The sequence below is a fragment of the Lygodium microphyllum genome, chromosome 13, assembly GCF_053477565.2.
Source record: "Lygodium microphyllum isolate KBCC chromosome 13, Lygodium_microphyllum_v1.1.10, whole genome shotgun sequence".
Lineage (NCBI taxonomy): Eukaryota > Viridiplantae > Streptophyta > Polypodiopsida > Schizaeales > Lygodiaceae > Lygodium > Lygodium microphyllum.
The window spans coordinates 9,574,242-9,646,330 of record NC_141147.1 but is presented as its reverse complement, the minus strand read 5'-3'; the positions used below and the strand labels follow the sequence as shown (position 1 = coordinate 9,646,330).

Sequence of the window (72,089 nt, the reverse complement as noted above, 5' to 3'; positions counted from 1 at the left end):
TTGAAGTATCCCTACTAGAGAACCTTGCAAAGCCAAGTCCCTGGATGAGGTGAACTGGAATGGCTACGTGTGAAAAACCATCAAAGCTTCAGTAAAGGAACTAGCCATAGGGACAAGACCAACAGGCGGTGTCAGAGGGATTTTTGTCAAAAGGTCGAATCCACCAGGGATCAGAAGTAGAAGGAAGTAGAGATAGGAGATGGAAGAGAAGATAGAGAATACACAAGTGGTAAACACTACAAAGACAAAGCACAATGAATTGAATCAATATGTATTGAAAGAACCTGAAATCTTCGCACTACTCAGAAGCAATCTCCAGGCATTAGATCTCCTGGAGCTTCTTCATAGAACAAAACGTGCATCAAAATTACAACTCCTTCTCTACTGCTTGAAACCCAAATCTGATGGCTCTGTTGGCTCTAAAAGGGGGGTAAAATTGCAAGACACCTGATCACGGATCTCCCAGATCACTCCTTCTTCTTCTTTCAATTCAATCTGCAGTTTTCAGCCTGTTTATAGGATTCGCGACGCGCATGATTTCGTCCATCTGTCTCTCTTAAGAAAATCCCATAACTAGATGAAAAAGCAACTAGATTTTTGCATGCCATTCTAATCTAGAAGCCTTTTCTAACTTTTTCGGATTTTTACAATAAATAATATCAAAATTAGGCTAAAATTATCCAAAAAACTAGTATTTTCGAATAATCCATGCAACTCACACTAGTACTAATGGCTCAGATCACATTGACTCTCTAGATCAATAAAGAAGTCAAATGATGATGCATTCCATGCTTTTTCACACTGTGTCCTCATAACATCATGACATCCACCCCCTCTGAACTTGCACATCCTCCAGTATGTGCCAAAATTCTAGTTGTCACCGGATTCTGAGTCCTCCTCATCCTCTGCAACCATATCCTTTACTTCTTCATCTTCCATATCTTCCTAGCTAGCCCTTGTATCATGACCACTATTTTCTTCTAATTTTGGCAACTCATAAGTAGTAGATTCCTACCTTTTGAATAATTTGATTCTTTTCCCTACTATTGAAAGTTTGATGGCTGTCCCATCCAGCTCATTTAATGCATAAGTAGCATTATCAAACACCTGTCTTATCACATAGAGTCCAAACTATCTTTTGGAAACTTTATGCATGGCACTATGCTGGTTGTCTAAACTGCTATCATAAATCAATACCCAATCCCCATCTTGTATGGTTCTTGGTCTCAGTCTATGTCTTTTGTCAAAACGTTTCTTGTTTTGTATCCTTGATGCCCTTAACGTTGAAACTGTTGCCTCTATGTCTTCTGACTTTCTTTCCAACTATCTAATGCGTAAGACCAACAACTCCTCTCGATTCAACTCCTCCTCCTAAGGTAACACACTCCATGTGACTGTCACCTCTTCTATCGGCATGATAGGTTTTTGACCATATATCAATTCTGCAAGCATATATCCTGTAATAGCACTATGAGTTGTTCTGTCGGCCCACAAAGCATAAGGGAGTAATCGTGGCCACTCTTTTACCTTCTCTCCACATGCTTTTGCCAGTGCCTTCACAATAGGTGGATGACCTCTTTCACTTTTTCCATTTCCTTCAGGGTTATAAGCTAAAGTTAAAGCAAGATTTATCTCCTATCGTGCAAAGAAATCATGAGCTTCATCTGCATCCAACTCACCCCTATCTGCTGTAGTTTTTCCCACACAGCCATACCAACAAAAGATCTCTTCGAAGAGAAAAGTACACACAACATTTGTTGTCTTAGTACATAAAACTTTCCCTTCCACTTGATTAGTCAATTCTTCACAAGCAAGCACAAGATACCTCATTTGCCAAAGACCTGTAGGCATTGTGACCAAATCCACCACCCACTTAAAATGAAGAGACAATGGATATGTGGGTTGCAATCCATCCCGATGTCTCACAGATGAATACATTTGACATGTTGTACATGTTTCCACAAAGTGAGCAACATCCTTCTACATACCCTGCCACCAATATTTTTCTTTGATATTTGTAAAAGTACCCCAGACACCTCTATGACCAGCCCACAAGCTTTCATGAAATTCTTGCATTACTTTTACTTGTGATGACCGTCACCCAAAACTCGCAATGGCATATCCTGTTTCTTTTTAGCATGTTTCCATAAGTATCCATCCTTTAAGAAAAACCCATATGCTTTCCTCTTGATTTTCTTAAAGTGCTCATCTGACCGTCCATCTCTCTTTGTTAATGTACTGAGGTATTGACCAATTCTCAGCCACTCTCCTGCATATTTGTCTTCCAGAAACACTTCTACACAAGATACAAAACATCTAAAGTGTCTCCTCTTTGTTGTCCAACCTTTTGTTAATGCTGTAGCAACACCTTGCATTGCTAAATTCACTCTTGCAACATCATTTTCAGCCATAAGAAAGTCATCTTCTTCCTCCTCATCCATCATCCCATCTTCATTCTCATAACGTGCTCGAGATAACATGTTTGCCACTGGGTTATCTCTTCTTGCAATATGCTGAAATTCAGGGTTCAGAGATTTTATGTATGCAATCCACCGGAGCATAGCAATGTCAGAAGTAGCACAACTAGTAATCATACCCAATACTGGCAAACAATCGGTCTCAATGACTACATGAGCACCCATAAAATACTCCTTATCACATTTAAGGGCTGTCACAATTCCCCATAATTCTCTTTTAACCTGTGGATATCTTCTCTGTTGTTCAGTCAATACTTTAGCACCTAAGTGAATTGCATATATTTGCCCTTCCTCATCATCTTGCCCAATTGCCCATCCAATCCCAATCGGGCTTGTATCAACAGTAATAATGATAGGCTTTCCATGTGAATAGTCAACCTTTCTCAACGTAGGAGCAGATTTTAAGAGTTGCTTCCATTTCTTCATTACTTTCTGATGCTTCCTTTCCCAATGAAATTTTGGACCTTTCCTTAGAAGCTAATAAAGGGCATCGGCTACATGTGCAAAGTGAGGAATCCATATCAAATAGAACACACATGCATCCAAGAATCTACGCACCTCTGATACATTCATGCGTACATCTTGCATTCTATCAGTCCCATCTATTTTTGCTAGTGATGGCCTTCACCCATAAGGCCCACACATATGCCCAACAATCAAAACCTCTTCAACTCCAAAGACAGACTTTTGTCCAAAAAGAGTTAAATGCACCTCTTCTAGACGTGTCCTATCACAATCCACAATATAGTCTGCAACAAACTATCTGCATCCATGTGCATCCATCTATTCATTCTTTTCATCCATTGCACACCCTTTGATTGGAACGTCATCCAAGAAGGGCATAGTCAATTGTGGTATAAAACCCCTGAGTACCCTATTCATAGCATTTGTCATGTGTGCCACTGAGTTTGTTGCTCCCTGTGGGAGAGTACACATCCGTACTAACCCCAAGGGAGTCTTCATGGTTGTGATATCCCTGTTTTCAATTGCAAGCTGAAACTGATCATAACCCGAGTAAAGATCACCCAAAGAATAGATCTCTCTTCCTGCAAAAGCCTCTGCAAATTCATCAACCACGACTTGCACCCACATTTCTTATGGTTACTTTATTGACCGGTTGCATGTATTGAATAAATCTCAAAGCCCCATTTTTTTTTGGCACAGTAAACCAATGATTTGAGTATGGGGCTGAAGAAGGCTCCAAGATCTTCATGCGAATCTTTTCATTTAGCAAATCCATCAGCTTTGGCAAGTAAGCTTTAGGCACTGGAATAGGCCTCAAGTTCCATGGTACATGTGGCACCATAAATATGACCATAGGAGAGACAACATTTGGATCCACACAACCTATTTCACTTGGCTGAAATGCAAATGCCTTTCCATGTCTAGCCAACATCCGCATAAGACAATCTCTCTCAGCATGCAAAAGAAACCCTTTTGCACCAACTTTCAATTCTTATAATGTTTCAGATGTAAATTGATGACCTATATCATTAGGATCCCGTAAGCTTGGCTGCCTTGACACTTTTTCATACATACCCTCACTCTCTGGTAGAAGTGGCAAAGCAATTGGTTTCACATTTTTGTCAACTATCTTATACTTTGTCTCCACAAGTGTGTCAACCCATTGTAATCCTTCCTGTTGAGCAAACAATGCTATAACATCATATATGTCCAAAGAACATACTGACAACACTCTGTTTTCAACCTCATTTTTTGCATGTATAGTTGCTAAAATTTCAGCCATAGTGTCATTAATATTCAGTCCATAAAACATGCCTGAAATGCCTTCATTTTCAGTTAACAGTCCCAATATCCTCAGTTCCTTAGTAGCTCGTTTCATAGATATGTGTTCAGCCCTGCACATAGCTTCCATAGGCTTAAACCAACATGAACTGTTTGCTGTAAACTAAGAATTACCAATAGTAAATCCATGCTTCATTTCATCAAGAGGCGAGTACACCCTCTGAACAGCACTACTGTAGCCTCGCATTACAATAGTGCTTAATGAAAATCCAGGTCTTTGAATTCCCTTACATTTGGAACCAAAGGAGACTCTCACCAATTTCTAGGATGATTAACACAAATAGTAAGAAATTGGACTGCTTTTCTCCCATCCTTGCTTCTAACTCTTGCATAAGTAGAACCATCATCAAGCACCTTTGTTTCCATATGCACACCTATAATATAGGACTGTCCCAAAATCACTGCTTATGAGGAATTATCTTGCACAAAGAAGTGTTGCTCTTCCTGTATATCACTAATCATCACTTTTACATTAGGACATGCAGCATAGAGCTCCCCTGAAGAATTATTTGCAGCCCTAATTCGCCAACCATGATCAATGTCTACAAGCCATGCACCATTTTCATACAATCCACACTCAATGACATTGATCTCGGACCCATGGTCAAGTAAAGCAACACAAGGAGTTTCACACTCCCCTATTTTCACTACCGTTTCAATGGTAGCTCTAGCCCAATGATTTCTTATGTAGTGACTTCGAGGAATAAATCCTAGAGTCTCTTCTCCATATTGTTGCATTTGCCTTACTCTACCATGCATATTGCTACAAGACAATGCATTTTTAGCCACTTTCTTCTCTTTTCCACATGCTGTTCATTGATTAGTAGCATCCTGCATAGACAATCATGTACTTACTTCATGCTCATATTCAGCCCAAATACCCAACAAACTAGTTTCCTCTTCAAATTGTAGCAATGCACTAGTGGTGTCACCAAGAAACTGACACTTTCTTTTAATTATGTTAATGATCTTATCATGAAATTCTTGCTTGGCAATGCCAAGCACCTCTCCCAAGGTAAATTCCACTCGACTGTTTAAGATCTATTCTTCAAGAACCTTCTTAAGATCTGTAGTTGTCTCAATGTCAGGTTGCAACTTATATCCTAGCTGCTTGCCCTTCCTTTTGCCCTCTTGTTTGTTATCCTGTTTTTACTCCTGACTGACCTCTTCCATTACATGCTTGAGAGGTGGCTAATTTGCAACTTTAGGCTAATCCACACTTCTTCTTGTCATTCTTTTAGATGTCCTTGCAATATCTTCATTTCTTTTTTGTTTTTCTTCCACAAGTACATCCGTGTTTTGTACATTTGCTAAATATGCATACACTGAATATGCATCTACCAGTGATTCCCAACTAGTTATGCCACGAATGTCTTGCCCTACATGAGACATTTCACTATCACTGACCTTTCTCTTTTCAGATGCATGTAAAGCATGTGTCCATATTTCAGCCTTTGGACTAACCATCACTTGGCCATGCATTCTATCCAACTATAGACCAAAAGTAGAAGCATGTACCATAGCATAAGCATTTCGGACAGCCAAGTCTTCCAACAACTTCTGCATACCTCCCTTTCCAAAATTCAAAGCAAGAGGCAATCCCGTTTCTTGTGCATGGATCTTGCCATCTTTCCAAAAGATGAGCTGTCGTGCCAAGGCCTCCTAATAGGCAGCATAATCCTTTCTCTCATGCTACAAATTGTCACACCACATACATCTTTTTCCAGGCTTAGGGGATGTTGCCCATTCCCTTTTCTCTTGTCCTTTTTCCTCCAAATTTGCAACCTTCAATTGAAGATCCCGCATGCCTTTGACCAATTCATCTAAGACATCTTCCCTAACAAAGGGAACAATAGCAGGTACAGCCATAGGATTAGCCACAAAAGTAGGTGGCTTACTGGATACATCAATTGTCTTGCCCGTAACAATGGGCAAGCTAGAGACATGCAATCTTTCTCTTCTTCTATGCTTCTTCACAAGTGCAGTAACAACTTCCTTGACATGTCTTCACTCTATTTTCAATCCTATCTCTGTAGTCTAATCCTCCAGCAAATCATCAAGCTTCTCTTGAAGCTCAAGATCAGCTGCCTGTAGAAACAATTCAATTTTCTGACTTGCAAGAGCTTGCTATTTTGCAAGATCCAACTGCTCAAATCAACTTTCAAATTCTCTTAACAATTCTGTAGCCACAAGACCACCCTTATTGGGTTGTAAAACCCACTTTTAAAAAGTCTTGCGCGTAATCAAACTGGTGTCCTTAATGTAAAATTCTTCCCCGAGTGTCTTCTTGAAGGCTACCCAGTCAGCATCCTGCAAGTATAATTCAGTAATCCGTGCTTTCAGTTCATGAACAATAACATGTACAAAATACCGGCTCCATGTAAATTGAGCCACCCCAAAGAATTCCATCTTTTGAGCATATGTATGTACATATGCAAATACATTCCTACCATTGAATAACTTCACCTCACGCTCAACTGCTTGCAAAGCATTCATCACAACACTTTCTGTTTGAGCTGAAGCTTGCATCACCTATTGTTGTTGTTGCACCTACATAAGCATATTCATATTTTGCACCAATTGTTGCAAAACATCACTGGAGAATGTATTCGAAGATTCTCCCATCTTGTCTTTCCTTCTTCTAACGATCTTTCACGTCGAGTTCACCAATGTCAAAGGGGTTTTTATCGAAAGGTCAAATCCACCAGGGATCAAAAGCAGAAGAAAGTAGAGATAGGAGATGGAAGAGAAGATAGAGAATACACAAGTGGTAAACACTACAAAGACAAAGCACAATGAATCGAATCAATATGTATTGAAAGAACCTGGAATCTTTGCACTACTCAGAAGCAATCTCCAGGCATTAGATCTCCTGGAGCTTCTTCGTAGAACAAAACGTGCATCAAAATTACCGCTCGTTCTCTGCTACTCAGAACCCAAATCCGATGGCTCCGTTGGCTCCGAAAGGGGGGGTAAAACTACAGGACACCTGCTCACGGATTTCCCAAATCACTCCTTCTTCTTTCAGTTCAATCTACAGTTTTCAGCCATTTTACAACGATCGCGAAGCGCGTGATTTCGTCCATCTGTCCCTCTTAAGAAAATCTCATAATTGGCTGAAAAAGCAACTAGTTTTTTACATGCCATCCTAATCTAGAAGCTTTTTCTAAAATTTTCAGATTTTTACAATAAATAATATCAAAAATAGGCTAAAATTATCCAAAAATCTAGTATTTTTGGATAATCCATGCAACTCACACTAGTACTAATGGCTCAGATCACATTGACTCTCTAGATCAATAAAAAAGTCGAATGATGATGCATTCCATGCTTTTTCACACTGTGTCATCATAACATCACAATAGTAGGGAGTCTCTGGCTTCCATAACAAGGATGGCAAGAAGGAAATCATCATTAAAAGCATCCATCATAGGGTTTGTTGACTGCTATAACCCAAGAGGTTGTGGGAGAGGCAAAAGGTGAAGAGGAAGTGGGGGAGACACCTAAAAGGTCACCACCCCAGGAGCAGGAACAATCAAGTGAGAGGAAAGTGAGCAAGGGTAGAGAACCAGAGGTACCATCTAGTCAAGGAGGGCCTAGGAAGTCAAAGAAGATGACCCCTCAAAAGCAGTGGCACGAGACTAGGGAAAGAATGAAAAAGGAAGAAAAGTCTGAATTACAGAGTGCAGGCAAAGTTGAGGAGGTTGAAAAAGGAAAGAAGGAGGAAGGCAGAAGCAGAGGTGGAAGAGATACTAAAGAAGGAAGAGGAAGATTTATCTCGATCCATTTGTATGTTAGTGGAATAGCCCTCGAGCAAGGAGGAGTTAGCCACGATGAGTCCACCAAGGGAAGAAGGCCCAAGCACCAACACCAAAGTCCCAAAGATCGAACCACCACCAATGGCAAAAGGCAAAGGCGAGGGCTGTTGTATCCAATCCAGCTTGCTTTAATGCCCCAACCTATAACTCCCACAACCACCCAAGGCAGCACCAACATAGTGGATGCAAGCAAACTCTGGCTTGGGTGCAATACCTAGTGAATAAGGTGTAAGAAATAGCCTCGAATTAGAGTGGGGGAGCTCCGATGATTGGGATGACAAAGAGACTGAAAACTGAAGATGCTGAATCCATGCAAGACCCTAAGAGGCAGAGAATAGAGGTATCCACAACAACCATACTGAATGACATCACCGCCACCATCCATGGGCTACGATGAGTATGTTAAAGAGCATCTCGCACAATTGGACAGGGAAAAGGTGGAGAAGAAAATGGTGGTAGCTAAATTGGAAGTCAAGAGAGAAGCATTGGCAGCCTTTTAGTTGGAAAGGGCTCGCCATGTAGCAGAATACCAAAGAGAAATCTACGAGCTGAAGGAAGAACTCAAGGCTAGAAAGAAATAAGAAGATAATTGGCAAGGAAGTCTCAAAGAAGAATGACAAGAACTAATAGGGTTGCAAATGGAGTACAAGCTTATCCTCATGCAACATGAAGAGTTGAGAAAGCAATTGAAGAGGATAGAGAAGGCAACAAAGGAATCTGAGGCAACGGACATAGAAAAAATCCAAAGTGAGGAAGAGCACCGAAGAGACATGGAGAAAATGGAGAATAGGTTACTGGCGGAGCTGGAAGAGCAGTTCCAGCTCTTTCCACATCTAGGTTGCTTCTTCTTTCTCCTTCTCCATGTACTCAATTTCCATGTTGCCAAAGGATGCAACTATAGAAAGAAAAGTGAAGGTCATAAAAAAGGAGGAAGAGGATGCTAGAACAAGTATGAAGAAGACTAAGGGCATGACCCCTAGTAATTCTAGAAACTCCCATCCCGCAAAAAGAGGAATGCTTTCCTGTCAAATGGGACCTGAAACTCGTAGTGTGGGAACAATGGGAAAACAAGTGCAAGACCTTCAAATTTACCTTCTGATACCCACCCACATTGAGCCGAGTATTATCCCCTAAAGTGCTAGAGGAAGTGATAAGCATGGGAAGAAGGCTTGGGGATTGGTGGAGTGCAGAAAAAGAGAAGAATCCAACATTGCGGGGGATAGAGGCATAGGACTAATGGGAAGACAAAGTCATGGAGGTGGCCAAGACTGTCAAAGGGTATGAGTCACAACTAAAGTAGAGGCGGAGAATTTGGGATAGGAAAGTGGATGCATAGATGTCGTTTTGCAACACCCTACCCTACACAAGATAAACGATCCAACATACATGCCATATCCAAGAATAGTAGGGGTAGACTTTAACCCCGACATCCATGGTCGTTACAATTCCCCTAAAATATACAATGTAAATGCTACTAAGTCAAAGGAAGCCCTTATATTCTCTAAAAATAACCTAGGACCCTCCATCACCCATTTCCTTAGTGAATTCTCTTCCTGTCTCAATCCTACTTTTATCACAACCTGTAACTACCTTAGGCTACTTAGAGTTTTGCTTAAGCAACTGCCTATCTCTTATGAATGCCGCCTACACCCCTATTCTTTGATTTGAATGTCGGCATAGATAGCTACGCTATGGCTAGACTCATGATGAGAGCCACCCTCCTCCCATCCTTTTGGGTGGCCTTACTAGAGGACATGGACAACAGCCAATTCACTAGGTGTAGTCATCCATTTATGTCAACAACTCCTCTAAATGTATGCATGAATCTAAAGGACTATACACAAGGTAGAAACTTCCTTAGTAAATCGCTTAAGCCCCTAGACTCCTCCTCTCACGACCCTAAATCCGAGGACTAGTTCTTCGTGCACATTTAAAGAAAAAAAGGGAAAGAAAAAGAAAACAAGCAAAGAAAAAAAGAAAGGAAAGAAAAGAAAATTAAATAGAAAGTGAAAAAACACACCTCACTTAGTGAGTGCCACAATCACTACACCTAGGGGTCCTCAAGTTAGGCACATCTGGTGGCCTTGGTCAGTGCCGGCTCCCTTCCTAACCCCCTAGCCCTTTTGCCCCCACTTCATGCTTAGGGCACATCAAGGGGAGGATACACCTAGGGAGGTCACACTTGCCTATAGTTAGACTTGTCTCCTTAAGCTACACTCACCACACTTTTCCCATACGTGAACTAGGTTCTCAAGTGTGGGACAACACCCTAGGCTTGTTCGACCACCCAACTCCCTAAGCTACACTCACCGCACTTTCCCCATACATGAACAAGGTTCTCAAGTGTGGGACAACACCCTAGGCTTACCTTGTGGTTCAACCACCCAGCTCCATTTTCCACTGGCATGGACATGATGTATGACATGACGAGGTAGGCGCACCCCTAAGTAGTGCACTCTTTTTTTTTTCAGGTGAATCCAATAACATGTGCCTAACCACTGACTTCGAAGGCCCTCGTCATCCAATCAATATACCCTTGGTCTCCACAACCTCAACCATTTTGACATGATCCTCTCCCATGTCCAACCCCCATAAGGTCCTATCATCAACTCACATAACCACCCTTCAATCATCCCAACCCTCGTGAACAAAGCCCCACAAGTGCCATGGGGCTGGCACTCGACTAGGAGGGGGTAATGTTAACCCAATGCAAGATAGAGAAAAAGCGAGCAAAGGAAAATTCAAGAAAATTTAAAAAATTTGGAGAAAAGTTAAAAAAAAAAGGGTCGCCTGACAAAATGATAAGAGAAGAAAAGACCAAAAGTGCAAGAGCAACCCTAAAAGTTGAGGCAAAGGCAAAGGAGCATTTTAAAATATAAAGGTACCCCAAGTTTTCGCAAAAGAGTGCTAGGCTCCCTCCTGTGCAAGTTGTAAAGAGTGGATGGGTATAGATGAAGGCATAATGTAAATAGAAGGGAATAAGAAAAGAAGTCCTTGGCAAGATGGCTGATCATGCAAAAAAGAGGATGGGTGTCCAAAGGGATAAAAGCATGTATAAAAGCCAAAAAGTGAATGGAGAAGCTCATTCTTGGTGCGTGGCAAAAGTGGTTCTTCTTTTTCTTCTTCTTCTTCTTTTTCTTGCTTGCTTGCTTGTGCTTGTGCTTGAGAGAGGGAGTGTGAGAGTGTGAGGGTGTGGAACCGTGGCGGAGAAGCTCTCCATCTTCTCCTCTATCCTTTTTCTCTTCTCTTGTCTTGCACGCACAGCTATGGAGCATGGAGCTTGAAGGTGGAGGATTGAGCTTACTTGAGCTTGCATCACGGATCGTGGAGCTACTAGTGTGCTTGGGAGAGGAGGGTAGTACTCGATCGAGCATTGAGGTAAGCTCACTACACTTGTGGGCTTGAGAACATGTACGGCTATGTGAGAGGTAGCCATTAGCATTTGGCTTAAAACTCTTGAGCAATAAGCAATTCGTGGGTCTTGCTAGTCAAGCGAAAGCTCCCACATAGGGTAACTGCATAAAATACATATCAAGAGAGCATGCACATGTCACAATCGGGAAAGAAGCAAGAGCAAGACTCATACCTAGGGAAAAAGAGGATTGAACTACCATGGAACCTTCAAGCTGAAGCTTTGTCTCGGGTTGGAGCAAACTAAAGGGAAGAGCTTCTCGATCTCAACTCTGATACTAGTTGAAGGAAGTGAGCAACATCGAACCTTGAAAGACATTTGCAGTTCAACAAATACTCCATCCGAATGCTATGATCCCATCCAAACTCACTATTAGAGAATGGTGTAGTGGAACGCACCAATTGGACCATGCTTGAGATGGACCGAGAGCATTGGAGTCTACCTCACTCCCTTTGGGGTGAGGTGGTTGCTACAATGGTGCGTATCCGCAATAGATCTCTAACTTCAGCATTACAAGACATGACTCCATAGAAGACTTTCTTTGGGAAGAAGCCTTCCATGTCCCACTTTTGACCTTTTAATGAGATGCCTATGTCCATGTGGATGAGAAGAAACAAGATAGAAAACTTCACCCGGGGTCAAAGAGTCTAATCTTTGTGGGTTACATCATGAGCATGAAGGGCTACATGCTCTATGACCCATCGAAAGGAAAGATTGATGTGCGCAAGGATGTTATCTTTGATGATCCTTGAGCTTCTGATGATCCCATCAATGATGCTTCATGTGTAGGTGATTCTTCATCTTCAACTAATCCTCCCCCACCATCAATTCCACCCCTTCCTTCTCAATTACCTATTGGCATCCCTTCACCTTCAACTTCTCCCCCCTCCATCCTCTCCTTCTCCCCCTTCTACTCCTCTTCCACCCATGACAACTCCTTCTATTTCTTATTCATGGAGTGTTTCTACTCCTTCCCCATTCCCTTAAGTGTCTTTTGGGGGACTTGAGCCATATGAGGAGTCGTCCTCTTCTTCTGATGTGGGGGATGCACCTTTACTTAGTGAGGGGGGTTTGCTTTCCCATACGAGTGCATTATAGATACTAGAGTTCTCTTGGTCTCCCTCACATTTGGATGAGCCTATCACCCATTCTGCACTAGTATTGATGGCTCATGGAGGATGTAGGTGTTATTAACTTTCCTGCAACCCTTTCTAGCCCACGTATATTAGCTAGGATACAAACCTAGCCAGATGGTTCACTATGTGTGAACTATGCTATTATGTCTCAAATTCTCTAGGATCATGAGTCTACTATAGTTGATGAGGATCTTACACAAGATATATGTTGATGTGCTATGTAAGAGGATCTTGATTCTAATAAACAAAGTCATTATTTAGGAGCTAGTTCCACATCCTTGGAAGTGGAAGATGATTGGTGTGAAGTGGGTCTTTAAGGCCAAGTATCTAGCTAATGGATCCTTGGATAAGCACAAAGTTAAGCTTGTTGCCAAGGGATTTACAAAAAGGGTAGGGTTGGATTATTTAAAGACTTTCACACCCATGGCTTAAATGACTAGTATTTAAGCTATATTGGCTCTTGTAGCCCATCATCATTGGCCTATCTTTCAAATGGACATCAAGTCTAGCTTTCTAAATGACGTCCTTAAGGAGGAGATTGTGTTTCAAAATCTCTTGATTTTCTTGTGTAGGGGAAGGAGGATCATGTCTATAGAATTCAAAAGGACCTCTATGGCTTGGAGCAAGTTGGTACCAAAGGATTATTCAATTCTTCTTACTGAGTGACTTCCATTGATTAGATCATGACCCAACCTTTATTACAAGGTTGTGGGTGACAGGTGTGTTTTAGTCATCTTGTATATGGATGACTTGGTTATAACAAGGAGTAACTCAAAAAAGGTTGATTAGACTCGTGAGATCTTGGGAAGAAGTTTGACATGATGGACCTAGGAATCCTCTTCAATTCTTTCTTAGTCTAGAGCTATATCAAATGGTGCCAAGACCCTTGGACCGCTTATTGTTTCAAGCGTTCCAAGCCGAGCACTAATGGCTACCTCTCACATAGCCGATGCGCAATGCCTACCTTACGGGTGTAGTGAGCTTACCTTGATGCCGTTCAAGTTACCTCCTCTCCCGCGCACTCCGGTAGCTCCACGATCCAAGTGCAAGCTTCAAGCAAGCTCCATCCTCAAGCTCCACACTCCAAGCTCCATGTCCGCGAGCAAGACAATAGAAGAGAAGAGAAGAAGAGAGGAGAAGATGGAGAGCTTCTCCTCCTCGGTCCCTCACCCTCACACACTCACTCCCTCACACTCTCACACTCCCTCTCTCAAGCACAAGCTCAAGCAAGCAAGAACAAGAAGAAGAAGAAGAAGAAGAGGAGAGCTACTTTTGGCCACACACAAGAATGAGCTTCTCATTCACTTTTCAACTTTATATACAGAACCTTAAATCCCTTTTGGGCGGTCATCCCCTTTTCCCCTTTTTTACATGGCTGGCCGTAGCCTAGGCCCTTTTTCCCATTGTCCTTCTATCTTCCTAGATTTCTTTCCACTGCCCGTCTATATTTACAAATTGCACGGGCGCTCCTTAAACCATGATGCGCTTACGCTCTTTTACAAAAGTTTTAACTTGCGCTTTTCCTTGTGGGCCTTTCTCCCTTATTTAGGACTCTTCTCCTTGCGTGTCTTTGTCTTCCATTTCTCTTTGCCTTGGCCTTTGTCTTTGTCTTCTACTTTAGCTTTTCCGGATTTTCGACCTTCGTTCGTTTGAGGGTTAACATTACCCCCTCCTAGACGAGTGCTAGTCCCATGGCACTCACTGTCGTAGGTAGCAGGCTGTAGCATGCACCGAAGACATGGGTGACAAGGACGCCTGTGGTTTCCGTAAAGGAGTGTTGGTGGTGGTGTGGTAGAAGGTCCTAGGGGCCTATTGGTGGCCAAGGTGGCTGGTGGTAGGTTGTTGGAGTTGGCGGTAGGGCTGTTTTGTGTTAGGGATTTCATTGATGGTCGGCACAAGTGTTGGTTTGTTGGGGATTCTGCACATGATGATCCTTTGCGGGCTTGTCGGATGGTAAGGGATAAGCATTCAGAGTTGGGTGTTGATGAAGATCGAACGACACTTTCGTTGGAGTCTTCAACACCTGCAATTTGAAAACCTCTCGTGTGGTCTCTCCCTAAGGGGTAGTGCCAGTCTTCTTATCGTGCACAAGACATATTTGATTAGTTTGGGAGACAGGTCGAACTCTAAGCAAGCTGAGAGTATTGTCCCGCACTTGAGGACCCAAACTGTGTATATACTTTGGTGCAGATATTAGGTGAGTGCTCGTGCATACTTAGATATTTCGTAGTTAGAAGACCATGGGCTAGTTTCTCGTAACAATGTGTGGATGAAGCAAAGTTATCCATATTGAGAATAAGTACACGTGAAGGTATATGAGACATCTTTTGCATTGTGACTGCACGACGGAGCATAATTGAATACAAGGACACCACACTTTCGGAGCTAGAAGCTATTGGACTTGCTTGATGAGGAGGTGTACATTTCACGGCCAATCGTGCGGTGCTTACCACAATTGATTGCAATGGTATTATGGCAGAGTGCAAGAGAGAATTGTGCAAGTGGGTCAGGGGGACAGGTCTAACCATAGGCGAGACAAGCTCCCTAGGTATGTCCTGCCCTTGATGTGCCCTGAACAATTGTGGGGGATGCTAAAGGGCTAGGGGAGTTAGGGACGGAGCCAGTCGATCAAGGTCACTGGACGTACCTAATTTGAGGACCCCTAGGTGCTATGCTGTGATTGTGGATGCTTCTTTTTGTTCATTTCTTTTCTTTCTTCTTCTTTTTTTCTCTTTTTTTTTTTTTGACTTGCCTGAGTACAACCATTGCAATATGTTGAGGCTATCATCCTTTCAGTGGGTTGGAAAATGTCAAGCTTCGAAGGCTCAAGAAATGGGTATTACAGTGATGATTGTGCCCTAGCCTCATTGTTAGAGAAGCAATTGTTGAGATGGGGAGATACACTTGAGATATTTCAAACCTCCTTGCGACCCACGCAATGTTGGTATGATTGAGGTGACGGCTACCGTGAGCCAACTATAGAGCTTGACCCAGAAAGGGAGCGTGGCCCATGAATGTGCTTTGGACCGTGCGATGGGGGCAGTTGGCAAGGGTGCTTTCGGCAGCGTGGCTTTGCCGCGGCTCCTTGTGGGATTGATGATCTTGCAGCGATCGGGCATTGAGCACTTTCGCCCAAAGAACTATCGGATCCTTTATCCACTTGTCTCTTTATGAGAGTACATGCATGGTATATGCCGCAACTATAATAAACCAATGCAATGCAAGGAGACACCACTTATCTGAATTCTATGGTGTTGATTTGGACATTTATCACTTGCGCTTAATTAGCTTTTCTTTGCAAAAGACGTGAAATACATTAAACGCAGATATGAAAGTTTCGTACAATTCGGGGACATGTCAACACTTAACCATTTAAAGACAAAAAGTTATGGCCAGGTAGCACTTGATGAGCCCTTTATACAACATGGGGCTACTCTATTTGTACGAAGTGGGGCGAGTCTGGGTGGCTGGTTGATTGGGGATCTGTTGGCGTGGGGCTCCCGTGGGGTTGGGTAGGGAACATGTCGGGGCCGGGACATGAATGGTGTAGTCCCGGGCCGCTACCGTTTCCAGAATGTCTTTAAACAATTCATTGAATTCTTCCCTTTCCCGAGCTGCCCTTTCTGCCCTTGAGTATCTGGGGCCCGGGCATGAGCTGGGGGTTTGTGCCACTAGTGCTGCCACCTGTTGCGCATTTTGAGTCTTGGCTTTCTTGACTTGAGGATTCTTCAGCCTTCGGCCTGGACAGTGGCGCTTAGGGCCTCGCTTCTTGGCATACCTCTTGATGGTGGGCACATAGCGCTCCGGTGGAGGGGCGCGTGCCACATGCTCCTGTCGTCTGTGAAGAGCGTCTTTGCATGCCAGATGTCCATGGTTCTCCATGTGTTCCGTCTGGAAGCCTGCAAGGTCCAATCCAAGGGTTAGACCTTGATATAGGATACAACTGTTCACATGGAAGGGATTTTAGTGTGGTTTATCAAGCGCATATGACAAGAAGGGGAGGGGTGAGGCATGCAGTGTTTTGTCATAAAGGGATGGCCCCCATGATGATGTTCCTTTTGCCTCCATCCATTAGCCAATATTGGCTTATGCTAAGTTGTGTGGACTGGTTGTCATGGATTGGGATAGGGTACATCCTCGGAAGGATAGACCAAAAAGGGAAGAAGGTGTATAGAAAGGGGCTGCAACCTGTCTACACCATCAATGTTGTTGATCAAGGCTTCCTATGGCGGTAACGTGGGTTGCATGCCCTTCACTTGGAGGTGGGGATGGTCACACGGCTTTTAAATGGGTGATGAGAGGAGGACTTGAGGAGCTTAGCCTGTCAGACCCAACTCTTCTCCCTGCGCTTGACTATCATTACTTGTGTGTGTTGATATTGTTTATACAAGGTGACACAAGAATCAGTTTTTATTTATATACATAATGTCACTTCACGAGGATAAGAACCAATTGTAGAACTCGGGGTTGTACTAGAGCATGGCACATGCATCCAGCACTCGTGGCAGCTTACTTAGTACTAATAGATATTTTGCCACATCAAGCAGCAGGGACCCTTGTCCGAGTCTACTGGCAAGATGTAACTCCTCCTCTGTGAGAACCTTATCAAACAGAGGGTTTTCTTGGCTAGGTGGTTCAGCCAAGTCCCTACCCCGAATGGCAGTCAACACTCGTAGGGAAGTTGGTGCCACATAGGTTGGGTCTCTTTGAGATCGCCATTTGGCCAATCGCTCCTCAGAGACTGTCATGATCTGAGCCCCTAGTTCGGCCATTACAACACGGCGTTCGCACCAATGCTGTTCAAATTGACTTCGGCCCCCTGTTAGTCACTTTAGTTGCTCTATGTCTATGAGATTTGGTCGGCAGAGCACTTCATTGAATGTGACAGTTAAGTGTAGTTCGTCAGCCTCCGCGCCAGGGATGAGTTGCATGCGTTCATGTAAGAGCTTGTTATAGTGCTCGTCAAGATGTTCTTGCTCTTCCCAAGATAAGGGGAATGGCAAGTATTCTTCAAGCTGCTCCTTAGGGCATGCGCCCATGTCCGCAAGGACATAGATACGTGCGAACACTTTAAGCTTAGCATCCAACTCAGTTAAGCATTCTGCGACACTTCTATGTTCAGCGAGGGCTTGCTTGGTTGCCATCTCATGCAAGGTTCTAGGAGTTTGCCTTGGCTTTAGCATAGCTGGGGGCTCAGGCCTAGATGAGCAAGATTGGTCAACATTGGGATTGCTCATGCCCTTGGGGTTTCCATGTTTCTCTAGAGGCTTCATTGTTGCGTTATGGTTCTTCTTGGATGTGACTAACGTGAGTTCGTCACCTTGTTGTGATCGTGTTGTATCCACTCTTGATTGGTCGACGTGGGTTCTATTGTCAGTGGATTGAGCGTTGAAAGCAATTGTTGATGGCAATAGCTGCTTTGATTTTTCAGAGCACACGGATGTGTCTGAGGTTTCACCACTATCAAGAGAGACGTGAATGGGTTCATTGGTGGATGGACTTGATGCTTTATTCCCCCGCTCTCCCTCGCTTTTGGTCTCAATGCTCTTGGGGTCCACAACCACCTGTAGCTGCCGTTGTTTTTTATGTTTTCTCCTCTTTTTCTTGGTCAATGCAGGTGCATCCAACGTCTCAGGACCCTGGGCTACATCGATCGTTGATGTGCTTGGTCGGGCCTCAGTATTTTCCTTCTCTAGAGGGTCCTCCTGGGACCTAGTCGTGGCCTGCGGAGTAGCCTTGCTAGGTTGAGTGGTCAGATGCGCCGTCTCCTTGGCCACATCTTTGGGAGGTCTCTCCTCAAGCCTAGGCTCGAGGTGCTTTGGAAGTGCTGGAGTTGTCAAGGACACTGGTTGCGGCACCTCCTTCACAGGTGTACTACTAAGGACACGCTCCGCCAGGGGCGTAGTCATGGCCAAGGGCTGTGACTGCTGTGATCCCTGATTGGAAGTAGTAGCGGCTAGTCCAGTGGGTTGGCTACCCTTGGTGGATTGCAGTGTCAAGTCCCTAGGGTGATCGGAAGTGGTCGTGTCTTTTGTTGCCCTTTGAGCACTCATCTGTGTAGATCGAGCATGAGTTGATCTAGTCACAATAGGTTGCACAGGCATATCCTTGGGCCGAGAGCTACAGATGGCATCATGTCCCACCTCTTGGACATTTGGAAGCTTAGATGGAGATGGAGATTGAGATTGAGCAGCCGCCCTTGACGACTGCTGTTGTGCTTCCTGTGTCCGTTTGGCAACAGAGGGTGTAGGAGATCTAGGACTCTTAGGTAGACTTGGCACTGGCTGAATGATTTGCTCAAGGCTATTAGACGATTGTGCCATTTGCTTTGTTAAGCGATCAGCCTTGCCTTGAGCAATGTTGTGCCTATGATGCTTGTTCTCCCCTTGGGAAATCAAAGGCTCTTTGGGTACTAATGATTTTTGTGCATGCTCAATGGCTACATATGACATCTATCTATTTAGCATGCTAGGTTGAGGCTCTTTCCTTCGAACAATAATGTCTGGTTTCTTGCCTCGAGATCTAGATTTCCTCCTGTGCTTCATTGCTTTTGATGCACTCTGGCCTTCAGCTGATAGAGGTGGTTTAGCAGGGGATTTTGGTACCCAAATCCATCGGTTACCTGCGTAGTATCCTTGAGCACGTAGCAACGCTTTGGATATCCATCACGGCGTTGTGCTGACCCTCCGTCGATGCCTGCGTCTATAAGGCTTGGGCTTCTTTTGGGGTCTTCTACGATATTTGCAAGTCCAAAGCCCGTCCTTGGCAGTGTCCCTTGACCTTCTTTTTTCAGGCCTGGCCTCACTCACTGGTTCTTATTATTTGACCTGTGCTTGTATCAGTTTTTCCAACAAGTCCTTGCTCTCGTTAGTAGGCTTGACTATTACGTCAGCACCTTCCTTGCCTTTCCCTTGAGGTTTGATGGGGTCACCCTTGCTAAAGGTTGTGACTATCCTCATACCCGGTAGTGTCAGGTGTATCCTCTGTGCTACATAGTTGGCCTCACACTTGGTCGCCCTTTTGAAGGGTCTACCTAGGAGGGTTTATTTCGCGCAGCTAGCACTATTTGGAGGAACATGAAATAGGATAGGCAAGCTTTCCGTTTCAATTGTCGCAAGGATTTTGCACTTCCCTATGAGTGCTTGTGGATGTCCCCCATAAAGGCTAAGAGTTGCACTAGTCGGTGTGAGCTCTGGTTGGCCTAGTAGGGTCCATGATTCATAGGTCAAGATATTAAAATCTGCTCCTTCATCAATTAGAGCATCAATAGTATGCTCTCTTTTCGCGGTGAGTTTGACCCTAAGATAAGCAGGTAGTACTATGTCTTCATCTTCCAGGTCTTGGCTTGTAAATTTAAGCCTTCTAACAAATGCCCTTGAGTTCTCAACTGCACGACCAGATGTGGATTCTCCACTGATGTCTTGGGTCGTCTGTGCAGTGTTGCTCAAGGTACATCTCTCGTCAGGACTGTCATATCTAGTCATTCTCGCTATTATAGCTTGATGTTGTTGCTTTCCGCTTTGACTAGATGCATCCCGAATATAACACGTATGTGTTTCTGCAATGTGGCCTTTTTGACCTTGTTGGCTAGATGGGCCCATTGAGGTTCTAGGGTCTCTGTTTGTCTCTATTTGGGTACGGGCCTTTGGTTGCTCTTTTGCAAGTGAGAATCCATGCTCGTGTAGAGCCATTACTTCACTAGGGTCCAACTTGGAGGACTTGTCACTACACGTGTTTTCTCTCCAACCTGCTTGGGGAAGGTGCTGAGGGGGCAGAGTAGTCCCCCCCGGCCCGCAGGGCCGTTACGATAGATGCCATATGCAATTTGGAGGACCGTATATAGCCAAATTTTGAACTACGTGCTCTAAGTTTCAGCCCAGTGGTGGATCTGTGATGTGCCTTTAGCTCTACGTGGTCTTTGGGGTCAATTTCGGGGTTTACATGCGTCAGAATTTGTGTTCTGGATACCTGTCCGGATTTGACAGTTTTTTGTCCGATTCTCAGATGTCCGATTTTGGGTTGGTCCGATCGGACCAGTGGTCATTTCGGACTGGTCCGAGTGTCCGAGTGTCCGAGTCGAACGGGTTGGTCCGAATCTGAGTGGTTCGAGTGCCACGTGGCACGTCTGATCGGGCTGTCCCATTCTGGGAATCGGACAGGTCTGGTCCGACTCCCTCAATCGGACGGTCCGAATCTGACGGACGGTTCGATCCCGAGACTCGGGTGGTCCGATTCTGGGAATCGGACCACTGCAAGTTGGTCCAACTGCGTCGGCCGCGGGCGCGATTCCCGCCCGTTTGAGCCGCGATTCCGGTGCGTTTGACCCCTCCTTACTATCTGCTGTACGCAATCACCACAGACTTCCTAGATCTGATTAGAGCACTATTGGAAAACACCAGACTCACGTGGAGCAGCACGAATCGCTGGCGCCTAGAAATCGGGGTAGGGCTTCCTCGTCCTGTGAACCAGAAGCTCTCTCTCTCTCTCTCTCTCTCTCTCTCTCTCTCTCGGCCAACCAAGGAAATGAGGTCTATCCTGGCCTCCCATGCCTCTTAAGGTCCTTTCCCAGCGCTGCAGAACCTTACAGCTAGTTCCCTGTCCCTGTCTCACCCAGAAACTGAATTTGGTCCCCTGTTTCCCTGTTTTAGCCTGTTATACAACAACAGAAAACCCTACTGTTTGCTTGTTTTTTTCTTTGTTTTTTCCTATCCTAAATGCATCCAAATCACAAAATAAATACCTACACTACTCCATTCCACAACATAAATCTCAAGAAAGCAAAAAACCTACTTGCTAAGGAGATCGATACCCTCTTCAACCCCCTCGCTTCCTACCTATCTACCTCAAGCACCGGTTCGGGGAAAACCCTACTCCAATGCTCGATTCGAAGAGTGCAAGCGCTCAAGGCTTGAATCCGTTGGTCCCGGAAACGGAACCAAAATGTGGGAGCTTTCACTCAACCGCCAAGACCCTCGGACCGCTTATTGTTTCAAGCGTTCCAAGCCAAGCACTAATGGCTACCTCTCACATAGCCGACACGCAATGCCTACCTTACGGGTGTAGTGAGCTTACCTTGATACCGTTCAAGTTACCTCCTCTCCCGCGCACTCCGGTAGCTCCACGATCTAAGTGCAAGCTTCAAGCAAGCTCCATCCTCAAGCTCCACACTCCAAGCTCTATGTCCACGAGCAAGACAAGAGAAGAGAAGAGAAGAAGAGAGGAGAAGATGGAGAGCTTCTCCTCCTCGGTCCCTCACCCTCACACAATCACTCCCTCACACTCTTACACTCCCTCTCTCAAGCACAAGCTCAAGCAAGCAAGAACAAGAAGAAGAAGAAGAAGAAGAGGAGAGCTACTTTTGGCCACACACAAGAATGAGCTTCTCATTCACTTGTCAACTTTATATACAAAACCCTAAATCCCTTTTGGGCGGTCATCCCCTTTTCCCCTTTTTTACATGGCCGACCGTAGCCTAGGCCCTTTTTCCCATTGTCCTTCTATCTTCCTAGATTTCTTTCCACCGCCCGTCTATATTTACAAATTGCACGGGCGCTCCTTAAACCATGATGTGCTTGCGCTCTTTTACAAAAGTTTTAACTTGCACTTTTCCTTGTGCGCCTTTCTCCCTTATTTAGGACTCTTCTCCTTGCGTGTCTTTGTCTTCCATTTCTGTTTGCCTTGGCCTTTGTCTTTGTCTTTTGCTTTAGCTTTTCTGGATTTTCCACCTTCGTTCATTTGAGGGTTAACAGGTATATCTTTGAGCTTCTTTCAAAGTTTGATATGGTCAAGTGTTGGCCTATTTTGTGCCCTATGGACTCTGAGTCCAAGGTGGTTTCTGTTAGAGACCCCCTTCTTGACACTATCTAGTACAAGTGTATGTTGGATCAACCATCTTGCGTATTTGTACTTAGCCAAACATTTCTTTTGCGATGGCATTGTTATCTTCTTTCGTGAAGACTCCTACTTAGTCTCGCAAGCTATTTTACACATATTGTACTACTTATAGGGGACTCAATCCTACAAGATCATGTATGGAGAGGGGGCCACTCTTGTTGAATGGAGTGACTCACATTGGGCAAGTGAGGTAGATTCGAGACGATCCACTATAAGTTATGCTTTCTTGCTTAGATTGAGAGCTATCTCATGGAGCAGTAAGAAGCAACCTATCATGGCCTTATCTTCTATGAAGGTAGAGTACCAAGCGCTTTGTTCTATAGCTATGGAGGCAATTTGGCTTCATTAGATGTTAGTAGATATCGGCTTCCCATAGATGAGGTCCATACACCTACGCACGGATGGTTAAAAGCTTGTGTTTCATGCTCACATGAAGCACATAAAGGTTCAATACCATTATATCAAGGAGCAGATTGTGGACTCTAAGTTAGTGGTTTCCTATCGTTCCATGAATGATAATGCAAAAGATCACATGAAGCTTGTGTTTCATGCTCACATGAAGCACATAAAGGTTCAATACCATTATATCGAGGAGCAGATGGTGGATTCTAAGTTAGTGGTTTCCTATTGTTCCATGAATGATAATGCAAAATATCTCTTCTTACAAAGCCTTTGCCCAAGGCTTCTATGTTTCATCACATGAGGTTGTTGGGTCTTCAAACACTTGCAAGATCTGAGAGGGGGTGTTAGCTTGTCATTTTATTCTATTGGTCTACCATTAGATTTTATTAGAGAAGACGGAGGAACTCTGATCATCTTTGTCATTCAACTTTGTGTGATTTCTTCAAGGGATCAACTTGTCTAACTATGATCAGCTCCAAACTATAGTGTTTTTGCACAACAACTACCCTAGCATCATTTACTCTACGTAGACTGGTAGTCAAATTGCATTTAATGTAGCCCCCTAGTTGGCAACAATCAGCTAGCTATTATTGATTGACTAGTTTTGGCATATTTTGGCTAGAAGCCACACCCAAGTTGGCTGGTCTTTCATCTCTTTCTATCTTCTATAGAGGTGCTCTCATAGGTTGCATCATTTGCAAGGACTATTGGTTGCAAACTTCATCTCTGTTCACTATCACAATTTTTGATGCTATCATAATTTTTTGATGCTGTCACAATTTTTGATGCTATCATAATTTTTTAGCCTCATTTGGTGTGCTCATTAATGCTTTGGGTTGCATGCATGGACTAATCAATCCATCATTGTATTTAGTATTCTTTTTAGATTCAATGTAGATTTCTATTTCTCTATTGCTATATTGGCTTTTCTCCTTTTCTCTTTGTGTTCTTGTTCCTCTTTTGTTACACACTCTCACAAGTATCCGATGGCTAATTGTAGTCTCCTAGCTCTAAATGCTATTTTTAGCTTTTTAAATATGCAACAACTACTATATTCAATATAGTTGCTATTTTTAATAGTTGGCTTCATTTATCCTCTCAATAAGTTTGTTTCATTTTAAACCCTTGAAATCACCCCTTTAACTTTGTCTTTAATGGTTTTGATTGTTGCCTTTAAAAGGTAAAATGTGGTCCCCTTGACATTGTTGTGATCTCTTAATACCTATCTCAAAGTAGGATACAACTCAAATCTAGAGCATCAAGCATTACTTGTGAACTTTGAAAGCCTTGCTTGTGGGAGTCCACTAGATGTAGTATTAAAAAAATATTGCTTATAGTGAGTTCTTGTGTTTAACCTTTAAAAAAAAGTTCCTTCTTTATTTGATCATTGTTTTTTGTATGTGGTTTCTATTGCAAATCAGAGTTGGAAGCATGAGAGAGTGTGCACAAGAGGGAGAGAGAGAGCTCAAGTACAAGAACAATATCTTGTTTAGTCAGTTGTTCAAGGTACAACTAGTACACTCTCCTCTATATTGAGTGTGTACTTTAGGCTGTTTATATAGCCACTGGAGGAGTTAGGGTTAGGGTTTCCCCTGTCCTCCAGTCCATTTACACCTAGCTACCCTTATCCTCTCCAGTGTAAGGAGAGTTCCTAAGCTAATCTTTCAATACCCCTACTCAATGCCAGGTGGCATTGGATAAAACATAATAGGATGCCTCCCCTTAATTCTCGATGAGATGCCTTTATAAATCAGACTACAAGAAAAGGTTATAGGTAGAGAGTGTTACAAGACTCAAAAGAGTCGGTCACCTGTGGATTGGGAGGCAAAGTTGACCTCCAATTCCTTAGGTACTTCTGGAACACTGGGACACTTACTGGTGACATGCTCGGTCTTTTTGCATTTATTGCACTTGATTTTGTTAGGATATTTCTTCCAGCAGTTGCTCATAATATGCCCCTTTTTGTGACAGAAGGAGCACTTAGCAGATGTTGTATGGACTAACACTTGCTCACGGAAAGTAAATGCTGAAGATCCTTTAGTATGGTTTCTCTTCTCTTCATCCAGGCACGTCTAGATGGTACTTACTAAAGTTGGGTTCGGGATATTAGTTAGGGTAGTAAGGGTTGGAAAAGCCTTCTTTACATACTTTAGTAGGATGGCAATGGCATCTTCATCATGGATGGGTGCTTGAACAGAGGCAAGTTGTGCCATAAGCCCCTTCATATGTGAAATAAACTTGCTTAGATCTTCTCCCTATTTGTATTCCAAGCTAAAAAACTCAATCTTGAGAAATATCTTGGAGTTCTTCCCTGTATCAAGCTCATCCAACTTTTCTTTTGCAGTTGAGAGTTGGTCAATGTGATGAATTAAAGATTCATCTAAATGAAGCATGATGATGGCTTGAGCCCGATCATCATATTCTACATCAAGGGGATTGGATGGGTCAATTACTTTGGTCCCTTTTATGAAAGGCCAGTATCCTCTTTCCATCATTTTGTATTTGACCAAGACTTGCCAAGGATAGAAATATTTTCCATTAAATTTCCAAATTTGAGGACGAACATTAGCATATGTTGTGGCCATTAGGAAGGTCTTACCACTTGTTAGGACAAGAGCAATGTCTAGTCCCTTACAACCTTGCCACTGAATGCGGAAGCAAATCAAGGACTCCCTTACAAACAATTGATATCAAAGTTGTAAAAGGGAAGGTGCAAGTGCTGCGGAAGCTCTATTGAAATCAAGCTCCAAGAGGAGAGCCCAACACATATTGTGTAGGAGAGAAGGAGAGACTCAAGAAGGATGAAAAGGTGCCAACTTCCAAGTTGTGCGTGTTAGCCAGTTGTATACCTTGCAAGGAACCGTGGTCTTGTTCCCAAGATTTACAAGTTAATAACTAGTTTATGTGAAACAGAGGAGCTTGCTCCTTGTTAATAATATAACTCCACAAGGCCCCCGGACTGGCCCATCTTCCAGTCCCTAGTGTGTTGTCAGTCTCTCTATCTCTCTCTCTCTACATCTTTCTTTTCTCTCATCTGTTCTCTCTTTGTGCGAGCATAATATTCACCATATATCTTTTAAGTATATAAGAAAGTCGAGCATGTATCTCAGATCTTATAACACAAAGCTTAAAGCTACTCTTATAGCGATCATGTTTTAGTAGGCATTGTGTGAGAGGCATACTTACCAATAAAAGCATGAGCTTAGCCTCACAAATCGCAAGTCTATGTCTAGCCATCTTTTCTTTCTACTTAGCTAGGTCAAATACCCTTGTTCCACCCCTCAATTTGAGATAAATCAATGGCATGTTGCAAATGTTCGATCACTAAGATCTACCATAATGTAAGTAACCATTTCAAGATGAATCTTGTTAGGTGATGTTGAAGCCGTCATTATTTATTATATGCCTTTAAGGCTTCAGGATTTGGTATTTATAATATTTATTACAATATCATATTCTAGAATCTAACACCAAACCATATATTTTACATAGCTCTTCAAGGTTGGCCCCAAAAACCTTCAAACAATTTCATATAATGGCAAACTCAAAGCATCCCATACAATGAAGATACCATTGTGCAAATAGGAACATCCCACACATTCTAGCATTGAATTGAACGAGGAGTTCATCATGCTATGTGACATGATTAAAGAACCTTGTGACATCCTAACAAGTATGTATGAATCTGCACGCAAAGCAATTTCTAATTGGGTCAATAACAAAGCATGTGAGTAGTTTTGACCACATTTACACTACACTCCAAAGCTTATGTGTTGAAAATGGCACAAGCTAGGGTTAATGGTTAAATTACTATATTTCGTATATGCAAATCTAGTGAAGTTTCTAGGTCATCAGACACAATTGTAAGGCCTATCTTCACCCAAAAACATTATAATAACTTTAAATGTGCATTATCCTCTTTTTAATTAAATAAAACAAAAGCTTTCAATTCTCCATTATTGAGGGTAGACTAAGTTTTTCATAATGTGGATTCATATTAAAATAATATCTATTTACATCTTTCACCAAAAAGGTGGGGACAAATCTTAGCTAGAAATGTAGCTAGCCTTTCTAAGAGCGTTTTGTACCACTTTATACATAGAGCCAAATGTGGGAAGCCCCTTAAAAGGCAACCATAACCTCAGACCCTAAAAGTGCTTACATCTAGTTCTTTTCAAAAAGGAAAATTTGTACAATATGTACTGTTTTAGTGCCTTCATATTGCCCTAATGGCTATTGCTTTGATTAAATTCCAAATTTTCATTGAGGCTTCATTCAAAGAATTCTTGTCCCCAAAAAGCACCACTTTAGCTATAATAGCTCCATGAGATATTGCTTCCTCCACCCACCTTTGAAGGGCTATCCACAACCTTATGACCTCTTGGCAATCATAGAATATGTGCTTCATTGTTTGCTCTTTCCTCCTGCATAAGTGGCAAAGGGGAGAGATACCTCTCACCTTACTAAGCCTCTCCCTAGTAGGAAATTTGCTCATCGTTGCTTCCAAAGCACAAGGTTTAGTCTCCTTGAAGGCATTCTTCTATCCTAGATTTGCTCGATCCTTTGTTTCCATGTACGAAGATTGGTGCGAGGGTATTGCTTCTTCTAGTAATCCCAAGTCTCAACAATATCCCTATTATCACCTTTCCAAAAGTCTCGACCCTTCTTACATTGGCTAAGTTGGTTGCCTCCTTGGGATTTCAAGCAATTCAACATCGGAATGTTTTTGGTGATATATGAGGTGGGCCATTCTTCTTTTAGACTTGCAAGCGGTTCACCAATCCATTTGGTTTTATTTTCCTTAGGTCTCCATCTCACACGAATCTCCTCCAATGTGAGCCATCTCAAATCTTCCTCCTTCTAGAGGTGTGGCCATCTTTGAATGCCTAGATGATATATATATATATATATATATATGTGCTCAAGGGTATTATGCAGGCAACCAATGGATTTGGGTACCAAAACCCCCTGCTAGACCGCCTCTATCAGCTGAAGGCCAGAGTGCATCAAAAGCATGGCACAGGAGGAAATCTAAGAGAAACTCTAGGTCTCAAGGCAAGAAACCAGACCTGATTGTTCGAAGGAAAGAGCCCTAGCCTAGCATGCTAAATAGACAGATGTCATACGTAGCCATTGAGCAGGCACAAAAATCGTCAGTGCCCGAGGAGACTATACGTTTTCCCATTCCCAATGTAATTTTTAAGTTAGATCACGAATATATATATATATACACAAGCTCTTCACCTTGCCAAGCTAGAAAAAAATAAAATAAATAAATAAATATATTTTCTAGCTTGGCATGGTGAAGAGCTTGTGTATTATATATATATATATATATATATATATATATATTTTCTAGCTTGGCATGGTGAAGAGCTTGTGTATTATATATATATATATATATATATATATATATATATATATATATATTTTCTAGCTTGGCAAGGTGAAGAGCTTGTGTATTCCCATCCTCAAAGGCTTCACTAAAGGTCCATATTACCATATTGAGGCTAGGGTCACCTCTACCACGAATGTTTCCACACTATGTTGTTGAATCAAGTTGGCTCTTCCACACATTCACAAGGGAGACTATGTTGAAATCGCGAGTTGATACTCTTGAATTACCAAATCTTGCCAAATGCTTTGGGTTTCGACACAATGCGACGTGGTCTACTGCGATTGAAGGCTTTTGGTAGGGGAAAGCGGAAATGGTTACCGTTAGGGTACCTGGTGCCTCGCAGTTTGAGCGTTCACGAAGCAAGGGGGAGGTGGTTATTACGGCTATCGACCTTCCTCCACGCTCCAGGTACGCTTCTTTGCATGCGTTTTGTCACACAGACACAGACAGACAGAGAGAGAGAGAGAGAGAGAGAGAGAGAGAGAGAGAGAGAGATTGCCGCATCCAAATCTCGGGTGAAGAAGGCCAATGTAATCGAGCCTTATTTCTCAGCTGTACCGACTGATCAAAAAGCTCCACGATATATCTTTTGCTTTTCTTTTCTGTTTGTTTAAAATCACTCAAGCGACATTGTTTGTCCGATCAAAATTGTGAAAAAAGAAAAACTAGGGTCTGAAAACCCACACAGGCACTTATGCATCTCCATTGGAGCGTGCCCCTTTATTGGCCTCTTTACCCTAGTATATCTGGTAGCCTCTTGAGGAATAGACAACTTGAACTGACTCGTGACACACATCTTAGTTTTTTTTATAAAATTTACAAAAAGCTTATCCGCTTGTGGGAAGCCCTAAATGGAAGGATACAAGTCTAAACAGTTATAAACTTCCTCTTGTGGGAAGCCCCAGAATCCACCTTGTAGTATAAAGATAAGTGATTGCAACTTTGGCTATGTTAAGAGGTCAAGGGTTTCATTTAGAAAGAGAAAGTACAAAGTTTGAACACTTTTAAAGTGTGACAACTCAGCAATCATCAGGAGTACAAATCATCACTTTTTCAGATTGCTTCCCATCCTTAATGTGAAATCTATTTTTCAATCGTGCTTTGATATATGTAGAGTTTGCTTGGTAGCATGACCAATGAAACGAGTATATCTTTCATGAAGAGTACTTGGTGGTGATGGAGCATCAAGCTCCAATATTATGTAACCTCTACTAGTTGAGGTACCATTATTGCCATAGAATAACTTGTTGGTTGAGGTACCATTATTGCCATAGAATAACTAGCATCTTTTTTCAAATCCATTTTTGATCGACAATTGTCTATCATGGGTGACTCTCTTTGCATCAATCACTACCATTACTTTGTTTGAATGACCACCATTGGAAGAACATGACACTATATCATCTTTGAAGCATAAAGAGGTTGCTGCCAATACCACCAGAGTCACCAAGAATCTTGGATGACCAAATATGCGAGAAACTTGTCAAAATAGGGGGTGGCAATGGAAGTGTGAGAAATCGCTGTAATAATTTATACATATACAAAGAAGAAAGAACAATGCAAAGAATAAAAGAACTCAAGTAGAATATGGTTGAGAAATAGAATCCATATACTGAGGCACAAGGTAGTACAAAGCTCAGGATCTAGCCTCTGAGTCACTAGTAGTGGGCACGGTCTCCCTCTCTCCACTAGGAAGTAAACTTACGAGTGTGGTTACTACTCTAAATGTGGAGGAGGGAGCTTGCCTATAAATAGCCATAGAAAATACCAAAGTGGGTGATAGTTTAGTAGCACAAAGTAGGATGCCCAAATACAAATGGGATGAGTGAGGAGTTGGTGCCCAAAATCAGGGCAGCTAGCCTCAACCCTCTCTGGCACAAAATAAGAAAATGCCCACATAAATATAGAAACTTGCCCATGAGATATACAATTTGGTGTGTGCTAACATCCTCTCACAGATCATGGGTGATTGGTACAATAGAATATACAATGATAAGAACTCATCATAGTACATACAACAATGACACTCAAAGAGGACCATGCATACCCATGTAGTGGGTGATCAAGCCACCACCAAGGTGCCTCGGAAAGACATCGATGTCGATGTTGGTCATACCAATCCTTGAAAATAGAAAGTAGCTAGAGTAGCCTCTCATGCCTATCAACAATGCCTTTGTAGTAGTGTACGTGACCATGGACTTGCCACCTTCAGTCAAATTGTCAAAGTGTCCCCTCTTGTGACCTTTGGCTAGGAGCCAAGCCCGCTCTTTGTGATGAAACAAGTCTACATGAACTTGGAAGTCAATCGTGCTCTAGGATTTCAATTTGCAAGACTTCATTGATGTGTATGGCAAGTTGTACTTTGGATCCGTTGCACTACATATGAATGAGGATCGGATGCCCCACCTCCACCATCCTCTTGACACTCCCTCTGGCATTGGAGAATCATGAGGAATGATTGCACCACTAGGATTAGAGGGTAGAAAAGGAGACCTCCACAACCTTCGCCTTCATTATGTAGGAGATGGTCCACACAGTCGCCGCCTTGGCTGCGTGGTTGGAATGATTGCACCACTAGGACTCGAGGGTGGAAATGGTGGCCTTCACAGTGTTTGCCTCCATCGTGCAAGAGAGGTCTGCACAGTGGTTGCCTTGGCCACATGGTCAAAACTTGAAGATGATGATAGCTCATCAAAGGAGTCATTCCCCTTTTTCTTTATCTATTCTTGCTCCTGTCAGTGTGCCCTGAATGTCTTGCAATCTTTTCGGAGATGTCCCTTCTTTCCACAAGAATTGCACTGTGCATTCTTCTTCTTCCATATGGCACTCCTATTTGAAGCTACAAAAGCTTGAGCATTAAGAGCAGCAGCGGGAGTATTTGCCAAGACTTCAGCCCAGAAACACGATTTGAGAGTTCAAGTAATTCAAGTAAGCACAAAGAGACAGGATCAAAAAGTAAGCTGGTGTAGTGTGAAAACATAACAAGCGGTTATGTGTGAACCCTCTCTAACGTAAAAGAGTAAAAGCTAAGCCAAGAAAAGAAGAGTTGACAGCTGCAAAGATGGAAAATGTCAGTCCAGAGTCAAAACGAATGTCAATCATGGAAAATGCAGCCCGAAACAAACATGACAAGTGGTTATGCGTGAACCCTCTCTAACGTAAATGAGTAAAGGCTAAGGTTTATCCAGCCAAGAAAGAAGAGTTGACTGACAGCTGCAAATATGGAAAATGTCAGCCCAAAGTCAAAACGAATGTCAATCATAGAAAATGCAGCCTGAAACAAATCACGACATGCATACAAAGTTCAAACCAGGGCGTGGCAGTAGAAGTTATAACTGAAAAATGCTGAGTTGTGAGCAGTAAACGTCAATCGACCTGCTGAGGAAACTGTTGCCAAGATCAGCCGATTGCAGTCAGCCTGTAAACGCAGGGTCTAGAGCAGTTGTGCAGCACAGAGGAGTGTTGTCCAGCCCTGGAAAGTGGTCAAAAACTGAAAAGGCATGGTGCTGAGCGCAAAATGCAGAGGGAACACTGACAAATGCAGGCTGTAGGATGCAGCGAAGAGGTCGAATCACGAGAAAATGTTGTCGTCCAGCCTTGGGATGAGTCCACAGCAGTCCATGTTGCCCAGAGTGCTGAGCACAAAATGCAGAGGGAAGACTGATAAATGCAGGCTGTAGGATGCAGCAATTTGCAAACAGGTTGAATCACCAGAAAATGATGTTTCCCAGCCTAGGGTGGAGAGCATGGCAGTTTGTAGTGGTTAAATGTAGGCCGAATCTTTTAGCTTGCCTATGTTAGTTATGTGAGTCTGTCATCTCTTGGTTGTGAGCTCTTGTCAGAGTTTGACGGAGATATAGGAGCTTTGGTAGTTTAGGTACATTTTCTTCAGTTATTGGCTTCCTGTGTGCATTCCTAGGCCAGCTTTTGCTTTCCACAGTCTGCCTACACCTGCTGGACATTGTCATTGTCATTTGGGATTTGTTTGGGTCGTCCCTAAATTTTTGGCATTTTTTGGAGAGTGACCAGCACTTATGGCCTCTACAGGTGCAGGTTGGCTAGTTTTTTGGTCTTTTGGCTATTTATAGCCATAGTCCCCACTTGGCATACACACACTCTTTAGTCTTTAGTCTTCTGTTTGCAACTACACACTCCGACACTTTGACACTCTGTGCTTGGTGTTGCCATCGTCATCAACCTAATCTAGTTCCCTCATTGACGCTTTGGGCTATGTGCAGGGACTGATCAGTCCATCCCCATTGTATCAACATTCTTCTTTAGTTAGTGTAGTATTTTTCCTTCATCTTTTGCTTCCTCTCTCTCTCTCTCTCTCTCTCTCTCTTTCTGCTTCTCTTTGTGTTCGTGTTTCTCTTCTGTTGCGCACTCTCACATGGTATCATCGCCTAAGTGAGGACACAGTTTGGAGATTTTTTACAGAAGAGTGGGCATGCTACATTCACAGCCCGTACAGGTGGTCCACTACCCGTTTGACCTTCTTGGTAGCCAGGTGACTTCTCCAGAAGGCTAGGCGATAGCATCTAGGACTCAGCGATAGCATCCAAGCATTAGGCGATCCTTGTTTCTTGCGTTTTGCTGAAAACGCAAATTTCCTATAGGCTATTGTAGGCGACTGCTCTCTAGCTTAAGTGACAGCTTCCTTGTACAAGCGACCCCCTTTTCCTGGTAGGCAACAACTTTTCTTTGATAGATGGCACATCAACAATGTGTTTAACTGATTGCCTTCTGTCTCTTGCGTTGTCTCCATTAAAACATAGCTTCATTATCCAAAGAAAAACTCGATGGCTCGAACTATTTGTTGTGGTCATGTAAGGTGGAGTACATATTCGACACCTTTGATCTCTAGGCTCTTGTTTGTTGGAATATCAAAGTGGGAGCTTGAAAATGTGTGCACAAGAGGGAGAAGAGAGCTCAAGTGCAAGAAAAAGATCTTGGTTAGTATGTTGCTCAAGTACAACTAAGGTACACACTCTCTCATCTGCTTGAGAGTGACCTTTAGGTTGTTTATATAGCCTCATTGTGGGCCAGGGTTAGGGTTTCCCTTGCCCTTCATTCCATTCACACCTCACCTTCCCTCATGTACCTTTGCTTACACAAGGTACCCTCACTATACCTTAATGAATCAGTAGGATGCCTTTACAAAGTAGGCTACAAGGATGTTTATGGAAATACGATACAATAGATACTAAAAAGTTGGTCATAGGGTGTTTTGGAGACATAGTTGGTCTCTAATTCTTTAGGTACTTTAGGGGAGTTAAGACATTTACTGGTGATATGTCTTGTTTGCTTACATTTATTGCACTTCATCTTGTTGGGATGTTTTTTCCAGTAGTTACTTACAATGTCCCTTTTTATTGCAAAAGGAACATTTAATAGTAACAGTATGGACTAAGAGTTGATCATGGGTTACTAAGGTGGATGCTGAGCTAGTGCTGCCTTCCTTTTGATTTCTTTTCTCCTCATCCAGACAAGATTGAATTACACCTTCAAGTGTAGGATGTGTAGGATTTGGTACATTTGGGTTGCTAAGGTGGATGCTGAGCTAGAGCTGCCTTTCTTTTGATTTCTTTTCTCCTTACCCAGACAAGATTGAATTACACCTTCAAGTGTAGGATTTGGTACATTTGTTAGGGTAGTGATAAGAGTTGAAAAGACTTTCCTTTCAACTTTTAAAACTATTGCAATGGCATCTTCTTTAGCAACTACAGCTTGGACCAAAGCTGATTGGGTCATCAGTCTCTTCATGTGGGAAATAAAGTTTCCCAATTCTCCTTGCTTATATTCTAAGCTAAAGAACTCTATTTTGAGAAAGATTTTGGAGTTCTTTTCTCTTGCACCATACAAATTCTTCGAGCTCATCCCACTTCTCCTTTGTAGTTGCAAGTTGATCAATGTGGTGGATTAAGGATTCAGGATTCATCCAAGTGCAACATTATTATGGCTTTGGCTCTTTCATCATCTTCTACATCCATAGGGTTGGATGGATCAATGGCCTTGGTCCCTTTGATGAAGGGCCAATAACCTCTCTCCATCATTTTATATTTCACTAATACCTGCCATGCGTGAAAGTCTCTTCCATCAAACTTGCGGTTTTGAGGCTTTACATCAACATATGCCATGATAGGAAGGTTTTATTGATTGCACAACGCAATGATAGTGTCTAATCCATTACAAGGTGAGCAATAGATGCGGAAGCAAATGAAGTGATGTTTTAAACCAAGTAAATACTAAGCTGAAAGTAACTGATGTGTAATTAGACAAATAAGGTTAGATGAAGCGATGAAAATGGTTTGTGTTTATATCTAACATAGAGCCTTGCAATAGTCAAGTAAGATGCTGATAGTTAAGCACTTAATGAATATGCTTAGGGCCTAAAAACCTTCAGATTACTGGGAGTAACCAGCAAGCAATGATCAATAGTGTTTAGAAACACTAGTATCCAAGCTTAGTGAAACGCTTGTGTTGGAGTCTGAACGAATGTTGGCTTGAGAGTCGACTTCGGGGCAAGAAGCTCTAAGTTTTGAGCTTCTAGATTTGCAATGAACTTGAATCTTGCTCAGTTAGTGATTAGAATCATTGTTCATAATTGTAGAATGAAGAAAACTAAGCTTCAAGCTTCTTGACTATGGCTGCCAGATAGGGTGATAGTTAGGGGTTTGCCCACAGTGGCCAGTATAGGAGGAATTTTGGGAAACCCTTTTAGGGTGAGATAGCCCACTTGGGGGGCTAACAAAGCTTCATGAAGTCCACCAACATTGCGTCCTCTACAGCGCGTGAGAATCATATGAACTTGTTGCTGTCCAAATTGCACCTGAATTGGGAAGAATGGTAATGCTGAGCTTCTATGTGCGCAACGTTGACCTAAGCGGTGATGAGCAATCGCACCCCGAGTAGAGGAAGATGTCTCCAGAAGAAAGGATGCCAAGATATGGCCCTCTTTTGGCCACACCAGCTCCTAGTCCTAGGTATGCAGATCTAGATTGGCTATGGAGGTAAAGAGATATGGTTGAGAAATGAACTTCTCATGTGCACTTGGGTTGAGATATAGATATGGGAAGCTTAATGGATCAAAGGTGGCTTTGATACCATGTTGGAATATCAGACTGGGAGTATGAAAATGTGTGCACAAGAGGGAGAAGAGAGCTCAAGTACAAGAAAAAGAACTTGCTTATTAGTAAGTTGCTCAAGTACAACTAAGGTACACTTTCATCTGCTTGAGAGTGACCTTTGGGCTGTTTATATAGCCTCACTGTGGGCTAGGGTTAGGGTTTCCCCCGCTTCCCTCATGCATTCTTGCTTATATATAAAGTAGGCTACAAGGATGTTTATGGAAAGTGTTAATCTAAAGTACACATTACAGTTGATTAGCATTTTTAAACAGCCCCAAAACATGCTTAATTAATGACAAACGCAAATTTGGTGCGCGGTTCAAGAGAGTTTTAGTGGTCTCCCAAGACCCTAATTTTTTGGGGCACCCTTCAACATCTATAAATATATAGGCTGCCCACTATTCAACCTTATCCTTTTGTGTAGGTTTCTCACTCTATTGTGCAGATTTTAGCCATTAGCCATCTACCATCTATTGTCTAATCATCACTGACTGTAGCCTATCACTCTCTGATACGGCATTGCTCTACCCTTCGGCATTTTGTATACTCTTACATTCATTTACAGCATTCATTCACTTTAGAGTTTTTTCTCTCTTTGTTTGTCTCTGTGTTGAGTTTTGTGTTTTGTGTTTTGCGTTTAGGGTTTGAGTTTTGCTTGTCTCTGTTTGAGTCTTTGTGTTTTAGTCTTGGTCATACATGCTATGTTTTCTTAGTGCAAACGCTAGCATATCTTCATATGGTATTAGAGCCAGTGCTCTTCTAAGGAGTATTCTGTGGTGATTGTGGAGGCTAGTCTTTGTGCGAGACTCATACGCGACTCGATTCTTTGGCTCATAATGTCTCAAGCATCTTCTTCTTTGGATCCTATGATGCCCTATCAGGCTTTTTCATCATTGGAGGCAATGAGATGGCATTATGGTCTCGAGGAGGAGGTAGACATATCTTCACCTTTGCCATCTTTTGCTCCTTGTTTTGGTCATCTTATAGATGAAGAGTTTGAGGAGTACTTGCGTATCACGTATAGTTCGGTTTACACTCCTCCAACAAGTGCTACTACTCTATTTGGACCGATTGGTGAGACTAGCCATCTCTTCGATCTTGGAGGGACCATGACATTTGGTGCGTCTAGTGGTCCATCTCGTTTATCTCAGCCAAGCCTTATGTCAGGTTCGTATAATCCTATTGAGTCATATGATCTAAAACCCTCTCTTGTTTCTTCTTTTGTTGTGTAGGATCCAGATGATGCCGTCTTTGATGGATGTCACTCTCCGACATTGCATTGCTCATTCTATGTTGGAGCTTGACGCGGAGCTGAGAGTGAACGTGACGGACAACACACACACACAGAGTAGAGAGAGTAGTAGAAAAGAGAGTGAGCATGACACCTTTCTTGTTCGGTACAAAGACAAGTGTATCTCTTTAGGTTTTAGATAGATATATAAGAAAGTACAAATGTGCTAAGGGTGTGTGTACACCTGAGGACATATAAAGGCATGATGCTCCTTTATTCCCAACAACCTCCCACCTAAAGGCAATGTGCTTAAGAGGAGAAAAGAATCAGCTAAGTCTAGGTATGTACAAAGCTGAAATACATATACCTATCCAGCTCCCATCATCTGTCGGCAATGAGCAAACTGCTCTGTTGAAAGACCCTTCATGAGAAGATCTGCAGGATTATCATCTGTATGCACTTTGACAAGCTCAATGCTCTTGCTGTCAAGTACATCTCTAATGAAGTGATACTTCACTTGTATGTGCTTCGTCTTTGCATGAAAGACGGGATTCTGTGCTAGCATGATAGCTGTTAGTAGATTAGTCAATTCAGGTGTGAGTCTGTGCTGCAGAGGCCACAACATTTTTTGTAGTATTTTTTCTAGCATTTTTTGGTGCCCTTTTTAGGGCGGAGAGCATTTAAATGCTGGCCGACTGCATTTATTGCTCCCCCCATTTTATGCCTATATATTGTTGGGGCTTCTCCTCCTCTTCTGTACTTCAGCTATCATTTGTGGATTCTTCTGGGGAGAGAGAAGCCGGTGCCAGGGTGCCCACACAGCCAGTGACTCACTGTTGTATGCTGTTGTCTCGTGTTCGATATGGATTCCTTTTCCCGGGCATATTGAGTTCTCATCTGTATTTGTGTTTATTTCTCTTGTCTTGTGTTTCAGCAGTTTATTTCAGCATGTTGTTTATGCTTCCATTGTTGCACCACTTCTGACATGGTATCAGATTTCAGGACTTGTGTTTTTTGCTGTGTTTTATTGCTGATTTCAGGACTGATTTACCCCTCTACTGCCCTGGCGATTACTGTCAACCTGATTGCGACCAGATTTTGGCTTCCATACTTTGCGTTTTGATCATCATATGCATCGCTTGCCTGTCCAACACCTCCTGCTGCTTGTGTTTTCCTCATTAGGTTGCTGCAACAGTTTCCTACACTTGTTTAGGCAGTGTGAAGCCTGCGTTTTGCTGTTTACAGCACTATTTTGGGCTGGGCGATTCACAGAATAGGCCGCTTTTGCTGTTTCTAGTAGATTTGAACTGGTTTTTTTGACTTTGTGCAGCAGATTTTGGCTTATTTTGATCAGTTTTTGGGTTATACTGCATGTGAACTCTTGTTTTTTTGCAGTCTATGCTCGTGGTTTGGCTGTGTTCCCTCTCCCAATCCCTTCTTTTCTCTACTTCTTTTCTAAATCCTCTCCAGATGGCTCCTCCATGCACATCCACTGATGACAAGCTCCATGGCCCTGATTATTACACGTGGAGTGCGGTGATGAAGGCTTGGTTTATTCAGAAGCGGTTATTGTACGTGGTTAACAGAGCTGTGGCATGTTCTCAACAACCTTCTTATGTTCCATTTGATTTTGATGAAGACATCCATGAGGAGGCTGTGCTTACATGGGATTCGGATGATGCCCGTGCTTATTCGGCCTTACTTCGGTGCATTTCCAAACAAGTCCTACCGACGGTCACCTCCTGTACGACAACTTCAGATGTATGGTCGAAGTTACAGTTGATGTACGAGACTCCTTCCACCATGAGGGTCGTTACTCTCTATAGCCAACTCCAACAATTGAAGTTTGAATCCAAAGATTCGATTCAATCCTTCCTACTTCGTTTTACCCAACTCCAGGACCAGCTTTGCACTATGTAGTCTGCCCTATTAGAGGCACATCTTGTTGGTACGGTAATCTACAAGCTTTCTCGGGAATTTGATGGAGTAGCAAATGCTTTACGAGTGCAGACATCTACGACTCTTGTCAGTTTTCTTCACATGTTCTCCATGCTATTTGAGCATGAGGCTACTTTGCGACCACAGGGGCGGCTCCTGTCACAATATGGAGGTTCAGGTGAGGCTCTTGTAGCTTCAGAGAGGGGTTCAAAGATGAAGAAGTTGAAGGCCCAGTGTTATCAGTGTGGCAAAAAAGGTCATTTAAGGAAGGACTGCAAAGAGTTAGCGGCTTCCAGGAAGAAAAAGGAGCAGAAGACAGAGCGGGATGCGGACTCCTCCGATGAGTCATCATCTGCCTCAGATTCCAATTCCGATCCTCCAGCCAAGGTGAAGTCCAAGGCGCGGAAGGGATCCTCTTCTTCGGATCATGGGAAGGGCTTAGTGGCCCCTTCCTCAGCTGCTTTCTATTGGTGGTGATGCGGACATTCCTCACGACTCTCTAGTGCCAGAGAGGGAGTGTGAGAGGGTGGTGAGATGGGCAGCCGTGCCTCATCTATATGTCTATAAAAATGCATAGGATCCAGAGAGGGACATCCCCGACGCATTGACCGAAATTTGATAGGTATAAATCTTGGAGCTCAGATTGACATCCAGGTTCATGATGGGCTGGTTACTTGACAGAGAGCGGGAGGCTTTTGTCTGGAGCCCACATGTGAGGACACTTTGACGGTTTTGGCCGAAGGCGGGGATTCCATGGTCACATGTTCAGAGATATGTTTGGCAGATTGGTGTTGTATGTCTTGCGTGACATAGGTGACATAACACAGAGAGCTGCTGTGATTCTTCTCTATTTTCAGGTGGTGCTGTTATGCTCGACATCGAAGCCAGATACTCTACGAGGCATCTTGGTGGTGGGCTGGCCACTCACTGCTTGGATATCCATGGTTCTTCTGGTGGTTCTATGTTGTATAGTTTATGATACCCCATCATTGTACTATTGTATTGTATTAGATCACCCCTGATCTGAGAGAGGGTGTTAGTAGATTAGTCAGCTTAGGTGTGAGTTTGTGCTGTAGAGGCTACAACATTTTTTGTAGTATTTTTAATGGCATTTTCTGGTGTCCTTTTTAGAGTTGGGGAGCATTTAATGTTGGCGGACCAGCATTAAATGCTAGTTGACTGCATTTATTGCTCCCCCCATTTTATGCCTATATATTGTTGGAGCTCCTCCTCTTCTGTACTTCAGCTATCATTTCTTCTGGGGAGAGAGGAGCCGGTGCCAAGGTGCCCACATAGCGAGTGACTCACTGTTGTATGCTGCTGTCTCGTGTTCGATATGGATTTTGTTTCCCGGGCATACATTTGAGTTCTCATCTGTATTTGTGTTTATTTCTCGTCTTGTGTTTCAGCAATTTATTTTAGCATGTTGTTTATGCTTCCATTGTGCACCACTTTTGACAGATAGCACTCTGACTATCACAATGGAGAATAGGTAACTCTGTAATGCCAAGCTCTCCCACCAGACGTGAAAGCCATAAAGTCTCGCATGCCTCAGTGGCAGCCACATACTCTGCCTTTGTAGTAGACAATGCAACACAGTTTTGTAGCCTGGAGATCCAAGAGACTGCTCCTCCTGTGAAGGTAAACACATACCAAGAAGTGGACTTTCTGCAGTTCGCATGACGAGCATAGTCTGCATCCGTAAAGCCATTGATAGATGCCTTCTGCTTTTCAAAGCAGATGCACAAATCCTTTGTGCCTTTGAGGTATCTCATAATACCTTTCACTGCTTTCCAATGCTTTTTACTAGGGTTTGCCATGTATTTGCTAACCACTCCCATTGCAAAGTCAATGTCAGGATGTGTAGCAACCATAGCATACATCAAACTGCCAACAGCTGAAACATATGGTATCTTGGCTATTTCGGCCTTCTCATCATCAGATGTAGGGCTGTCCTCTCCATTGAGTTTCACATATGGAGACAATGGAACCCCAATTGTTTTCCCCCCCCCCATACTGAAACGTTGCAAAACCTTGGAGATATACTCCTGCTGAGATAGATAGAGTAATCCTTTTGACCTATCTCTGAGTATTCGCATGCCAAGAATGTGATTTGCATTACCAAGATCCTTCATGTCAAAGCTACCATGAAGACTTTGCTTCAGTGAATCCAAGGCATGAGTATCCTTGCTAGCAATGAGCATGTCATCAACCTACAGAATCAAGATAATCAAGCTGCCATTTGTTGCCTTCTTGGTGTATAAGCAGTGATCCACTTGACTTCTATGAAAACCTTGAGACTGCATAAATGTATCAAACTTATGATACCATTCTCTTGGTGCTTGTTTTAGCCCATACAAACTCCTTTTGAGTTTACATAACATCTTTTCTTTCTCTTTTGCCACAAACCCTTCAGGCGGTTGCATATGTATGTCTTCATGCAGATCACCATGTAAGAATGCAGTCTTTATATCCATTTGTATGAGCTCCATATCCTCAGCTGCAACCAAGTCCAAAATGGTTCTCAATGTAGTCATCTTGACTACAGGAGAGAAGATCTCATCAAAGACAACTCCATGTTCCTGTTTGTACCCCTTCGCAACCAATCTTGCTTTGTACTTTGGCGAGGAACCAAAAGTGACCTTCATCTGGAAGGGTTTTTTGCCCTTTATGCAACTGCACCAAGTTCCAAGTGCCATTTTTCTCAAGAGATTCCATCTCTGACAACATGGCTTTATATCATTTTTTGTTGTCGTGTCTGTCCATTGCTTCCGTGAAGAAGCAAGACGGTTTATCGCAATCTGTCAACATGACATAATCAGCCACATTGTTTGCACCAGGAACGAATCTATCAGGTTGTCTAGTAGCCCTAGACGATCTCCTAACCCAATGATCATTGTTTGTTGGCTGTTGAGCCTGCAAATTTCCGTTTTCAGCTTGTTGTCCTAGCATTTCAGCCTGCAAATCAGCATTAATAGCTTGTTGTCCTGGCTGTTCCTGCACATTCAGTGGCTCATCATTATGGGCAATGGCTGGTTGATCATTTCTAGCATTATTTTCTGCATTTGCAAGTCCATTTACAGCAGGTATTTACTGTTGTACATCGGGCACATTTTGTTGTCCAAAAGGTATTTCTTCTCGGAATACAACCCTACTAACTTCCTCTGTTCTTTCTGGCTGTTTGTGCATGCGGACTTCCGAGAAGATAACATCATTGCTATGTATTACTTTTCTTTTCTTGGGATTCCATAATCTATATCCCATTTCACCTTCATCACCATATCCTAGGAAAATACATTTATAGGACTTTGTCTCAAGTTTACTGCGTTCTTCCTTATGTGTGTGCACAAATGCTTCACAGCCAAACACTTTCAAGTGTGCATACAAAGGTGGCTTGTCCGACCACGCTTCTTGGGAACCCCTCCCCCCCCCCCCCCCCCCCCCCCCCACAAAGACCTGTTTGGTGATTGATTAATCAAGTGTACAGCTGTCATAACAGCCTCTGCCAAAAAACCATGAGGTAAAGCAGCATGTGACAGCATGGTACGGACCTTGTCTTGAATGGTCCGATTCATACGCTTTGCAACACCATTTTGGGGCAGATTATGAGGGGCAGTGAGCTCCCTCTTTATCCCTTTGCTGTCACAAAATGCCTGAAAGGCCTTGGACACATATTCCCCACCATTGTCAGAGCGAAGACACCTAAGTGTTTTATCAGTCTGATTCTCAACCAATGCCAAGAATTTTTGAAACTTGTTAAGCACTTCGTCCTTGCTACGAATAGGATAAACCCATACCTTCCGTGTAGCATCATTGACAAAGGTGACAAAGAATTTCTTTCCCCCTAAAGATAACTCTGGCATCTAACATACATCGGAATGTACTAACTCTAGAGGAGAAGATTTCAGTTAAAGAGCCTTCTTATGAGACGTCTGTGTATGTTCACCATAAACACAACGATTACAATGCTTAAAATCAGCATAAGGAAGACAAGGCAAGTAACCCAAACGAGAAAGCACTTTCATTCTAGTTTGACTCATGTGTCCCAACCGGCCACAAAGAAACACTTGGCTACTCAGTCATGGCAACAACATGGTAACGCACATTAGATACATGGAGAGGATACAAAGTATCACTTTTACAACCTCTGGCAATCACTCTAGATCCCTTATAGATCTTCCATTTCCCATCACCAAAGGTGGTATGAAATCCATCATCATCTAGTTGCCTGGTGCTAATCAAGCTCTTCTTGAGTTGAGGTACGTGCCGTATATGCTAAAATGTGAAGATAGAATGACCGCACACTGCCAATACCTGCAATGTCACATGCATAGTTGTCTCGAAGATGGACAACACCATGTTGATCCCTTGTATAGTCAGAAAACCACTCTCGATGAGGGGTGACATGAAAGGAAGCACCTGAATCTAGAATCCAAGTATGCATGTTATCATCCGTATCTGCAAGTAAAGCATGTGTACTAAAGTGTGAAGAGACAAAGAGTACGTCATTCCCACTGTCACTGTCATGAGTGATTACATTCACCTCTTCTTAGGCTGACTCTCTTTCTTCTCTTCCTTGCTATCATCTGTCTTCTTGCCCTTTCCTTTCTCTTTCTTCCATTTGTAGTAGTCACATTTAAAGTGACCCTTCTTGCCATAATGATGGCATTCAACATCCTTACCACGTGATTTATTGTGTCCCTTGCTATCAAATTTACCTTTTTGCTATGATCTATGCAAAGCATTGGAAGAGTTACTGGATGCATTGTTCTGCCGATTCATTTCTTCCATGAGTAGAGCACTCTCTACATTAGCATATATAAGGATTGCATTAGAATTGCTCATAGCAGTCTTGAATGTATCCCAACTCTCTGGCAGAGTGCAAAGCAAGAACGTAGCCTTAAATTCTTCATCAATCATGAACTTCAAGGCAGCCAGCTAGCTGAAAATGGAGTTAAACTCAGCCAAGTGAGTAGACATTACTGTACCCTCTTTCATACGGAAATCCATAAGCTTTTTCAGCCAATAAACTTTGCTTGCGGCACTCTTTTGTGCATACAGTTCTTCTAGTCGAGTCCAAATAGCATAGGCAGAATCCAAACCTTCAATGTTAAACAACAAGGCAGCAAAAATCGATAGCTCAATGGTTGAGCGTGCAAGCTCATTTAACTAATCCCAATTTTCTTGTTCCATGTCTGCGGACTTTGCCCCTTTGGTTTTAATCGGCTTTGCCTACTTCTTCTGCAACAGGATATTATAGCACTGTTTTTGTGAGACTGCAAAGTTATGTGCTCCTTCAAGCTTCTTAATGTGCATGAGATGACTGCTGTCACTGCTGCCAGCCATGATTTTCAGCCCAAATGTGACAAAAAAATTCAGCAAATGCAGGCCCAAACTGTCACACAAGTGACCAAGGTACAAACAAGTACCAACCAGCAATAGATGACCACGTAAAAGCAGAAATTTCAGACCTGCAAATAAATTTTCAGAAGCACTAAACCTTGTGCTACAGCACTTAACAACTGATTACAGCCGTTCCAAGTACAAATACATCACAGTACATGAGAAGTCCCAAATTTTAGCTGCAATTTTTGCTGTACATGCACCTACGGGCACAAAATTTGACATGCACTATCAAAAGCCCCAAATTTTTGTGCTCAAAGCATCAACCATACATCTGCACTGTCTCTGACATGCATAGAATAGGCCGATTTTGCCAAAATAGAGCAATTTCAGCAAAACCCCCAAATTTTTCCAAGTGCTAGGTGTCCAAATTGCATGGAATTAAACCCGCATGTACATAAAATGACCAAATGGCGCACAAATTTCGCCCAAATAGCAAAAGCCCCAAATTGCACGAGGTCCAATGTGCATCAATGTTAAGAAATTGGGTAAATTTTAGCCCAATTTTTGCATGTACATGCAAACCCCAAATGTCGGAGGCAAAATGTCACAAATTCCTGCAAATTTTGAGACAAATATCACTGTTGTGTCTTGCTCGCATCAAATCTGGACAAATCCCCAAATTTCTCGAGTGAAATTGAAAAAATTTCACTAAAATGTGAAAAGACCCAAAATTCGCGGGCAAATGTACATTGGTTTTGCAATTTCTAAGTCAAATTGTCCAGTTCTGCATTAAAGTCCCCAAATTCGAGAAAAGTTCCAATTTTTCCAGGCCAGATTTGCACAGATTTGGAAATTGTGCTTCCACGCGTGAATGTCATCAAAGGAAAAGGGTTTAAAAGAAAAGATTTGGGGAAAATTTTTTGTTTTAAAAAAGAACTTGTTGTAGGGTTTGTTAACCTGCCCTGCAGGTTGCCACGAGCCCGTTGGCCATCCAGTCGCCTGTCAACTGTTGCCTCGACCGCGAAGCCGTCATTGCGTGTCGCCTGCAGCATGTCGTTTGCAGCCCGCAACTTGTTGATTGTTGCCCATCAAGCTTGTGTGCAGCTCCTGCGACACCTGCATGTTGAGCCTTGACTTGTCTGTCGCACACCTGTCATGCCCGCCTGCAACCTGGCGTTTCCTTCTCAACTTGCCCTAACTCTCGCACACCTTGAGTGCCACCTATCACTTTAGGCGTGTCACCTCACGCTAGTTACCTCACACCCCTCACTCGCTTTGATACCAATTTGTTGGAGCTTGTTGCGGAGAGGAGAGTGAATATGACGGACAACACACAGAGAGAGTAGAGAGAGCAATAGGAAAGAGAGTGAGCATGACACCTTTCTTGTTTGGTACAAAGACAAGTGTACCTCTCTAAGTTTGCTAAGGGTGTGTTCACACCCGAGCACATATAAAAGGCACGATGGCTCTTTATTCCCAACATTCTGTATACTCGTACATTCATTTACTTCAAAGTTTATTCTCTCTGTGTTTGCCTTTGTGTTTGAGTTTTGAGTTTTTGCGTTTTGCATTTTGCGTCTTGTGTTTAGGGTTTGAGTTTTGCTTTTCTCTTTTTGAGTCTTTGTGTTTGAGTCTTGCTGTGTTTCCTTAATACAAACCCTAATATATATTCACAGAAAGATGATACAATAGATACAAAAAAAGTTGGTCATCAGGTGCTTTGGAGACATAGTTGGCCTCCAATTCTTTTGGTATTTTAGGAGAATTAGGATATTTGTTGGTGATATGTCTTGTTTGCTTACATTTGTTGCACTTTATCTTGTTGGGATATTTTTTTCAAGATTTGCTTATAATATGTCCCTTTTTATTGCAAAAGGAACATTTAGTAGTAACAATATGGACTAAGAGTTGATCATGGGTTGCTAAGGTGGATACTGCGCTAGTGCTGCCTTCCTTTTGATTTCTTTTTTCCTCATCCAAACAAGACTAAATAGCACCTTCAAGTGTAGGATTTGGTACATTTGTTAGGGTAGTGACAAGAGTTGACAAAACTTTTCTTACAACTTTTAAAAGTATTGCAATGGCATCTTCTTCAACAACAACTGGAGCTTGGACCGAAGCTAATTGGGCCATCAGAGTCCCTTCATGTGGGAAATGAACTTTCCCAAGTCTTCTCCTTGCTTATATTCCAAGTTGAAGAACTCTATTTTGAGGAAGATTTTGGAGTTCTTTCCTCTTGCACCATACGATTTCTCGAGCTTATTCCACTTCTCCTTTGCAATTGCAAGTTGATCAATGTGGTGGATTAAGGATTAGGTGCAACATTATTATGCTTGGGCTCTTTTATCATCTTCTACATCCATAGGGCTGGATGGATCAATGGCCTTGGTCCCTTTGATGAAGGGCTGGTAATCCCTCTCCATCATTTTATATTTCACTAATACTTGCCATGGGTGAAAGTCTCTTCCATCAGACTTGCGGATTTGAGACTTTACATCAACATATGTCATGATAGGAAGGCCTTATTGATTGCACAAGGCAATGGTAGTGTCTAATTCTTTACAAGCTGGGTAATAGACATGGAAGCAAATGAAATGATGTTTTAAACCAGGTAAATAACATGCTGAAAGTTGTTCTGCGAGAGTGCTATGGAGTCCAAGATAGGAATGAGCAGGGATAGAGCTAAGAGCTGAGAGTGAGGGAATCGAATGTGAGTGTACCAGTGTGTTGCGCGGTACACAAAGAGTAAAAATATATTTATATGTTAGGGTACAAGTAAAGGGTGTGTTCACACCTGTAAGTTTATACACATGGGATTAATGAGAGCTTACACCCAAAGGGGCTTTACACCCAACAACCTTTCACTTAAAGACTCGAAGTGATACTGAACATCTATGTGTTTGATACGTGCATGAAACATGGCATTCTTAGGCAGACATACTGTACTTTGGCTATCACAACCAAGCACACCTGTAAGTTTATACACATGGGATTAGTGAGAGCTTACATCCAAAGGGGCTTTACACCCAACAACCTTTCACTTAAAGGCTTGAAGGGATACCTTTAAAACTATCTAACCCCCATTAATCGAATGCGATGCTCATACTAAGCCTTTGCAAGGCTTTTAGTGAGAATATCTGCAGGGTTATCTTGGGTTTTGACCTTAGTTAGTGTGACAAGGCCACCATCCAACACCTGTCAAATGAAGTGATAGTGAACATCTATGTGTTTGATACGTGCGTGAGACATGGCATTCTTAGCGAGGCATACTGCACTTTGGCTATCACAACCAAGCACTGGGGTATGTGAAGAAATATCAAAATCCTTGACCAAACGGCCAAGCCAAATAGCTTCCTTAGAAGCTTCTATGGCTGAAATATATTCAACCTTTGTAGTACTCAGCGCTATAATTTTCTGTAGCCTTGAATACCAAAAAATAGCCCCACCAGCCAAAGTAAAGACATACCCATTGGTAGATTTTCTAGTATCAAGATCTCTTGCCATGTCCGAATCATAGAATTTTTGCAACTCTAGTGTACCCTTTCCATAGCATATACACTAATCTTGTTTACCTTTTAAGTATCTAAAGATACATTTTATTGCTTTCCAATGTGGTTTGCTAGGGTTAGATATGAATCTACTAACAACTCCCATTGCATAAAGAACCACAAGTTGATGCATAAGGTGTGCCCTTCATAGTGTGTAAAATCTGAGTGGAAGCAAAGATTGAAGTGTGCACAAGAGGGAGAGAAGAGTTCTCAAGTATAAGAACAAGTCTTGCTTATTCAGCTGCTCATGAAAGTACAACTTGGGTCACTCTTGGGCTGTTTATATAGCCCCAACTAGCTAGGGTTAGGGTTTCCCCTTTCCCTTAGGACCATTCACACATGCTTGCCCTTATCCACTCTTGCATAAGGAGGGTTCATATGCCTATACTCTCAACACTCCCCCTCAATGCTAGGTGGCATTGGAATATGAGGCATAAAATAATGCCCCCCCTTAAGCCAAATTAGGATGCCTTTATAGAATAGGCTTACAAGGATGGTTGTAGGCAGAAGGGATACAGGACTCAGAAGAGTCGATCATTTGCGGATTGGGAGACAAAATTGGCCTCCAATTCCTTAGGTGGTTCTGGAACACTGAAACACTTACTGGTGATATGCCCAGTCTTTTTGCATTTATTGCACTTCATTTTTTCGGGTTACTTCTTCCAGTAATTACTTACAATATGTCATTTTTTATGACAGAAGGAGCACTTTGTAGAAGCCTTATGGACTAACACTTGCTCACGGGAAGTAAATGCTAAAGTGCCTTTGTTATGGTTTCTCTTCTCTTCATCCAGGCATATGACTAGATGGTACTTGCCAAAGTTGGGTTTGGGATATTAGTAAGGGTAGTAACGACAGTCGGAAAGACCTTCTTTACAGACTTCAGAAGGATGGCTATGGCATCTTCATCATGAATTGGTGTTTGAACGGAGGCTAGTTGTGCCATGAGCCCCTTCATATGTGAAATAAACTTACTTAGATCTTCTCCTTGTTTATACTCCAAGCTAAAAAATTCAATCTTTAGAAAAATCTTGGAGTTCTTGCTTGTAGCGCCATAGAGCCTTTCAAGCTCATCCCACTTCTCCTTGGCAGTGGAGAGTTGGTCAATATGATGAATTAAGGATTCATCCAAATGAAGCATGATAATGGCCTGAGCTCTTTCATCGTCTTCTACATCAAGGGGATTTGATGGGTCAATAACTTTGGTTCCTTTTATGAAGGGTCAGTAGCCCCGTTCCATCATTTTATATTTTACTAGGACTTGCCAGAGATAGAAATCTTTTCCATTAAACTTGCAGATTTGAGGCCTTACATCTGCCTAGGCCATGGCCATTATAGGAAGGTCTTACCTATTGTCTTAGGCAATGGCAGTGCCTAGTCCTTTAGAGGTGGCCAAGCACAAACCAAATAACAGAATTGATAGCCCTATAAATGATAACCAACTTTAAAGTTGTAAGAATGAAAAAGGTTGGAAATCATACATATGTAATATCTCAAGGTAAGATTTTGGCGGTCCTGTCCTTTGAGCAACCCTTGATTTAAGTTTCACTGTTTTCCTAGGTTTCAATCAGGTGAACTTTGACTGGACTTCTAGCTCCTCCCCACCTTGTGGTTTAGTGTACGAACATTTGGTTGGGCAAGGTCGATTAATGACTTGGACACTTCGTGAAGAGTTCGAGGAGATCTCAATCGCATCAATATTCATGTTTCGACATAAGGCAATAGTACTAATGTCACTAAATGCCTTTTCAATGCTCAGAAGCACTCATCTCAAGATTGAGATGTTTAGATATTTGCCTTGTTAAGCTTGGTGAGATACTTGACTCATTACCGGTGTTGAGAGCAGGTTTCTCGGTGAGCTTTTGATGTCCTCCAAGTGTTGAAGCTATTCAGAAATCAGGAATACACTTTATAGCATGTGCTTGAGTGATTAAAATCACTGTTAATGATTCCGAGATTGAAAAAAGTGGAAAATAGAAAGCTTGAAGCTTCTTGGCCATGGCTGCCAGAAAACCCACAGTTAGGGTTTTGCTCACAGAAGCCAGCAGAGGAGGAATTAGTGCAAGCCCTCTTAGGTGAAGATAGTCCACTATAGGAGCTACAATAGCCCTATGATAGTCGGGAAGATTGCGCCGCCTGCAGGTCACGCCAAGCTTTGGGACTTCACGCTGCCAAAACTGCACCGATTTTTGGTACCTAAGCAATGCTGCCCTCCACGTTGCCTAATCCCCACCTTTAATGTGCCACGCCAAAGCACCTTGAGCTGGGTAGAAGACCTCTAGAAGGAATTAGGAGCTGAAATGCTCTCCTTTGCTGTCCCCAGGTCCTCCAACAGAGGTGGGTCAAGCTGGCTATGGTGGAAAGGAAGGTAAATGAGGGCAAAAGTTCTTTTTGTGCACTTAGGTGTGTAAAGAGGCTGAGGGAAGTTGAAGGATCAGAGATGGCTGTGATACCATGTGTAAAATCAGAGTGGAAGCAAAGATTGAAGTGTGCACAAGAGGGAGAGAAAAGTTCTCAAGTACAAGAATAAGTCTTACTTATTTAGTTGCTCATGAAAGTACAACTTGGGTCACTCTCACTCACAAGTTGATGTAGACCCTTGGGTTGTTTATATAGCCCCAACTAGCTAGGGTTAGGGTTTCCCCTTTCCCTGAGGACCATCACACCTGCCTGCCCTTATCCACTCCTGCATAAGGAGCATTTATATGTTTATACTCTCAACACATAGCAGTAGTAGCTGCATTGTCTTTTGGGCAATCAGCTTTACTAAGCTTTGTATATGGCAGTAAAGACACACCAAGAGGCCTAGCATCAGCCATATTAAATCTGTCACGTACTTTGTTGATGTACTTGTCTTGTGAGAGAAACAATAAGTGCTACCCTCTATCTCTTTTAATGTGCATGCCCAAAATGTTTTCAATTGCTCTCAAATCTTTCATTGAGAAGGCTGAACTTAGTTGCCGTTTAAGAGTATGTAAAGTACTTTTATGCTTTCTTGCAACCAGCATGTCATCCACATATAAAACCAGCACAACAATTCTCCCATCGTTGGCCTTTTTATTGTATAAGCAATGGTCTGCATGACTGCATTTGAATCCATCGCTAAGCATAAAAGTATCAAAATTTTTATACCACTATCTAGGGGCTTGTTTTAGCCCATATAGGTTACGCTTCAGCTTACAAACTAAATGCTCTTTCCCTAGAATAGCAAAACCTTCGGGTTGTTTCATGTACAACTCTTCATCCAGGTCACCATGAAGAAAAGCAGTCTTCACATCCATTTGATCTAACTCTAAATCCAAGGATGTAGTGAGAGCAAACAAAACATGAAGCATAGTCATCTTCACCACTGGTGAAAAAACCTCCTGGAAGTCTGTGCCTTTCTTTTGTGTATAGCCCTTATCAACCAAACGTGCCTTGTATTTGGGCTTCCCATCAATACATTTCACCTTATAAACCTATTTATTAGGAATAGCTTTCCTATCCTTGGGCAAAGGTACACACTCCCATGTGTTATTTGCATACAGAGACTTCAACTCTTCCTACATAGCAAGCTTCCACTTTCTTTTGTTTTCACACGACTGTGCCTCTCTAAATGTTAGAGGCTCACCTTCATTAGTCAATAAAATGCAATCCAAATATGGCTGAAGCCTTTGTGGCTACCTTCTAACATGTGTAGACCTTCTTACCCAATGATTTGTATTGATAGGTAATGGGCCTACATCTTTGGTGACTGATTTTTAGCATTTTCTCGCTGCTGTAATCTGTTTTCAGCTGGTTCTTCTTGTTGTCTTATTCCATCATGTGCATCGATTTGCTGTCCATTATCGTCTGGCTATAGCACAATAGGTTGCTGCTCATTTACAGCATCAAAAGAAACAAAATTTTCAGCTAATGGTTGTTGAATGGCTGGCTGTTCATGCTGAAATTTGATCTTCTTTTTGTCAAGGTCACCATATGTAGCCTTTTTCAGAAACTTTGCCTCATTAAATACTACGTCTTGGCTGTGTACTATCTTCCTATCCTGAGGAAGCCAAGCTCTAGATCCCATCTCTCCCTCATCTCCATATCCCATGAAGATTCCCTTGATGGATTTCATGTCTAGTTTAGTCCTCTGATTTACAAGAATATGTACAAAGGTATCACAACTAAAGACACGCAAATGAAGCAAGTTTGCGAGATCAAACCTCTTTAAGAATGCCATTTTCCAATGTATGACTGGGAGAGCGATTGCATATATGAATTGCAGTTTTAAGAGCCTCTCTCCAGAACTGCTGTTGGGACAGCATGCATGTGACTCTCTCACAAAGTGTGCAACTATATTTTTCAGCCACGGCATTTGATGTAGGATTGTAAGGAGCTATCAACTCCCTCTTAATGCCATGCATCTCACAATTTTTTCTTGAATTTATTTGAAATATACTCGCCCCCATTATCCGTTCTTATAGCTTTTAACTTAAGCCCTTTCTATGTGGTAAGAAAAGCATGAAACCTTTTAAAGGCGTCCAACACTTTCTTTTTACTCTTTAATACATATACTGTCAGAAGTGGTGCAACAATGGAAGCATAGACATAAGCTGTAATAAACTGCTAAACACAAGACAAAAGAAAAGAGAGAACACAATACAGATGAGAACTCAGATGTATACTCGGGAAATGGAATCCATATACCAAGACATGAGACAATACAAATACAATGTGAGTCACCGGCTGTGGAGACAATATATAGGATAAATAAATGCCCAAAATATGACTGGTCGGCCGGCATTAAATGTTGGCCGACTGGCTGTAAATAATGCCCAAACCTCAATAAATAATGACAAATAAAATACCTAAAATGTCTTTGTGCCCAGCTTGCTATACCACAAGTACAGACTCAACCATGAGCTGACTAATCTGCTAACACCCTCTCTCATATCATGGGTGATTTGATACAATACAATATACAATGATAATGTCACATCATAGTGCATACAACAATGTCCACCAGAGTAGAACCATGGATACCCAAGTAGTGGATGCGCAAGCCACTATCAAGGTGCCTCGGAGAGAACCTGATGTCGATGTCGATCGTACCAGATCCTGAAGATAGAGAAGATCATAGCAGCTCTCAATGTCTGTCAACAATGCCCCTGATGTAGTGTACGTGACCATCTTGTCACCAATGCCGCAGTGCATAAATGACCATGGATTCCCCATCTTTGGCCAGATCGCAAAAGTGTCCCCTCATGTGAGCTCCAGACGAAAGCCACCCTCTCTCTGTCAAGTAACCAGCCGCTCATGAACCTGGATGTCAATCCCAGCTCCAAGATTTGTACCCGCCAGACTTCGGTCAATGCGTCAGGGATGTCCCTCTTTGGATCCTGTGCATTTGTATAGAAATATAGATGAGGTGCGGCTGCCCCATCTCACCACCCTCTCACACTCCCTCTCTGGCACTGGAGAGTCGTGAGGGATGACCTCATCACCACCACTAGAAAGCTGCTGAGGAAGGGGCCACAAAGCCCTTCCCACGATCCGAAGAAGAGGATCCCGTCCGCGTCTTTGCCAGAGGATTCGAATCGAAATCTGAGGTAGATGATGACTCGTCGAAGGAGTCCACATCCCGCTTCATCGTCTGCTCCTTTTTCTTCCTGGAAGCTGCTAACTCGTTGCAATCCGTCCTTAAATGACCTTTATAACATTGGGCCTTCGACTTCTTTGTCTTCAAACCCCTCTCTAAAGCTGCAAAAGCCTCATTGGAATCTCCATGTAGCATATCATCAGTGGATGTGCACGGAGGAGCCATCTGTAGAGGATTTAGAAGAGAAGTAGAGAATAGAAGGTATTTAGAGAGGGAACATAGCCAAACCACGAGCACAGACGCAAAAAGCAAGAGTTCACATACAGTATAACCCAAAATCTGATGAAAAGAAGCCAAAGTCTGCTGCACAAAGTAAAAAAATCAGTTCAAATCTGCCAAAAACAGCAAAAACGGCATGTTTTGCCAATCGCCCAGCCCAAAATAGTACTGAAAACAACAAAACGCAGGCTGCACATTGCATAAACAGGTGCAGGGAACTGTCGCCAGCAGCTTGACGATGAAAACACAGGCAGCAGGAGGTGTTAGACAGCAGATGATGGCAAATCTACAGAAAACGCAGGCTAAATAGGTCGCCTGTATGGAGCAGCAGCCGCCTGATCAGCAAGAGGGAAAACAGTCCTGAAATCAGCAATAAAACACAGCAGGAATACAAAACCTGAAAACTGATACCATGTCAGAAGTGGTGCAACAATGGAAGCATAGACATAAGTTGTAGTAAACTGCTGAACACAAGACAAAAGAAAATAGATAACACAATATAGATGAGAACTTATATATATACTTGAGAAATGGAATCCATATACCAAGACATGAGACAATACAGATACAATGTGAGTCACCGGCTGTGGAGACACTAGCACTTGCTCCCTCTCTCCAAGAACTGTCCAGTGATGAATGAATAAATGGAGGAGGGAGCTAGACAATATATAGGATAAATAAATGCCCAAAATATGATTGGTCGGCCAGTATTAAATGCTGGCCGACTGGCTGCAAATAATGCCGAAACCTCAATAAATAATGACAAATAAAATGCCTAAAATGTCTTTGTGCCCAGCTTGCTGTACCACAAGTACAGACTCAACCATGAGCTGACTAATTTGCTAACATATACTCATGACTTTCTATTGAAATCATCAATAAAAGTTAAAGTATCGTGCACCCCCATGTGAATTAATAGGCATAGTGCACACATCAGAATGTACTAAGTCAAGAGCATTGGACTTCTTAACGACACTAAAGTAATAAGGAGACTTCACATGTTTTTCATATATGCCATCATTACAAAAGTCAAGACTAGAGCCTTTTACATTAAATCTCCCTAAAGAGGAGAAAACCTGAAGGCCTTTTTGGCTCATATGGCCAAGTCTTTTGTGCCAAAGTTCCATCTGTGTGAATGAACTTTAGCCACAGCCAAAAACTTGCCAGGTAATGCTTTACAATGCAAATAATACAAAGTTTCCCTTTTGATGCCTTTAACAGTCAGCATGGAGTCCTTGTGGACTTTCCAAGATTCACTACCAAAGGCAGTAAATACCCTCTTTCATCAAGCTGCCCAACTAGCAGACTTTTCTTTATGCCAGGTACATATCTAACATCTTGCAAAATCAGCACTTCACCATTTTCAAGGGCCGAGTGAATGGTACCTACACCCTTGATTTCACATGCATAATTGTTGCCCAAGTAAACCTTGCCTAGGCAACTTGCATTGTATTCAAGAAATGACTTAAAAGAGGGAGTAACATGAAAAGAGGCATTGCTGTCCACTATCCATGATTGAGACAGCCCATCGTGAGCTTAAAGTAATACATCAATTACCTCCTTTTTAGTGATGTATCTACACCCTCGATTTCACATGCATAATTGTTGCCCAAGTAAACCTTGCCTAGGCAACCTGCGTTGTATTCAGAAAATGACTCCAAAGAGGGAGTAACATGAAAAGAGGCACCGCTGTCTACTATCCATGATTGAGACGGCCCATCGTGAGCTTAAAGTAAGGCATCAATTATCTCCTTTTTAGTGATGTGCATATCACTTGCTACTGCCATAACATCTACATCATTACATGAGGCTGCAACAAGTATTTCTCTAGTGTCAGAGAGCTCTTCAATGACTACACTAGATGCAACATTTGCCTTTGCAACTTTTGAGGGAGAGCTATCATCATCTTTCTTGTCATCCTTCTTTTTCTTTCCTTGTTGTCTCTTTCTTTCTTGCTCTTTCTTATAGTAGCGACAATCAGGCTTTTTATGCCCTTTACGTCCACATTTATAGCAAGTAACATCTTGCTTGTGACATTAATGTGACATTAAAAGTGACATTTAATGTAACGTTAAGGTCACAAATATTGAATGTGACATTAAAGTGACATTTAATGTGACATTAAGGTAAATCTAGGGGAACATGCACGAGAATGACCGTCCGGACTCTTGGGCGCCCGAACAGGGTTAAGGGGAGCCTAGAGAGTAAGAGAGTCCAAGAATAGTAGGACTCACCAAAAGTGGACGGCTGGCAGAGGAAACGGGGAGAGAGGTGCCAGCACTTATCTAGGCGTGGTTGGGAGGAGAAGGATCACTCGTGCTCACCGATTAGGACTGTTAAATTTTCTCTTCTGGCTTCATTGATTTTTGTCTTTGCTTGAGTCATCTTTCATTGGTATCAGAGCCAGATCCGTCATCCGCCAGGTCGTCAGTCATCTGCCAAGTCGTCAGTCATTCGCAAGGTTGCGCGTCACCCGTCATAGATGAGTACTGGCCGAAAAGAGACGCCGTGAAAGCGTGACGGGCCGTGAAGGAAAGAAAAAAGTGAGACGTGCCACGTCACGTAAATGTGACACGTTACGGGCAGAAGAAAGGTTGAGGCGAAACGACCAGGTGTGTGATCGTGAGGCGAAACGTGATCCGATCGTGATCAACGGAGGCAAAACGTGAAACGTGACACGACTGTTGTCACGACTGCTGTGCGTGAGGCGACTGTTGTGAGACGGACAGAAAAACGTCATGGAACGGACGGAAAAATGTCATACATGACTGAAGTCAGGAAATTGAATTTCCAGCATGACTGCTTCACTGCTCTAGTCTGGGAAGATAAAATTTATTTCTTACTCTTCGGATTTATTTTCAAACCAGCAACAACTACGTGCCATTAAAATCAGGGAAGTACTTTACTTTGTATGCAAATTTCTTATCTTTGCTTTCCAATTCCAGTGTATTAATGGCAGAAAAAGGGAAAGAAAGGGTAATGGAAAGCTCTAGTTCTGGGGACCAACCTATGGTAGATCCCCATGAACCAGAAATACAAGAAGAACAATGGGAAGAATTTTTTGCTACACGAGAGCAATTTGATGATCTTACTGCTCGTGTGCAAGCTCAGGGGGTTCAAATGGAATTTTTAACCCAAACACTCACTGAAATAAAATCTCAATTAACTTTATTGTTGGAAAGAGATAAAAATAAGATAGAAACCTCGGATGTCCCATCTTCATCGAAAGATTTAGATGTGACTATGCGAGATCCTAAGGAACCCCAACTTACCATAAATTGAGGGATAATCCAGTTCTAAAGGATATGAAACCACCTCAATTTTACGGGGAGGAAAAAGATAGGAATAAAGACACAATCTTTAATTTCCTCCAAAAATGGGAAGATTTACATAAACTAAAAAATACCCCACCACATCTCCAAGCATTGGAGGCTAGTTTAACTTTGGGGCCCAAAGCATATAACTGGTGGCGAACTTTAAAGGAGGCGAATAAAATACCTGAAACTTGGGCTCAATTTGAATCCGTCTTTTTGAAAGAATTTCTTCCTGAAAATGAAATGGAAAGAAATTGGGATTATGTCAGACAAAAGGGAAGACCCCTACTGACATATCTGGAGGAATATCGTGAGATAATCCTCAAATTGGAAGGAATAGATGAATTCCAAAAAACAAGAGGATTCATTAGGGGACTAGATAAAGCCTGTAAAAAGGAAGTAAAACAGAGTTTACCCAAGACGCTGGAAGAGGCAATTAAAATTGCATTAATTCATGAAGATAGTATGCGTCCAGGTACACTCACTAGTCTCACTGATACGGAGCCCAAGTCTAAGGAATTGAAAACCTCAAAATTTGTGGGCAAATTTAAAAGGAAAATGCCATTCTTTAAGGGTAAAAAAACAACCTTTTGAAAAGAAACCATATATGAGGCCAAAGTTAAGTCCTGATGACTTTGATAAGGCCAAAAAAGAAAAGTTGTGTTTCAATTGTCTATCCCCTAACCATGCTGCTTGGAATTGCCCTCAGAATTAAGTAGTTTGTTAGATGATTTTAAAGATGTGTTTCCTTCTGATTTACCAAGTGGCCTTCCACCAGATAGGGGTGATATAAATCACCCAATTGATATAAATAAGGATATACATCCTATTTCTAAACCACCGTATAGGTTAAGCGAAACACAACATCAAGAAGTTGAAAGACAAATTAAGGATTACCTGAATAAAGGGTTTATTCAACCCAGTAATTCACCTTGGGCTTCACCAATTTTATTGGTAAAGAAAAAAGGCGGTTCTATGCGACTTTGTGTTGACTATAGAGCACTTAATAAAATAACGGTGAAGAATAAATTTCCTATGCCCAGAATGGAAGATCTTTTTGATCAATTACAAGGGGCAAAATTCTTCACAAAGATAGATTTAAGATCAGGTTATCACCAAGTAAGAATTAAGGCACAAGACGTTTCCAAGACAGCATTTCGTACTAGATACGGGCATTATGATTTTTTGGTGATGCCTTTTGGCCTCACTAATGCACCAACTACCTTTATGAAGCTGATGAATAGTGTTTTACGGCCCTATCTAGGACATTTTGTAGTAGTCTTCTTGGATGATATCTTGATCTTTAGTAAATCAAGAGAAGAACATTTGGAACACTTACAATTAGTATTCCAACTGTTAAGAACACATTCCCTTTATGCAAAGAAAACTAAATGTGAATTCTTTGCACAAGAGGTCAAATATTTGGGGCATATTATCTCGAAAGAGGGAATCAACATGGATCCAGAAAAAGTAAGGGCAATTATTGAATGGCCACCTCCAAGGAATCTGGAAGAGCTGCAGATCTTCCTAGGTTTATCTGGATTTTATCGTAGATTCATTCGAGATTATGCCAAAATAGCTGTTCCAATGACTGACCAACTTAAAGGGAAAGGAAAAAGTTTCAATTGGGGAACAGACCAAAATGAAAGGTTTCAAAAACTTAAGGTAGCTATTGCTACAGCTCCAGTACTATTAATAGTGGATCCCAATAAACCTTTTGTGGTTGAAGCTGATGCCAGTGATAAGGCAATAGGCGCGGTCTTATTACAAGAAGGTCGACCAGTTGCTTTTGAAAGCAAGAAATTAGAACGTGCAAAACAGAATTATTCTGTTTATGAGAGGGAGCTGTATGCAATAGTACATGCAATGAAGAAATGGAGGCACTATTTGTATGGTGCTAAACTTTTGATTTTATCAGATCATGAAAGCATTAAGTGGCTTAATGATCAACCGGATTTACACGGGCGTAAAGCCAGATGGGCCGAACTCCTCCAAGAGTTCGACTATGAGATAAGACATAGAAAAGGAAAGTATAATATAGTAGCTGATACACTTAGCAGAATGCCCATCATTAATGAATTGAGTTTTACTCAGTTCACTTCCAATTTGCTTGAATCTTTAAAAGGGAAATGCGAGGTTGATCCGGCATATTCCAATATAAGGGAAGCAATAAAAAATGGGGATCCAAATGAAAGTGCTTCTACTGAGGAAGGAATATCTGAGGATGTTCAACAAGGAAATGGAGCATCAGGGGTTGCTCAAACTGGATTCAAGTGGAAGAATTTTACCATTGATAATGGTTATTTACTCTACAAGGGTAGGGTATGTGTCCCGAAAGATACAGAAATAAGGCGCCAGATACTCTTTGAATGTCATGATACCTCTAGTGCGGGACATCCAGGAGTTAATAAGACTTATAGTCTTATTAAAAGGCAGTTCTATTGGCTTGGAATGAATAAGGATGTCCTTGACTATGTGGTCAAATGTAATAAATGCCAGGTTAATAAAGCTAAAAGACTGAAAATGGGAGGACTTCTCCATCCACTAGAAATTCCTTCGGGAAAATGGGAGAGTATCTCCATGGACTTTATTGTTGCTTTACCCAAAACACAGAGGGGGCACGACTCTGTGTGGGTGATTGTCGATAGGTTAACCAAAATGGCTAGGTTCATTCCAACTTCAACTGATGTTAAAACACTAGAATTGGCTAGATTGTTCGTAGAGAACATATACCGATTGTGTGGCCTTCCGGCAAATATAGTTTCTGATCGGGATAGAAAATTTGATAGCCATTTTTGGCGTGCGGTATTTAGGAAATTGGATACTAAACTTAGCATGAGTACGGCGGATCATCCGCAAACAGATGGGCAAACTGAAAGGGTTAACCAAATTCTTGAAGATATGCTTAGGGCATATGTAAGTAAAAGGCAAACTAATTGGGAAGAGTATTTACCGATAGCAGAGTTTGCATATAACAGTGCCAAGCACTCTTCCACTGGATATAGTCCATTTATGTTAATGTATGGGTTTCAGCCCAAAGCTCCTTTTGCAGTAGGACTGCATAAGGAAAAGGTTCAGGCAGCTAAAGACTTTTTGGAGGATATGAATAGTATGTTAAAATTTGCTCAAGAAAATATTAAAAAAGCTCAAAATCGAGCTAGAGCATTTGCAGATCCTCACCGAAGAGACATCTCCTTTGAAGAAGGAGAATTGGTCTATCTTAAGATGCCTGAACAAACTAAAACTATGAAAAAGGGACAATGTCCAAAGCTTTCACCAAGGTATTGTGGTCCTTTCATAATACTTAAAAAGGTGGGAGAATTGGCTTACAAGCTCCAACTACCTGCTGGTAGTAAAATACATCCAGTTTTTCATGTAAGTAAATTAAGGAAGAAGCTGGGTGATTTGGATAATCTAATCTTAAATGATGATATTGAGGAACTATTCAATGACCAATCTAATCCACATGAACCAGAAATAATATTAAATGTTCGTAATAGACGAACAAGGAATACTATTTATCAAGAATGTTTGGTTAAGTGGAAAGATTGTTCAGAAGAAAGCTCAACATGGGAGCGAGTAAGTACTTTAAAGAAAAGGTTTTTCGATTTACAGTTAGACCTTCCAAGTATCGTTTTCGAGGACGAAACCGATTCTTAAGGGGAAGGAAATGTGACATTAATGTGACATTAAAAGTGACATTTAATATAACGTTAAGGTCACAAATATTGAATGTGACATTAAAGTGACATTAAGGTAAATCTAGGGGAACATGCACGAGAATGACCGTCTAGGCTCTTGGGCGCCCGAACGGGGTTAAGGGGAGCCTAGAGAGTAAGAGAGTCCAAGAATAGTAGTACTCACCAAAAGTGGACGGCTGGCAGAGGAAACGGGGAGAGAGGTGCCAGCACTTATCTAGGCGTGGTTGGGAGGAGAAGGATCACTCGTGCTCACCGATTAGGACTGTTAAATTTTCTCTTCTGGCCTCATCGATTTCTGTCTTTGCCTGAGTCATCTTTCATTGCTGTTTGCCCTTGCTTTTACTCCTGCTTTGCCTTTATTTCTTGCATTACCTGGGGTCTTTTCTGACTTGCTTCTAAGAGGATAGGCTGAACCATTGCTTTCTCCAGTGGACTTTCTTCTAATCTCCTCATTGAGAATAAAGCCCTTAAAACCATCAAAGATTAAATAAAGCAAGGTTGTTTTTCAAGGAAACAACCAGATACTCCCAGCTATTAGGCAAAGTCATCAACAAGAAAATAGCCTTCAATTTATCATTGAAGGGCTGCAAACCAGAGTCTTGCAATTGGCTCAAAATCTATGTGAAAGCACTCAAATGCTCCGATGCTAGCTTAGACTCATCTAACTCTGTGTTTACAAGCTCGGGCATGAGATGCACTTGATTTACTGGAGTTGTATTTTCATAAGTGTCCATTAACTTTTTCCATATGGCATAAGCTAGTATCAAGACACTTAATGTGTGTAAGTACATCATTAGATACAACCATTTTAATGTATGCAATGGCCTTCTTGTTGAGTCTAGCCCAATCCTCATCTATCATAGCAGGAGGCTTGACTTCCAAAAGAGCATCATCACAATCCTTGAGAAACAGAAGGACTTGCATCTTGTCCTTCCACAAGTTGAAACCAGTGCCATCAAATCTCTTGATTCCAAGAAGAGATTTAGTGTCAATGTTGCTTGAAGCATTTGCAGCCATTTTTCACCAATGCACCCAAAGATAAATATTGCTATTTATGACAGCAAACAATGAGCTGAATATTCAGCTAATATCAGCCCAAATTTCTAGTCAATAAGAGCAAGGTTCAGTCCAAGTACATGTACAGCAGTAGAACGGATGACTTTCAGCAGCATAATTGAAATTTCAGCATATAATCCAAGCATATATCACTGCTAGGTGACTCCCACTTCAGCAATATCACCAAGAATACATCTGCAAGAATCCCAGATTTGCAAGTGAATACTAAGGCTGTTGCAACATGACTATTCAGCAATACATTAACTCAATGGGAGCTGGCCAACATGTGTATTGCATACATATGTGACCAAGTCAACTTCTGATACACAAAAACACCAAGATTCTTTGCAATTTCTTCAAAAATCTCACAAGTGGGAGATAAATCTCATTGCTTACAACACCAAGATTGCTTTGGCAATGTTCCCAATGTACATTTTAGACATCATTTTTGCCAAAATTCTAAGGTCAAAATGTGCACTAATGTCAACAACTTTGACTCAGCTAAGCAAAATTTCAGTAATATGAGAAAAGCCCCAAAATTTTCGGAGCCAATGTGCAGAATTTCTGCAATTTCCTAGTCAGATTGTCTTGTTATGGATCATGATTAGATGAAGCGATGAAAATGGTCTGTGTTTATATTTGACACATAGCCTTGCAATAGTCAAGTAAGATGATGATAGTTAAGCACTTATGAATATGCCTAGGGCCTAAAACCTTTAGATTACTAGGAATAACCTTTAGATTGTTGGGAATATGATGATAGTCTCTAGAAGAAAGCAAGCCAAGAGATATTCTCCTTTGGCTACACCAGCTTCTCCAAGGTTTACAGGTCTAGATTAGCTATGGAGGTTAAGAGATATGGTTGAGAAATGAACTTCTCATGTGCACTTAGGTTGAGATATGGATAGGGGAAGCTCAATGTATTAGAGGTGGCTCTGATACCATGTTGGAGCATGAAAATGTGTGCACAAGAGGGAGAAGAGAGCTAAAAGTACAAGAAAAAGATTTTGCTTAGTAAGTTGCTCAAGTACAACTAAGATACACTCTCTCATCTGCTTGAGAGTGACCTTTAACTGTTTATATAGCCTCACTGTGGGCTAGGGTTAGGGTTTCCCCTACCCTTCAATCTATTCACACCTCACCTTCCCTCATGCATCCTTGCTTACATAGGGTTCCCATGCTATAATTCTAACATTGTTTCTAATTCTATCCCTCGCCTAAGGAGGATTCAATAGATGGGACTTCTATGGATTGAGTAGCATTGTGGGATTAGCTCAACTCTTGAGCTTGATCCTTTCTCTTTATGAGTTTGTAGGATTTTGTCCTTGTGTATGTTTGCAGTCTGTCATCTCCTAGTTGTGAGCTCTTGTTAGAGTCTGATGGAGACATAGGAGCTTTGGTAGTTTAGGTGAATTTTCTTTAGTTGTCAGCTTCTTGTGTGCATTCCTAGGCCAATTTCTCCTTTCTAGAGTCTGCCTACACCTCTCAGACATTGTCATTGTCATTTGGGATTTTTTTGGGGTCTCCCAAGTTTCTATTTTTTCTAGCATTTTTCAGACAATGACTAGCATTTATTGCTGGTCAGCCAGCATTTATGGCCTCTATAGGTGCAGGTTGGCTAGTTTTTTGGTCTTTTGGCTATTTATACCCACACTCCCCACTTGGTAGACACACACTCTTCGGTCTTCAGTCTTCCATTTGTAGGTGCACACTCTAACACTTCAACACTCCATGCTTGGTATTGTCATTGTGATCAGCCTGATTTGGTACCCTCACTGACTCTTGGGGCTGCGCAGGGATTGATCAGTCCATCCCCATTGTATCGGCATTCTTCTTTAGTTAGTGCGGTATTCAGTGAGAGTCTGCAAGAGAAGAATGAACTCAAACAGGGGAAGGGAGAGAGACAATCTGCAAGAGGAGAAGAAAAGAAACCTGCATTGAACAAGGAACAAATGCTGAATATAGGAGGATTGATTAGTCCTTGCACGCCCACAACGTCAGTGAGGGCACTAGATAAGGCTGATGTGACCGTCTTTGGCCAAATTGCAAATCCTTCAATTAATAAAATAAGTCTGAATTATGAATATTATTGCCAACAACTATTCTATTGCACAAGTTTGTTGGCTAAGATGAAGTTAATTTTCATGTGCAACAGGTGACACCTTCATGTATAAGTTGACATATTTTTGACATCTCATCCCATGGCGGAGAAAGCGGATGATAAGCCTGTTGAACGACTTGAAACACTTCATGAAGGGCAAGAAGAGAAGAAAACTATGCAAGTGAGGCTTTAACTTGAAGCTTTTTAGAAGTAGTTTTTAATTGGCCAAGAGTAGCAAGTACTTTTAGAGCTGTTCCTTTTCACCATGTTCTGCATAAGATGAACACTTTGTTTTGTGGTAGTAATCAAAGTCAATCCTAGTTATTTAATTGTAAGTACCTGTACACTCTTAAGAACCTGATTGAGCATCTCCAATATAAGAGCGTTTGTTGTTTCTTATGAGGTGGGGCCAAATGCTAGTTTCAAAGGATCACTAGCTCCAAATGGATAGGGTTAAGTCAACCACGAAGTCTCATCTTCAAATACGAGTAAAAAGGAAACATTTTGCATAGTTTCAATTTTTGAAGTTTGTTTAGCTTGATATCTACTTGTTACCACTTTAAAGACTGTTTGCACTCAAGGTCTTCATACTTTGTACAGGCTATTATCATGACCATTACCTGGAGGTGAGTATTGACTACCACTTATTGAGCTTGCCGACAGTGTCCCTTGCGAGGTCTTGACTTCATCTCAGATGAGTACCATGTGCAAATGATGATATATCGTGCCATCATCAAAGATCCAAAGCTACCTCAAAATCTTATCCACATTTGTTAGAGGTGTCATGCTTAAGGATCCTGCGTACAAAATCACAATTCCAAACGATCATGTCCTTCACATGCTCCTTTAACAAGGTACTTGTTAGCTTTAGTCTTCCCCTAAAGCCAGGAAGACTGCTCCACAGGCTGAGCCACATTTTGAGTATCGCTTGGAAATGATGTTGCTCAACAAAGCAAATTTCCCATGCTCCATCAATTAAGAATGTGGCAGGATGGTCATAGCTTAAACAAGCACATACTCACAACATCCCAAGTCAGAAATAGAAACCCTTGATATAAGTCTCAACTGAATTGAGTATGCCATCAGTGCAGAATTCATCACTGCCTCCTTCAAGCTCGATTCTGGCCTTGGGAAGTCTCTTCTTTTTCGTTTGCAAATTTTCTGTGGAGACATCTAGCTTCCCTTACAGATAAACCACTTGCTTTCTATCCTAGTGACACAGTTGTGTGAGAGGTGACACCCAAGCTGTATTAGAAATGTGAAGTCTGCCTCTCGGCTAGTAGCAGCTTGGATGACTGCAAACTAGCTTTAGAAGCTATGTCTATGGTGTACAATATGTATATGTGGGAGTTGGTTTGGAACTCTTCCAAGTCTATGCTTCCACACCATCTCCTAATGTTTGGCCAAGTCAAGCAGTCTACTCTAAATACACTTATCATGGGCATTGATTGTTTGGGGTTGGCTTGATGGTGTAAGGGGATGTATGCTTCTCCTCCTCCTTCGGCAGTCTTGATGGTGAGAGGGGGTTGTTACTCTCTTTGTGCATATAGGTTGTGATGTGATTTTGCCTTTGACATCGACATAGTTTCCTTTGTACTTAGAATACTCACTGCTTGTAAATGGGCACATGAGTAAGCAAAGGCCACATTGAGGGTACACACGTAGCTCTAACAAAAACCTGTTGTATAGCATGCTCTGATTTGCATCTCCCTTGCAGTGAATTGTGTTTTGTATTTTTGGGTGCTTGGCTGGTTGAGATTCCAATTGGGCCCTTGCACATGTGACAACATCATCCCCTTTACTGCCTCTACTATGGATGTAACTCATGGATAGCTACATACTCATGCTAGCATCCCTCGTCATTGACACTATTGAGGGTTCTCCTTGTCTCCCTTTCGAGTTCTATTTTATCTACTTTTTTACAGATATGCACATGCATGTGCACCAAAAACAAAAAAAGAAAAAGAGAACCTTTTGCTATCATTCCACTTGGGCCCCTGTTAGATATGCTCAATGCCCTACCCGATTACGTGGCAAAAAGGTGACCTTTATGGGTTTAGCCTTTGGGTTATATAGAATAGCTAAGACGGTAGCAAGTGGAGGCACATTGCATCGAGTTGTAGGATGTAGGAGCCATCAGGGACCCCTATTTTGGGTCCCAAGGGCCGTAGGTAGAATATTCCCTGGCTGACTAGTGAAGGTTCATAATATGATAGGTCGTTTAGGCGGACTTGACTGCCTTTGCAGGCTATAAAAGGGAGACCTCTTAAGAACTATGATTATTTATCTTTCGCTGGTTGGAATTCTTCCAACTAGTCTTAAGCTCTTCATCTATCTACGCTGTCATTTAAGCGTCACGGTGGAAGGGCACAAGTTGATAGAACCATCTTTGTATTAGTTTGTTTGGAATTAAATAAATTTCTATTTTTCTCTTATTTGTTGTGTACCCTCTTTTCAATGCTTAGATTCCATATGCTATGCCATGTAATTTTTACAGCTCCCTTTTGGGCCTTTGAGCTCAAGCAATGCAAATTAGGCCAAAATTATTGTCAATTTCATCCCAATCAATCCCATATCATCCAATCATTGTACTTTATCATCATCACCATCATCATCATCATCATCATCAATCTTTGTTGCAACAGTGATCAGCCTCTATGCCAGCCCCATAAGTTCCACAACTACTTTGTTGCCTTGGCAACCTACACAATCACACTAATGGCATTTGCTGGTGCTGCCCAAAATGTAGGCTCTTGCTGCCTAGTGGTGGCTCTAGGTGACCTCCACGATTCCTTCAGCCATCCATGTCTCTTTCATATCATGCAATGGATACATCTTTGGCACATTTGGTGGACTTGCAATGCTTTTATCTTTGATTTGGCCTTGCGCTCCACCCTTCTTGTGTCTACTTGATGATCCCCTTCTTGGAGCATTTTGTTTTCATAGCCTTTTCGCTTCATGAGTGTTTGTTACCTGTCTTTGGTCGTGCTTGGCTGGCCAGAAGCCTGATGGAAATACTTCAATAAATTACTTGAGAGAGAGAGAGAGAGAGAGAGAGAGAGAGAGAGAGAGAGAGAGGTTTTAGTTCTTTACGAAAAAAAAAAGAAAAAAGAGAGAGGTTTTAGTTCATAACTAGTTTATGATTTCATGTAGATAATTGTTGAGAGTAATCTTGTGTACACACCAAAAAGGTATTTTCTTCCTGGTAAAGCCAAAGACATTATGAGAATGGTGCTCAAAGAAAGACTTTCTGGTGTGGTTTATGATGGTGAAGCTGCCTCTGGTTGGGTCAGAGATATTTGTGACACCATCAAGAATAGGCTGAAAGGTATTGAATCGAATATAATTATCATGCCATGGTCAAAGTCAAGGGAAATTGGAAGCCTTTTAAGACTTTGTTCCTGCAGAAATGGAGTATGAGAGGTACAAAATTGTTGTGCAAGCAGCCATTGGAGAAAAGCGGGCACAGGGGCTTCGCATGGCATGTAGGTGTTTTTGGGATCCTAACACAGATGACTATGCTGAAGAAACGTTCAGCAGTGATGATATCTTTGGTGTTGCTGTGGTATTTGCTTTGTACTTTTACTGAAACATTACTGAAAAGTAATCATTTTGGAGGACCCTGAAAGGCTTTCAGCCTACTTTTGAGTAATTCTACTTTGATATCTGCATAAAATTCCATTATAAGGAGTTGGAAAAATGCATTCACAAACTTCAGATATAATGCTCTAGTTTGGGTTCCTGTTAACCATGAAGAACAATAGAATGCGGTGGGAATCAGACAATTACTAGAGGAGAAGATGCTTACAATCCAGGCATGGGAGAACTGTTTTGATTTCTGTTCTGTTTTGATTTCCTGTTCAGCATGAATAGCAAGACAATGTGTGATAGGGGACCAAACAGTTACTCCAAATGAGGTGCTTGGGGGTCGGGAGAAAATTCAACCCTTGTAGCAATTTTACTAAATACACTAATTGCAATCCCCATAAAGAAACTAAGGAGCCCACAGATACAGGGCATATTACTCTTACTTTAAAAGTTGTAAATGAGCGAATCGCCAACTAAGCAACATGATCATTAACCAGCACATAAGGCCTCTCTTTTTGTAATTCATATAATCAAGTTTGAAAGCTTGCATCGTACTATAGTAGTAATCATGTCATAATCAAATCTCGATCCTTGTGTCAATGCAAGTCCCTTCAATAGCTCCATGCTGTTAGCTTAATTGATTAGCCAAATGTGCATAATTACTTATCCCAGCTCTACTCCTTTTGAGGGAGTCTGTAAATAATGTGAATGCTACCAGAAGCCTTGATACGGCAAGAAAGACAATCCACTCTAATGTCTCAAGTCCCACCCAGTAGCTTTAGAACGGGAGCATAAGCTGTGTGCACCAAACAATCAAAGAACCCACCAAAAGTACATTATGTGGGACAGTCTATAGAGGTAGTATCTACTTTCAAATACTTGGGGATTGACATACCTATAGAGACCACAGATGGTATACATGTGTGGAGCGGCGATTAGTGACAGGAAAAAGCAAGTATTATCACTTTGAAAACAACTACAGCGGTACAAATACTAAATGCTGAAAAATATGCTGTATGATTTTTGATGCATATGTTCTACAGACGGTATTATATGGATTGGAAGTGTGGGGGGGTAGCATCTCCTCATTTGCATTTAATGACATTGAGAAGCTGCAAAAAGCTTTTATTTGTAAATATTTGGGTATCATTAATGCCTTCCAACACATCAACAAGCTGGACTCGATTTATACAGGCATCGATCGTGGTCTGCAACGGCAGGCATGTCTTCTCTAGCACACCTCCATGCATATGTTTTAAAAAGAAGGTAGTGTAAGGTCATCACTCCATTTTGCCACCACCTTCATGCAATTCTTGTTCCTTATTCTTGTTGTGCTTGTGGTGAGTAGGGAACCTTCCATGGCTCTTTACTTCTGTTTCATGTGCATTGCTTTTTGCTTCCCTTAAGAGATAAAAAGTATCAATTGTTCTCTTTACTCATCACTTAGGCCAGAGGCCCTTGCATAATATGGTATGCGTACAAGATTGAGGGAAGGCTTCCTAATTAATGAAAACATTACCGTCACAATCCTAAGCTTGTTCGCACATATCAATATCAAAATATATTAATAGTTTTGTGGACATCCTTAAGCTAAAACTTAATCAGATTTTGGATTTAGAGTTTTTTCGCTAAAAATCTTCCATAAAGTGTTTTTGTAGTGAAGTGATCTGGGCTATAAGCCTTAGAGAAAAGAGAGTTGTGTGAAAATTTTGGCTTGTTACTTTAGGTTGAGGATCCCAAATGTCATCCTAAGTACATCTTGATCCATTAATGAAAAATTAGCTATTACTTCAAGACCCTTGCAATGTATTTGAAAGGGTTAGTCGTGGGCTAGAAGCTATAACACCACCATCATAGCAAGGTTGAGATATATTTGCTTATCTCCTTTCAATGCTTTGATAATCACAATATCCACGTGGCTATGCTATTGGTAGGTTTCAAAGAACTTGTTGCATGTTTGGTAATTGATTTGAGTTATCAAATCTATCAATGTAGCACATGAGGTGGTACTATTAGGCAAGTTCATGAGTTGAGGGTTGTGAAGGCATCGGCCAGATGCTAGTGGATATCTTGATATTTGCTCCTGTTATTAGATGTTAGGTATACTAAGAAGTGGAATTGTCTTTGTTTTGCCTCTAAGAAAGCAAAATTTCCACTGTCACAGTTATCGACTTTCATCATCTAGCAAATCAATATTAGTGTGCTTCTTAATACAATGGATGAATATTTTAAAGATTTACAACTCTATTTAAATTTTGAGAAAATTTTTATGGTTAGGTGCTAAATAATTTTTGTCACCATGCCATTCTTAAGGGGATTTGTTACCATATTTTGGTAGTGATGTGTGTGAATACACTTTAGGACCATCAAGACACCTTTTTCTCGATAGGATGCCCCATGCCTTGTACATATGCCCATCCAATCTAGGGAAAACTTGGTTTTGTAAATTTTCACTTGATACTTCTCAATACACTTTGTGTTGCATGCTCTCGAGCTTCTTTTTCTCAAAGTTTTGTATGTACATTTTTCCAACCCTAAATCCTATAGAAAGGGCCAATCGCATGATCAAAAAAGCTATCATCATCGAATGTGGTGCATGGATGACTTTAGTGGCTAAGACTTGCCAATTGATGAAAATTTTACATGATCTCAATTTTTTGTTTAAAAGTTGAGTAGGTTGAATAATAATTTTGAGACTATATGTAGCCACATTTTTATAGTATAGGAAGGTTATGAAATTACCTTTCGCTGATGTGGTAGAAAAATCTAAAGAAATAGGTTAAATTTCTCTTGATATTAACAAGTTTTAGAATAGATGTGGATACATTTGCTAGATTATCTTGTATTGAAGGTTAATATTCAAGATAAGTTTGCATCAAGTGTTGGCATAGATGTAGCTATACTAAAAAATGTATGGGATAGTTTAATGTTCTTGTAGTGAGCATCTTCAGTTGAGGTTTATATAGATTATATAAACCAGTATTGTACTCTAGCTAGTTAATACATTATCCATGGACTTTCCTCACAAAAATGTTGATCTTTAATGGCAATGTATTTCATGAGTTACTTTACTTCATTCAAAATATTTTCTTTTTATTAACATGGCTAAACTATCTTTCACTGTATGTTTTTGCTACTTTATTATATTAAAAAAATTACCATTTTAATTTACAAATAAATTCAAAAATTGAAGGTTCTATATCTTTATATACTTTATATTCATCAAATGGATCATAAGATTTTTTTTTGGTTTAGAAAACAATCCGCCTCACTTTCTAAAGTCTAAACATTGGAATGTTTGCCACACATTAGATGACATAAAATTATACATAGGTCCTTAAAGTTATCCTTGGTGTGGCACATGCTTGACTTTGATCATACCTCTGCTATTGAGTGGATAATAAGTATCAGATCCTGTAGACTAAAGAAAAGATCCCCCCTTGAACTAGGATAGAAGAATTAACATAAGAGAAGAGAGAATGAAACAAGGAAGGAGAAATAGCACCAGGAAAAAGAGCAAGGAGTAGTAAGTGCCTTAGGATGGTTATACACTGCCAAACCAACTCCAAAATCCAAAAAAATTGGGCATTATGCCTTTACATACTAAAAGGCCTTGAAGCATCATAAAGTAGGGCATGGCCTAGTGATTCAAGCCAATCAACTTTCAAGGCTACAACAAGAGTTCAAATCCCATTAAATGTAACTTTTGTACAAAGGAAGTGTTTGTTCTTTCTTTACTTGGTTAGGCATGGAAGTTGCATGGTGGGTAGGGGCATTGCCTAGCCAAATCTATCTCTCGTCTACAAAGTTCAGCATGTATATGCATTTGTCTCGTGCCAATATGCTCCTTCATTGTTTTGGGTGGATGGATACACATTTTCTCTTAGTGTGTAACCAACCTATTTAAGAATAGACTATTCTGGACAAGGACATGTAGAGACTATCCATGAGGAAGAACATATAAAAAAATCCCCTAGCCCCAGTTTGGATGTCATCAAGAGGAGAGAGGAGCTTGAGATGGACCAAGAGAAACCAAGGGAAATAGCCATCGGGAAGGAGAAGCTTAAGCAAGAGCTATTAGAGCGGTGAAGAGTGTGAGAGTGCACAACAGAAGAGAAACACGAACATAGAGAGACGTGGCCCTAAGCATTAGTGCGGGCACCATATCATGCTGATGATGATGGTAGCACCAAACATGGAGATTCGGGTGTTGGAGTGTGCACTTGCAAACAAAACATTGAAGAGTGAAGAGTGTGTGCATCTGACAAGTAGAGGGTGCAACTATAAATAGCCAAAACACAAAAAAAACTAGCATGTGGGAGCCATAAATGCTAGTTGACTAGTAATAAATGCTATAGTCGACTGGTAATAAATGCTAGTCATTGAAGAGAAAAACGCCTCAAAATTTGGAGAGACCTTGAGAAAATCTTAGATGGCAATGACAATGTTTGATAGGTGTAGGGAGATTGTGGAAAGAAGAAATTGGCCTAGGAAAAGAAGCCGATAAATAAAGAAAATGCACCTAAATTGCTAGAGCTCCTTTGTCTTAGTCAGACTTGATAAGAGCTCACAACCAGGAGACGATAGACCTCGACATGACTAACATAGGTAGGCTAACACCCCCTCTTAGATCTTGGCAGTGTATGAAGACCTAACAACCTCATGTAATGAAGCATAGAAGCATAGTAGGCCACCACTAACTCACAATCCATGATCCACTCTCGAATAGAGTGATACTAAACCTTGATGTGATTCATGCGAGCATGAAACATAGGGTTCTTCCCTAGAGCTATAGCACTTTGGTTATCAACATGTAGCTCTATAGGTCCAAGCTAAGGAAAGCCAAATCTTTGCCAACATGCGGTGAAGCCACACTGCCTCCATAGTGATAGAATATAATGCACAATACTTTGCCTCTGTAGAAGAAAGGGCCATAGAAGGCTGCTTCTTATTG

At 41.7% G+C, this 72,089-nt stretch overlaps 1 protein-coding gene across 3 annotated transcripts; it reads left to right on the top strand.

Annotated features, from left to right (window-relative positions):
• Nucleotides 1-28,493: 28,493 nt before the first annotated feature.
• LOC148026327 (uncharacterized) lies at nt 28,494-67,635 on the top strand. Of its 3 annotated transcripts, XM_087690743.1 has the most exons (4): nt 28,595-28,751; nt 63,602-63,728; nt 66,701-66,875; nt 66,955-67,633. In XM_087690743.1, exons 2-4 carry the CDS (start codon nt 63,648-63,650, stop codon nt 67,134-67,136), a joined length of 438 nt encoding a protein of 145 aa, XP_087546869.1. In that variant the 5' UTR covers nt 28,595-28,751; nt 63,602-63,647; the 3' UTR covers nt 67,137-67,633. The 3 variants fall into 3 exon arrangements, with proteins under 3 accessions (XP_087546870.1, XP_087546869.1, XP_087546871.1); XM_087690744.1 differs by lacking the exon at nt 63,602-63,728 and having other exon boundaries at nt 28,494-28,751; nt 66,739-66,875; nt 66,955-67,635; XM_087690745.1 differs by lacking the exon at nt 28,595-28,751 and having other exon boundaries at nt 63,599-63,728; nt 66,739-66,875; nt 66,955-67,635.
• Nucleotides 67,636-72,089: the final 4,454 nt, after the last annotated feature.

Bases quoted from the DNA above. Each gene is read 5' to 3' on its own strand.
- LOC148026327 (XM_087690743.1), top strand. From the start codon at position 63,648: ATGGCGGAGAAAGCGGATGATAAGCCTGTTGAACGACTTGAAACACTT. The intron at 63,729-66,700 runs GTGAGGCTTTAA...GATTTCATGTAG, and splicing joins AAGAGAAGAAAACTATGCAA to ATAATTGTTGAGAGTAATCT. The intron at 66,876-66,954 runs GTATTGAATCGA...TTGTTCCTGCAG, and splicing joins CATCAAGAATAGGCTGAAAG to AAATGGAGTATGAGAGGTAC.